Source organism: Watersipora subatra, chromosome 9 (genome assembly GCF_963576615.1).
Source record: "Watersipora subatra chromosome 9, tzWatSuba1.1, whole genome shotgun sequence".
NCBI lineage: Eukaryota > Metazoa > Bryozoa > Gymnolaemata > Cheilostomatida > Watersiporidae > Watersipora > Watersipora subatra.
Genome location: NC_088716.1, coordinates 46,967,569 through 47,039,657, shown reverse-complemented (window position 1 = coordinate 47,039,657; position 72,089 = coordinate 46,967,569). Strand labels below are relative to the sequence as shown.

Genomic DNA, 72,089 nt, shown 5'->3' with positions numbered 1-72,089 from the left:
TTTTATTAATTTTGGACATGCAATATAATTTGTAAGTATTTCTCTTTTATGATAAACGGCAGTATTAATTTAAATCAGAATGAGCACTCAGTTTCCAATAATTTATAACGACCAAATGTAAAAGGGTAGTAATGGTTGCAGGTTAAAATCAATACAGTTTCACACAATTTCACACTGTTTTTTCCTTCTTTTTCTAGCCATCAAATAGCTGTAAAATATTAGTTTATGGCCTAAAACTCAAATTACATCTAAAACCATCGTTTTCATTTCTGACTGCTAAATTGTATTTCTATATCGAATTTGAATAAAGTGAGCGCATTGCTAGCATATTGACCTAATATACCACTCTGTATTTTTACTCAATCTACATGTTGGCCTTCACACAACAATGTGCTCAAAAGGATTAACCTGTAATCAATCCTGCCATGGTTAAGTTACACCTTTGCTGTATTCATGCGCATTATCACAATACAGATTATCATATATATATATATACATGTATATATATATATATATATATATATATATATATATATATATATATATATATATATATATATATATATATATATATATATATACATGTATATATATCCATTACCTTCGCTCGATTTAGAAATGGTTAATCAAAGTGAGTAGCTGTTTTCCATGGTACATTTTTAGCCATAGAGATGCTTTAGATATTTTACAAATCACCATGTTACTGTCATGCAGCCGTCAGAGACCATATTGCTAAGTGCGAATAAAATTCTTCAGTTCTTGAAAATAATCTTGTTTTGATATTGTCTACATATATTGATGATAATGTTTAGATGTGCTGTACAACTTCGCTTTGAATGCCATGTCGCTCAATGTTTCAATACTTTCTCTATTATAATGGTGTTTAATTAGAGGTAGAGTTCAAATAAAGGGTGGCGCTGTATTTTTTACTAGCTCGTCAGATTTTTGGGAAAATAAATTTAACTCTTTTACGATCAAATCAATGCTAGTATAGTGTTGCTTATATTTTATGTTCTCCTTTGGGAAAATTGACATTAATGCCGTTGGCCTCAACATATTTGCTAAAACCCTTTGCATAAAGTTTTCAGGTGAGATGTTAAACCACATTATGGGCAAATCTGTAGAAAAAAATGGATATTATTTAGACCTTGGTGACTTTGAATCGAGGCGTAGTTCTGATGATTGTGACGATGGATCTTCTCAGGTACACAGTCACTAAAATTATGGCAACTACTACAGCAACAATAAAAGACTTAGTTGTATTTTTCAACCTATCTTTTATGGTGACGTTCTATTAGAGTTGCTATTCATATGAAGGTGACATTCAAATGAAGGCGGCATTCAAATAAAGGTGGTGTTCAAATAGAGGTTTTATGGTATCTATAATATTGTTCAGATGTATTTATGATATTGTCTAGATACGAGTTTAGTCTCGTAAATTTATGATACTGTCCTGATATGTCTATGATATTGTCTAGATATATCTATGATACTGTCCTGATATATCTACAATATTGTTCAGATTTATTTATGATACTGTCCTGATATATCCATGATATTGATAGAAGGGTTCTTTGAATGAACACATTTGCACCTTTGTATTTGCTCGACAACATGGTAGCCTCTAAAACATAGGCTAACATCTGTTTTAAGAACTAATTGAGTTTCATTGCAAGGCTCCGGTTGGCCTAAGTTTTTAAGGAGAATAGCTACGGCTCCTTTTCAAAATAAGATTATGAAGTCACATAGGCCTATTAACTATACTTAGAGTTATAGCTAATAGGTATAGTTTATAGGTCCATGGGAAAACATTGCTAGCTATTTATAAATTCTATTGTATTGGTAATGATTTTATTTGCATCAACTATTTTGTCAACCATTTTACAGCTTCTGTGTTCCCCCAGGTAGTTTGTTTAGAGTTTAGCATTGGTTGAATCAACAGCATCATTTGGAACAAGAAACTCCGTTTCACCAAGCAGTGTTCGGTTTAAGAATCTATGTGAAAGATTTGGAAACACCTTGAATGCAATAAGGTTTTTTTTCTGATTTTTTTGGAACAAAAAATAATGCTTTGCAGCGGTGGACTTTTTTGATAAGGTCGCCTCAGTAGATATTATTGTTTTTGAAAGTGTGATAATTCTCATCAAGTTGCAAATAATCCCTTCTTTTCTCCATAGGTGCCTGTTTCTATTTTACTGTTACAGTTGATGGAGGGTATGGAGAATGGGGACAATGGGCTCCCTGTGGTGGATCCTGTTCAGCTGGTAACTCTCTCCTGAAAAGGTCAAGGTCATGTGACTCACCTTCTGTTGCACTCGGAGGTGTTGACTGCAGTTCTCCTACTGAAACACAGGAGTCACCATACGGTGTGTTGAGATGTCCTTAGCTACTATCAATTTTCAAATGTACAGTTAATATAAAGGATGTTGTAGCATACTGTTGAGGTGGTTAAATATTGTTAACTAGTATTTATTGTGAAAATTACATGGAATATTCACTGGTTCTCTTTTTAACTTGCTCAGGTTATTTTACAGATTGTCCAGCAGGACTGCACCTGGCATATAATGGTAATGACAGCGTCTGCATAGACATCTTACCACCTGCTGACTGTGTTGACATGGAAGCTCGCTGTCAGGAGGTCTATGGACCAGACTCATTGCTTCTTCAGATATATAATGATGGTATCCTACGAGATGCTCTAATCGCTGCTGATGTGTGAGTAAGAGTGATGATAACATTGGTGAAAGACCATGTCATTAAACATAGCCACAAGCTTATGACACTTCAATGAAGTGCTGACGTGTGCTGTTAAACTAGCTCAACTGATCGTCTCTACAACACATTTGTATTTTTATTACAGAGAAGGTTACAGAAAAAGGGATGACTTGATCGTTGGTATGAAGAGAGCCGACGACAGTTCTCCGTATCTACTCCATGATGGCAGCGTTGCTTACAGCCTTGCCGGAGTTTGGATTGGGTAAGTTATAGGAGACTTGAAAATATACAAGCTTACATAGGCTGACTGGCAGAAATAAGATACATAATACCATTTATAATACATAAATAAAAAACAGAATAGAAAACCATGAATAGAAAGCCTTGTTTTCAAACTTTCAGCTTCTCAATTCCTTTATTTTCAAAAGTGTATAAGGTTTAATCTCTTCACCGCATCGATTAGATTACGTTGTACTGAGTACTAGTGACGCTTAGTTAGAACGATTTACTTGTAACTAAAGAAAGTGGTTATTTGGGAGGTTATGAATTGGGAAGGTACAAAACATGTGATACTATACTCTGGCCAATGTCTAATTTGATTGATGTAGCGATGACCCTGATGATGGCAACTACGCTGCATCTGTAGCCTGCGCATCGAATTCTGAGGATGAATGTGGACTTCGATCAATAGAGGACACCTGCTCAAATGAGGCGTACATGTGTCAAGTCTCTAAAAGTAAGTCAAGTAATCTTCACATGGTTTGTATATCGGAAGTTAGTAGCAAGTAGTTTTATTGCTAAACTGACTAGATTGGTCTAAATGCACATATGTAAGTTTTACTGTTCAAACTATTTAACATGCTACCTATAGTTAGCTTATTGCCATGATGCTCTGATTAGCTCTAGAGATAGTCTATTACCTTTAAGTTTTGATTGTTTGGTCATAGTAAGATATATTCTTTAGATCTAAGGCTACCTGTGACACACAATATAAAATGGTTGATTGCAGCCATAGATGTTTTCAAATCGTGACCAAACAAGCATGTACATGTTATCCAGTTACAAAAATACTAATCTTTAAAATGGGGTGAAATTTAATATTAGTCTGTAAAAGCTCTTTGTTGCGTAACACGGCGTTAACAGAATGTTTCACTCTGAACATGGTTCAATAGTATCTTTTAGGTGAATTCAAACTTACAGAATTTCCAAAATTAAATTCCATTCAAATTGTGAACAAAAAGTTCCAGGTAACTGCATTAAAGTTTTAATTATCAGAAATAACAAAACCGTGTCCATGTAATGTAATGTAGATGTCTTATGGTCATGTTTTGTATGTTCAATTAGTCAAGAATGTTAACAATAAAACTCTGCATTTCTTTACTATAGTGTATGCATGGTTTAGATGTTTGTTGATTTGGTCTATTAGATATTCCACAATTAGATGGTTGATAGTAAATCTTTAGCTCCTTAATTTTGCCCAAAAAGCAGTCCTTTCCAATTAGCCTGAGTACTTTCAAATGAATTTACACTAGCTACAATATTTAAACAGTTTAGCAAGATAGTTTTACATAGACTCACTTAGTATCTTCAAGTAAATTGTTTTCAACAGTTATTATAAACATGTTACTTTCTAGCTGCTTCCAAGCCTCACACAAATTATATTTTACTCCTAGTCTAACATCATTCTTCTTATTCTTGTTATCTTTGTTACGATCAAATAAAATTTGATGAAAATTGTATGAAATTAACAACACAATGCATGGAACCCGGTTATAAACTAATCTACTACAGCTATTCATGCTTCATGTATAAAAACAGAGCAAAGGGTTGTGTTTGTGCGTGCGTACGTGCGTGCGTGTGTGCGTGGGTGTGTGGGTGTGTGTGTGTGTGTGGGTGTGTGGGTGTGTGTGTGATGATGATTTATGATATAGCGCCATCAGCAACTTTGTATTATCAATTTGTAAAAGACAGCAGTTTGCTTTACTTCAGAAACAAAAAGTTAGCCAAAAGTTGAAATTGTTGCTGATTAAACCCTTTTGCAAAAAGACATGTTAGAAGAAAATCCAAAACTAGTAGATGTTTTCGTTTCAAGTGGCTATTGCATTCTGGTTGATGAATTTCTTGCTCACTGCAGCTCATGGGAACTGGGCAGAGTGGTCACCATTGAAAGAGTGCTCAAGCGATGTCCCAGGATGTATTGACAACAGCACATACATTCGTAACAGAACTTGTTCAAACCCATACCCATTCCTAGGAGGAGACAACTGCCCTGGTAATGAAACACAAGTCATCTTTCAAGGTATGACTAATTCATTTTTCCTCGGTCATCTGTAGTAACTGTAAACTGATATCAATGATATAAAGATAATATAGCTGTAATTCTGTTGTCAAGTTTACCATGACTATTCGGGATCCAGATCCAATTAGATGGAACCTCAATATCTTTGGGTATTAAAGTTTGGTCAAGTAGACATGGTGTCTAAAAATAGAATTTTGACATAATATTTAATATTTGACAGCATGTGTTGCAAACGAGAGCACAGTGTGGCTAGGAGATGATGGTGAAGTGTTAGGTTGTTTATACATAGAGGAAACTGAAGTCAAAACTGTTGCGGAGTCCAGACAGTTTTGTCTAGATAACTTTGGAGCGTCGTCAACTCTGGTGGAGATCAGCAGTGCTGAGCTGCACAATCTATTTTTAGCTCACAGAAGGTATTGATGGCAAAATTACTTATTTGACTAAAGAGTGGAACTTATTAATATCTACTTTTACAACTGATTATATGAGCATCTCAATAATATATTGCCAGACCTGCCAATTATATGAGCATCTCAATAATATATTGCCAGACCTGCCAATTATATGAGCATCTCAATAATGTATTGCTATACCTGCCAATTATATGAGCATCTCAATAATGTATTGCCATACCTGCCAATTATATGAACATCTCAATAATATATTGTCATACCTGCCAATTATATGAGCATCACAATGATGTATTGCCATACCTGCCAATTATATGAACATCTCAATAATGTATTGCGATACCTGCCAATTATATGAGCATCACAATAATGTATTGCCATACCTGCCAATTATATGAACATCTCAATAATGTATTGCCATACCTGCCAACTATATGAGCATATCAATAATGTATTGCCATACCTGCCAATTATATGTGCATCTCAATAATTTATTGCCATACCTGCCAATTATATGAACATCTCAATAATGTATTGCCATACCTGCCAATTATATGTGCATCTCAATAATGTATTGCCATACCTGCCAATTATATGAGCATCACAATAATGTATTGCCATACCTGCCAATTATATGAACATCTCAATAATGTATTGCCATACCTGCCAACTATATGAGCATCTCAATAATGTATTGCCATACCTGCCAATTATATGTGCATCTCAATAATGTATTGCCATACCTGCCAACTATATGAGCATCTCAATAATGTATTGCCATACCTGCCAATAATATGAACATCTCAATAATGTATTTCCAATTATATGAGCATCTCAATAATGCATTGCCGTACCTGCCAATTATATGAACATCTCAATAATGTATTGCCATACCTGGCAATTATATGAACATCCCAATAATGTATTGTCATACTTGCCAATTATATGAGCATCTCAATAATGTATTGCCATACCTGCCAACTATATGAGCATCTTAATAATATATTGCCATACCTGCCAATTATATGAGCATCACAATAATGTATTGCCATACCTGCCAATTATATGAGCATCTCAATAATTTATTGCCATACCTGCCAATTATATGAACATCTCAATAATGTATTGCCATACCTGCCAATTATATGAGCATCTCAATTATGTATTGCTATACCTGCCAATTATATGAGCATCTCAATAATGTATTGCCATACCTGTCAATTATATGAACATCTCAATAATGTATTGCCATACCTGCCAATTATATGAACATCTCAATAATGTATTGCCATACCTGCCAATTATATGAGCATCTCAATAATGTATTGCCATACCTGCCAATTATATGAACATCTCAATAATGTATTGCCATACCTGCCAATTATATGAGCATCTTAATAATGTATTGCCATACCTGCCAATTATATGAGCATCTCAATAATGTATTGCCATACCTGCCAATTATATGAACATCTCAATAATGTATTGTCATACCTGCCAATTATATGAACATCTCAATAGTGTATTGCCATACCTGCCAATTATATGAACATCTCAATAATGTATTGTCATACCTGCCAATTATATGAACATCTCAATAGTGTATTGCCATACCTGCCAATTATATGAACATCTCAATAATGTATTGTCATACCTGCCAATTATATGAACATCTCAATAATGTATTGCCATACCTGCCAATTATATGAGCATCTCAATAATGTATTGCTATACCTGCCAATTATATGAGCATCTCAATAATGTATATCCATACCTGCCAATTATATGAACATCTCAATAATGTATTGCCATACCTGCCAACTATATGAACATCTCAATAATGTATTGCCATACCTGCCAATTATATGAGCATCTCAATAATGTATTGCCATACCTGCCAACTATATGAACATCTCAATAATGTATTGCCATACCTGCCAATTATATGAACATCTCAATAATATATTGCCAGACCTGCCAATTATATGAGCATCTCAATAATATATTGCCAGACCTGCCAATTATATGAGCATCTCAATAATATATTACCGGACCTGCCAATTATATGAGCATCTCAATAATGTATTGCTATACCTGCCAATTATATGAGTATCTTAATAATGTATTGCCAAACCTGCCAATTATATGAACATCTCAATAATATATTGCCAGACCTGCCAATTATATGAGCATCTCAATAATATATTGCCAGACCTGCCAATTATATGAGCATCTCAATAATATATTACCGGACCTGCCAATTATATGAGCATCTCAATAATGTATTGCTATACCTGCCAATTATATGAGCATCTCAATAATGTATTGCCATAGCTGCCAATTATATGAACATCTCAATAATATATTGCCAGACCTGCCAATTATATGAGCATCTCAATAATATATTGCCAGACCTGCCAATTATATGAGCATCTCAATAATATATTACCGGACCTGCCAATTATATGAGCATCTCAATAATGTATTGCTATACCTGCCAATTATATGAGTATCTTAATAATGTATTGCCAAACCTGCCAATTATATGAACATCTCAATAATGTATTGCCATACCTGCCAATTATATGAGCATCTCAATAATGTATTGCTATACCTGCCAACTATATGAACATCTCAATAATGTATTGCCATACCTGCCAATTATATGAACATCTCAATAATGTATATCCATACCTGCCAATTATATGAACATCTCAATAATGTATTGCCATACCTGCCAATTATATGAACATCTCAATAATGTATATCCATGCCTGCCAATTATATGAGCATCTTAATAATGTATTGCCATACCTGCCAATTATATGAGCATCTCAATAATGTATTGCCATACCTGCCAATTATATGAACATCTCAATAATGTATTGCCATACCTGCCAACTATATGAGCATCTCAATAATGTATTGCCATACCTGCCAATTATATGAACATCTCAATAATGTATTGCCATACCTGCCAACTATATGAGCATCTCAATAATGTATTGCCATACCTGCCAATTATATGAACATCTTAATAATGTATTGCCATACCTGCCAATTATATGAACATCTCAATAATGTATATCCATGCCTGCCAATTATATGAGCATCTTAATAATGTATTGCCATACCTGCCAATTATATGAGCATCTCAATAATGTATTGCCATACCTGCCAATTATATGAACATCTCAATAATGTATTGCCATACCTGCCAACTATATGAGCATCTCAATAATGTATTGCCATACCTGCCAATTGTATGAACATCTTAATAATGTATTGCCATACCTGCCAACTATATGAACATCTCAATAATGTATTGCCATACCTGCCAACTATATGAGCATCTCAATAATGTATTGCCATACCTGCCAATTATATGAACATCTCAATAATGTATATCCATACCTGCCAATTATATGAGCATCTTAATAATGTATTGCCATACCTGCCAATTATATGAGCATCTCAATAATGTATTGCTATACCTGCCAATTATATGAACATCTCAATAATGTATTGCCATACCTGCCAATTATATGAACATCTCAATAATGTATATCCATACCTGCCAATTATATGAACATCTTAATAATGTATTGCCATACCTGCCAACTATATGAGCATCTCAATAATGTATTGCCATACCTGCCAATTATATGAACATCTCAATAATGTATATCCATACCTGCCAATTATATGAACATCTCAATAATGTATTGCCATACCTGCCAATTATATGAACATCTCAATAATGTATATCCATGCCTGCCAATTATATGAACATCTCAATAATGTATTGCCATACCTGCCAATTATATGAACATCTCAATAATGTATATCCATACCTGCCAATTATATGAACATCTCAATAATGTATTGCCAGACCTGCCAATTATATGAACATCTCAATAATGTATTGTCATACCTGCCAATTATATGAACATCTCAATAATGTATTGCCATACCTGCCAATTATATGGGCATCACAATGATGTATTGCCATACTGGCCAATTATATGAGCATCTCAATAATGTATTGCCATACCTGCCAATAAACATGTCCGGATTAGAGGAGATTTCACTTCGTCTTTACTCTTATTTCAAATTAATACTCTAGTATTACATAAATATATATGGTATATGTACAGTATATATTATGCACATATTATATTTGTGTATATATATCAATTTTTACTATATACAGATGCACACATATTAGATGAATGCCCTGTGTTGCACGGACAATAAAAACACAGCTTATAAACTTTACCTACTACATTACTTTCACACTACATTACTTGCAAATGTTTGTAAGCTGTTTTTATTGCTAGTGCAATGCCAGACATTTAGGCATGAGGTTAGCTAGTTGCGTGTGACATTACGTCTTTATGTGTATCTTGAAATTAACATCTTAAATAAACATGTTAAAAATAGGTGAGATTTTACTTCGTCGTCACCCTTGTTTCAAAATAGGAGTCTGGTTTCTCTTAGATGTTGGAAAACTAAATACAATTTTAACAGCATCGCTATCCTTAGCTGTTTGTATACCTATAATATTTCTGTTTTCTCTTCACTGCCTCCATGCTGTGAAGCCTACATAGTAATGTATTTTAATTCATTAGCCATGGGACTTCAGATTGATAACGACGTTAATGGAAGGAGCAAAAATCACAACTATAATCATACGCAGATCATAGCCACTAATTACATTAAAGTTACTGTAGGTAACTATAGTTACTAAAGTTAATCTACTATTTTGTTACCAATTTTTAATGTACGTATATAAAATTTTCATGTTTGTTTGCATTAGATAATTACTATGGGTTTATATATATATATATATCTAAAAGTTATACATAAATCTAATAGTTTGTGTGTATGTCCTTCGGTATGTCCGGCTATAGCTATCAAAGTCTTGGGATTAGATTATCGCATCCTGCTGGATTTGAACTCCCAAAGATTGCGACCGCAGGCTGTAATCCAATTGTCTAATCACGAGTTTACGAATGCTTTTACGATTCATAGCTTTTGCTATATACACCCTTTTCCTGAATTCACACGCTAACTGACATATTAATTGAAACTCTATCAACTCTATGAAACACGATGCTTTTGTGTTTTCGTGAACTTCTATTTCCAGCTTTTGTGAGGTTTATTTTTTAAATTGGTAAAGGCTAATACTTTTCACTCGGCCAATTGTGTTATCTCAAATAGGAATAGCCTCTACATTCTCTCTCTGTTCGGTCATACAAAGTATCAGACAAAGGCAGCCCTATATCTCATTTTTACACTTGTACCAGTATCAAGAGGTACCAGTATCAAGAGGTACCAGTATCGAGTGGTACCAGTATCGAGAGGTACCAGTATCAAGAGGTACCAGTATCAAGAGGTACCAGTATCGAGTGGTACCAGTATCGAGAGGTACCAGCATAGACCTATTAACTATACTTAATTAATAGTATAGTTAATAGTATAGTGAATAATACAGTTAATAGGTCTATGGGTACCAGTATCAGTTAATAGGCCTATGGGTACCAGTATCAGTTAATAGGCCTACGGGTACCAGTATCAGTTAATAGGTCTATGGGTACCAGTATCAGTTAATAGGCCTATGGGTACCAGTATCAGTTAATAGGTCTATGGGTACCAGTATCAGTTAATAGGCCTATGGGTACCAGTATCAGTTAATAGGCCTTTGGGTACCAGTATCAGTTAATAGGCCTATGGGTACCAGTATCAGTTAATAGGCCTATGGGTACCAGTATCAGTTAATAGGCCTATGGGTACCAGTATCAGTTAATAGGCCTATGGGTACCAGTATCAGTTAATAGGCCTATGGGTACCAGTATCAGTTAATAGGCCTATGGGTACCAGTATCTTTGTATTTAAAGTTTTGATGGATAACTTCTGTTGAAACAGTAACATTTTTTTTATCCGCACACACACCTCCATGCACAAATTATTATTAATTCAACATATTCAGGATTTTTATTTTGTTTTCTCAGTTCGTATCATTTGTATCATTACCGAATCATCTCTTATTGTAATCGTAGCAAAACAGACTTGATTTAGCTATTACTTGCTAATTATTTCACATTTATATCTAAACAATTTTATAGTTTTATAATAAAAATAAATTTTCTGCGCAGACTTTTATTATTTGGACAACACCGGGCATTTACCTAGTACCTCTCTATATGACTTTCACCTTTCGATGCCCACACCGGAACAAATAAATGTCGTATGGCGGGGGTCCACTGTATAAGTTTCACTAACAAAAGTTTTAGGACACTGTCAAATTTTTTACATGTTCGCTAAGAGATGTGTTTGACTGAATAAAAAAAATCTATCGTGATAAGCGTTCGTTTAGCCTTATTTTAGTTTATAAACTTGGGAGTTTCAATACCGGCACGGTTAGAACTTGAAAAATTACCCATAAGTGAATTCAAAATTTTTAGAGCACACTGAGAGCGTTTGTTATAAAGCAAAAAGTTTAGTTATTATTTATGAACACTTTATGCTCTGGCTTTTGCTGAGGTATCGACTCCCATGCTCATATCTATCTGCAAAGGAAACTGTCGGTTCCTTTTGCTGCTCCACAAGAATAAATACACCGAGTTTATCAACATTATGAATATGTGTATTGAATATATATATTTGTGCTATATATACAAGTACATGTAGTCAATGTTTGTGCATACAAAGAACAACATACAGAGACCGCCGCTGTCTCTACCTTTCCCCTTTTGTCTGGGCTCTTTATATAGGCCAGCTTGTGCGATAGGCTCCACCCTTTCTGTGGTCTCGGCTCATCGGTCCTTTGTTTAGCAAACTCAGAGAACCGAATTAGCTAGACTACAACTGAGTCTCTGTCGTGATGAGACTCAGCTGTGGCGTCAGTCGTAATATCGGCCGGGCAGCCGGCCCTGATATCGGCACTCTGCCACCGCACATAATCAGCAAACCATACTTCACTAGGCAAACATGCACCTTCATGTACCCAAACAAAACATAAGCTGCAACATTTCTTTTAAAATTGTGAAGGGTATGCAATCAAAATCTGAATTTTATAATTTTTAGAATCTACGGGTTGGCTGATCTTACTCATTGGGTAGACTTACAGAAAGATGTTGACAGAGACAAATGGATCTGGCTAGCAAGCAACCTCACGGTTTCTAGTACCAACCATACAATTTGGGGTGCCGGGTAGGTAAAAAGATCCGTTCAGAGATTCACTTACAGCAATGTGCAAAATTATGGCAACCCTCTCAGCAGTACAACAGATGCTATTTCATTTAAGCTGAAAATCTGCTGAAAATCACCAGAACGAGGCAACTCTATATATCATTTTTATCCATTATTAGTAATATTTTGATCAATTGCAATTAATTCAATCAAATCAATTAGCAGCCTTGTTTGTGTCTGCATATTTGATGAAAAAATTTAGATAAAGTTTTTGCTGAAGTATTTAAGATGATATTAGTAATAAAAGAAAATAAATAATTGGTTTATTTTAGTATAAACTATTGTATAAAAATAGTTATGGTATATAATCAATAGTCTGTCTATGACGAACTGATGGAAATATAGATAACGTACCTGATTAATGAACCCTTTTTTTAGTGTTGATGAGACTTCAGAAAACTACGGACTCATAAACTGTAACCCAGCTGATTGTAAGTGGGAGGTTGCATCAACAACCGATACGAATCTGTGGATATGTAGCTACTTTCAAGGTTAGTTTTTTCTGGGGTAAGAAAATGAACTTGATGTCAAATTGTTACATTTACACTAAATTTTTAAGAATCAAGTTATAATAAGGCAGTAATAGAGAGTAAATATAAGTTCAAATGTTTGTTCACTAAAATCTTTTTTATAGGTTAAATGTTCTTCACTGAATTTCTTAAAAACTTGAAATAAACTTGACTCAAGAATTAACAACGGCAGTTTTTCTTACAGCTTCATTAGCGGTGACCTTGACCTTGGGACTTTACAGAAGTCGTAAGAGTTTGTAATTGCATGCTGACACTGATGCTCTACATGGGTTATTTAACACCCACTAAAATTTACTTGATTTGAGACACCTAATAGCCATTTTGAAGAATAGGCCTTTCATATATGATGTGTAATTACATATTGTGGTAAAGATAAGTACAGTACATGTATTATTAATAGTTCTAGTGAGAATTTCATCTAACACTATAATAAACGATCAACGTCATACTTTAACTAAAGGTAGAACCTGAAAGTAACTAGTAAAAACTGTTACTTGAGACTACTCAGCTCTTCAGTCACTAAGTAACAGGTACAGAGTTCAAATTTCCTCTGTCAAGTTTATGTTTAAATTTTACAATGTTCATATGTTAACATGCTATGTTATGTTAGCAGCCTAACAATGCCTGACCTTTGCTCACGTTTCATAGCAGGAAAACTCGTCACTTTACCTTTTATTGAATACCAGTTGAATGCCCGCCATTAAGATTTATTATTGAATATTAGCATTGGGCTCGGCAATGCTCGGGATTTCTTTCATTTTCAATGCAAATTGTTCAACACAACTCATTGGGGAAAATTGTCCTTAATGCATGCGGTGGCAGGTTGTTGAGTTTTTAATTGGATAGATCGGGAAATATTTATACAGAAAATGAATTTGCTATTGACCCTGGTATTGCTTGATGGGCCGTCTTTTGTACATTAAATAAGCCGTAGTGAGTCTCTTATAACTCTTTTCTCAAGCTAGAATTTTTTTATGTCACGGAACATCGTGGAACATCGCAGAACATCGCGGAACATCACGGAACATCGCGGAACTCTTAGGATACTAAAGACTAAATAGTCTTTAGTAGCATTGAAACATTGAAGCATATGCTTCAATTTGACAATGTAGTTGAGGGGCGCAATTAGTAGTATTGGTGTTCCAAACTGAATGTCACAAGTTCGAGACTAGTGCAAAGCAACTTTTTGCAAAGCATTCTAATTACCGTCTATATTATTTGTTCTGCTCGACAGTTGCTAGCAAGATTACAAAATCAGGGTTTATAATGTAGTAGATGTTGCAGCGTTAACTAATTGCTGCATGATATCACAATCTTACTGAATGGGCTTCTGTTTTAGAATACTAAAAATAAGCAATAGTAAGGCCGAGTGCTGGGCTCGAGTACTTCTTGTTCAACGAGTTTGGACTCGCCCCTTCTGTTCAACTTTTAGAGTATCATGTAGCTGGTAGTGCTGGGCACAAGTACTTTTTGGCCAACCGGTTTTTCGGGTATCGGGTTTGTTGATACGGGTTTCACGCCTAAAATTTCCAAACATTGAACGTATCTTAAAATTTACAATGCAATTATAATTCTATTCAATTTATTTATTTTTTTACTATTTCCTGTCGATCGATATTTGTGGCATATATTATAGCAGGCAGGTTGTTAAACAATGCTCATTGCGCAGGGCTCAATAGACAGAGTTTTTATCCACTCTACTCGACGGATATGTGTTTCAAAGCCCGAATTCGCAAGTCAAAACCCGAATCTGCAAGGTCGAAATACTCAAAATTTCTATTACCTGAGATTCGAGAGAAGATAATTCCTAGAGTAGAACGAGTTTTATTACCCGTGCCCAGCACTAGTAAGGCCTACTGTAGAGCAATGGAGTTTCTGCGACAGATGACATCATGCTAAGCTTTCTATTAAACAGTGGATGGCATCTGGGGACCATGGGGCCAGTGGACCAACTGTTCGATTGACATCAGTGGAAAATGTGGACACGACTCCAAAGTTATTAGGCATAGGCTGTGTGACAACCCTCAGCCTGATATAAATGGAAACGATTGTCCTGGTTCAGATCACATGACCAGTTGGTTAAGTAAGTATCTGTAAGCAAATGCTAGCTGTAGGTCTATTACAGAAAGTTAATTTGATAGTTGCTATGTACAAATTATGCTCTCTTAGCAACATTTAACTTTCTCATATCATAGAATACTAGTTGCTCATAAAACAGCAAAATATAATCAAGACAGAAAAAACTAATAAATTTGTCTAGTGAAATTTTTTTACTAGCGGAAAATAAATTCTAAAAAGATAAAGTATAAAAATATGCATCCATCATAGAGATTGAATCAAACACTTCCTCTAAACCTTTTATTTGCTCACGGAATGCCAACACATTACTGTTTTTCAATAACTTTTTTGCTCAAGTTTGCTCCCTTATGCACTCTACAGTGTAAAAAGGGTTAATACGTGTTTGCCTATACAATGGTTATTTGTACACTTTTACTAACCATGAAGCTTAGAGACACCACTTGAACAAGGAAATCATCAGTAGAAGGGTCTCTATCAACTCGGTTTAATTCCAGAATGCTGAATGAATCACCAAACCTATTTTGGTGGTTTCCGGGAATTGTCACATCATACTAAAGTATATCAATATTTATATTGTTACATACTTAGGTAATGAGGAAAGTGATCGAGATCACTAAATATATTTGTAGGCTGTTTTGAAAATGACTACTACGCTGTTGCTTCTGGGGAGCACAGTTGCTGGCATTTCATGGACACACAGCTAGACTACAACACAGCCCTTGAAACTTGTCAGAACGAAACAAGGTGGAATGCTGTCCTTGGCTCTATTACCAGTAGGAAACACCTGGAAGTATTATTGGATATAGCGCAGAGGTGAGGCATTTCTGTTTGCATTATAAATTCTATATCATCGCTATATGACCATGTAGTGCAAAGTTAACTGTATAACCGCTATATGACCATACAGTGTAAAGGTGACTGTATCATCGCTATATATAGTGCAAAGGTGACTGTATCATCGCTATATATGGTGCAAAGGTGTCTGTATAACCGCTATATATGGTGCAAAGGTGTCTGTATAACCGCTATATATGGTGCAAAGGTGACTGTATAACTGCTATATATGGTGCAAAGATGTCTGTATAACCGCTATATATGGTGCAAAGGTGTCTGTATAACCCCTATATATAGTGCAAAGGTGTCTGTATAACCCCTATATATGGTGCAAAGGTGTCTGTATAACCGCTATATATGGTGCAAAGGTGACTGTATAACTGCTATATATGGTGCAAAGGTGTCTGTATAATCGCTATATATGGTGCAAAGGTGTCTGTATAACCCCTATATATAGTGCAAAGGTGTTTGTATGACCCCTATATATGATGCAAAGGTGTCTGTATAATCGCTATATATGGTGCAAAGGTGTCTGTATAACCGCTATATATGGTGCAAAGGTGTCTGTATAACCCCTATATATAGTGCAAAGGTGTCTGTATAACCGCTATATATGATGTAAAGGTGTCTGTATCATCGCTATATATAGTGCAAAGGTGACTGTATCATCGCTATATATGGTGCAAAGGTGTCTGTATAACCGCTATATATGGTGCAAAGGTGTCTGTATAACCGCTATATATGGTGCAAAGGTGTCTGTATAACCGCTATATATGGTGCAAAGGTGTCTGTATAACCGCTATATATAGTGCAAAGGTGTCTGTATAACCGCTATATATGGTGTAAAGGTGTCTGTATAACCGCTATATATAGTGTAAAGGTGTCTGTATAACCGCTATATATAGTGCAAAGGTGTCTGTATAACCGCTATATATAGTGCAAAGGTGTTTATTCAGTTATAAAATATTTTGTCATGTTCGCTTATAGTTGAGCTTTTTTTTAATTTAAAATAATGATATCTTGTTTCGGGGAAGCTTCCAAAATCTAAATGACTCGTGCAAGTTTTTGTAAACTTGAATTTGAGTTTCCTAATATAGTGGTCTTATCAAATATGCCCATGCATATATATATATGCCTCCAATTATATATGCATACAAACAAAGTAACAAGGTTCATGTATACAATAAACTTCAACACGGTCAAGGTCAATCTTTCAATATATTTTATGAAGTCTAGTTTCTACACATACATTTCATTGCTGTTCCCATCGATTGGATTTTACATTTCAGCGTTGAATTCACATCTGCGCATGCAGTAGATGAAGGATATTTCATTGGACTACTGGTAAACGAAACCACTTTAGAGCGGAAATGGAACCATGTAAGACAGCTTGGTTGGTCAAATTGGGACAGCGCACAACCTGGTGCAGAATTTTGTACAGTGGCTGATCCTTCTAATGAGTGGAAGTGGAGTACAGCTGACTGCACAGAATCAAAATATTCTCTCTGTCAATATGGCGTCGGCAAGTGTCTCGCATTCAGTGATCCTACAGATATGTCTCACATAAACTTATGCTATTCGTGCATGTTTTCTGTTGGTGGATGAGTTTTAACTTTGATTCTAAATACATTTGTTTGTCTATCTTTGTTAGTGGTGTTCATGTTTTGGTTGGCGTGGAAACAACTTCAAACTTATTTTAAACTGTAGGTACTCTAATATGAAACAGTTTCGTTAAAGTTTTTGTCTGCCAACAATGCCATAATCAAGTTGTGATAATTAAAATGTCATAGGTTATAGTTGTGCCTATGTTAAAAGCTCATAACTGCTCTGGAAATACTAGCGATGGCGAGTGTTTTATTTAATGAATCACATTTGGGCTGTGGAATAGGTCTAAGTTAAGTAGAAGGCAATAATATGTTTGTAGGATACACTACTAGAAGATAATTTCTTTATTGATTGTGTAACAAGTTTATAGATGGCTATACTGAACTGCTTTAAATTTAAATATTTATTACTATTATTCTCTTACAATAATAATAAATATATAAACATTTTACAGATATGGTGAATGGAGTCTGGGGTGAGTGGGGAGAATGGGCAGACTGTGAAGCGGACTTCTGCTCTTTTGGGAACATCACTCGTCAACGAATCTGCGATAATCCGCCTCCGAAGAATGGTGGACAGTATTGTCGTGGCGACATGATTGACACGATGTCCTGTTTCAATAGCAGCTGTCCAAGTATGTTAATATTTTTTTATTTATTGTCGCTACAGGAATGTTAAGTGTTAGATGTTTACGATATCATTCCGTGTTCATAATTAGCAACTATTCATGTTCGCGTAACAATTAGAACACCGGAACCCCAGCAGCCGTGTATTAATGCCGATATCTTATTGTATAAAATATGGCATGAAAGCAATATATGGGTAGCATAATTGTGGAACAAACATGTAATGTACTAAGGGCAGATAAATCTGCGTTAAACAAGCGATGAGTATAAGCAAACAAGCGATGAGTATCAAATATAAGTGAACTAATACAAGTATTTATATGATTGTTATTTGCTATAGATACTAAACAAGGAATGCTTAAAGACAATAGATCTAGCTCAAGAAATGGAGTTTGGCCAGTCAGGTCATACAGTGTAGGTTTAAAGCAGCATCTAGATACCATTAACAATTTATTCAATCAATTAAATAATGTGTACAATATACAGTAATAACTTTTTGTTATCACTGGTAAGTACGCAACCAAATTTAGATTTGCCCTTTTTTGATCTACTTCTTGCATGATGGTATGTATTTCAAATGTTCCTGCTGTAGTCAACTATTAGTTTTTTTATTAGTAATACAATCAACAATAGGACATCATGCAAGTATTGCTATTGTAAAACTTGAACAGCTATGATAAAAAGAAAATTTAATGTAAACTAACAATAAAAGCTGCCTACTTTTTATTTATTGAAATAGCAAAGTATTTTTACTCGCGTCGCTAGACAACTGTGTTGAAAGACTCCATAAATGTGGTTTGATAACAATGCATCATCAAGTATGCTGAAACCAAGATGGTTTTCATGGAACAAAATTATGTTGTACTAAATAAAGTTTTACAAAAATTTAGTGTATAAAAAGCAAAGCAAGTACAATTTATTGCTAACCTATTTTAACCTATTTTGTTTCATGCTCTAGTTACCTAAATGGCTGGTTGGCTTCATAGTTATACGGACTGTATTTCACATTTGTCATTGACCTGCTCTAATGCCCAAACATACTAATAAATTATAAATTATTTAGCTAGGAAACTATTATTCTATAAAATATAGATGTCTACTTAGTAATGATTTTCACAAGCTGACTTTGCAAATATCTTATCTCTCTGATTTGTTCACAAGTCATTGATGGCGTCTAGATTAGTACCTATTTTATAACACTTGACTTGTTGTGTAGTTTTATTGCTAAGTCTTGAAGCCAAGTGCTAGAACCAGGCTTGCCACAACTAGCCTGGTTCACACTAGACACCATTTGAACTTCATTAAAATTACATTGACTAGACCTTCAGGAAGCTCTTCACATATGCAAGGTTTTTATGATTTATGCTTTGATGTGTTGCAGTTAATGGTAACTGGACCGAATGGGAAGAATGGGGTAACTGCACACTTTACTGTGTTAAAGAAAGGACACGGGAGTGTACCAACCCACCACCTCAATACTTTGGTCTGTACTGTGAAGGGAGCCACAATGACAGCATGTTTTGTAGAGAAAAACCTTGCGATGGTGAGAAAGTAGTCATGCATAAATAAAATTTACAGAGTTATAAATTTCTAACAAGTTGTCGTTATGCTCATGCTATTCTATTAGCTCTGTGCATATCATCTTAAACTTAAAAAAGAAATGAGAAAATAATTTATTATTCACTTTTTGCTGACATCCTTTTTTAGTAGTTTACTTGCTCAGTCGTAGTAAGTGTGCAGCATACTTCATTTGATTCTGTTAACTTTAGGTCCCTATCATTAGGGAGTCTGATTGAGACATTATCAACTTTAATCTTGTAAATAGTTGTTTATACGAAGGTGATGATGTGAAAAGGTCTAAGCACAAGTTGTCTTGCATCAATCATTCATCCATCTCTCTCTGTCTCCGTCTGTTCATGATATAAATGGTGGCAAAGGTTGTATGTCTGAGTGAAGGTGTGAGTATGGCGAGTGACCTTGACCTTGTGTGATTGAAAGTATGTGTGAGTGATTCTTCAAGATAATCTGAGAGGAAAACACAAATGGGATGCAAGGATGTTGATGTTACTCTTCTGGTTCAGCCGACTCATGTTAGAGGTAAGTTATTTTATGTTTGAGTTTTTTGTAATTTCCAAAAAGGTTTTTCTCAGTTTGTGCTTTGTGTCATCTTAATCATTTGGTTTAGGTTTTTTCTATCATGATCAATAGCAGGCCGTATTCCATTGGGCGGCTGGCTGGCTGAGCCGTCCCAACTTTTCAGTGATTTTCGACGGCTAAGTACTAAGAATTGCAGCCTAAGCTCATTCACTTGGAATTTCCAACAACTATATTACTAGCATTCTATATCGCCTCCTTAATGAATTTAGCTTACTAAACACATGCTTGAAGTTAAGTTTTAGTATGTACTTTACTAAACTAAACTTCAACTTTTTTATCAACTTAACTTTTATCACCCATCTGTTTCCAGTTTCGTTTTCATTATAACTTATCAGGAATAACGGGATTCACATAGCGAATAGCATATCAACATTTTTGTTATTTAGACGTATTCAGCACACTAACTGCCAAATTTTAATTTTAAGAGAAATTTTGTTCACAAGTATGACAAAAAAAGGTTGTATGGCGAGGACAAAAAACAGCGTGTGTGTGTGTGTGTGTGTGTGCGTGCGTGCGTGCGTGCGTGCGTGCGTGCGTGCGTGCGTGTGCGTGCGTGCGTGCGTGCGTGCGTGCGTGCGTGCGTGTGTGTGTGTGTGTGTGTGTGTGTTATCCTAAAGCGAAAAAATCCAATAATAGGTTCATCGTACCTCAAGGGCGCACTATGTTTGAATTCCACTTTTTTTGAACCTCACGCTATTTGACTGCCATTATAAAAAAGGGTTGAAAAATGGAGCGCCACCCTTTAGTTGGAGGTTGCCTTTATTTGACTGCAGCATTGACATCCCTTGATCTTTACAAACCCAAAATAGCAAGTGATCAGTAGAAAATTTTCTACAAAATTGCACTAATAATGATTCAGTTACATCATTAACAATTAATTCTTTCACTGTATCTGTTCGAACTCAAGTCCGATTTTTTACTCTAAAGCTTTATGGTCTTTCATTAAAACCTTGAAAGCAACATCATAGAAATAATTATTAACTGTATCAGACTAATTGTAGTTCCTTTTTTAACACGGCCTTGATGCTCAGGATGTCAGGATGATGGTATTTGACATCTATGAAAAATAATTTAGCAATTGCGATGAAACCTGTACTACTATTTTAAGGCTAAAACTTGTGCAAATGTTTGTTTCAAAAATGTTAGTTTTTGCATGTATTACAAACATGGTTTGTTTGTGTCACTTGTTCTTGAATATATATTTGTAGCATTTGAGAGATTATTATTATATAACTTATAAATTTGAAATTTAGAGCATATTATTTAATAGCATCATTGCAGTAATCTAAACTCAGCTTACAATGAATCGATGCTTATTCTTCTATTCTCCTCTTCTATTGCACATAAAAAGCCAGTTTGACTGTAAACTGTAGCAAACATATTAATGAGTGCAATGAGTTTTTATGCAACATTGTTAATTTTACCACTATTGATGTTACCACTATTGATGTTACTACTAATGATGTTACCAATATTGATGTTGCCACTATAGATGTTACCTCTGCTGATGGTATCACTATTGATGATACCACTATTGCTGATACCACTATTGTTGTTACCACTGTTGGCTTCACCACTATTTATGTTACCACTATTTATGTTACCACTATTGATGTTACCACCATTGATGTTACCACTATTAATGGTACCACCATTGGCTTTACCACTAATGAAGGTACCACTATTGATGTTATCACTTTTGATGATACCAATTTATGATGTTACCATTGTTGATGTTACTACTATTGAAGTTACCACTATTGATGTTACAACTACTGGTGTTACGACTATCGGTGGTGCCACTATTGATTTTACCACTAATGATATTACCGCTATTCATGTTACCATTTATGATGTTACCAGCATTTATGGCACCACTATAATTGATGTTACTACTAATGATGTTACAACTATTATTGTGACCACTATTGATGTTGCCACTATTGATGTTACTACTTTTGATGTTACCACTATTGATGCTACCACTATTTATATTACAACTATTGATGTTACCACTAATAATGGTACTGTGGTAGACGCCGGGCCATGGCGTTGCATTTCTTATTTTATTGTATGTGTTGTCCTTTTTATTATGTCGTTGTTTTACTCGTTATGCTATCATTTATCGTCACTCATTGTTGTCTTACTTTATTGTATGTGTTGTCCTTTTGATTATACCGTTGTTTTACTCATTATGCTATCACATACCGTCACTTAAATTGTTGTCATATGAACTAGTGCTGGGCACGGGTAGTAATACTCGTTGAACTCGTGGGTTTATCTTCTCTCGAGCATCGGGTAATAGAGATTTCGGGTATTCCGGTCCTTCAGGTTTGGGTTTTGACTTTAGAGTTCGGGTTTTGGTACACGGATCCGTCGGGTAGTGTGAACAAAAACTCGGTCTATTGCACCCTGCGCTCTCAATCTGGGCCCACAGGGCATTTCTGTGTCATTTTTGCTAAAGAGGCACGACAATAAGGTATAACGAGTCTTTAATTTAATAGATAGAATGAAGCATCTCATACCTTATTTACCATACCTACCGGAGATATTGTAGTCAAGCAGTGATTACTTGTCATTAAAAGGTGAGTAGAAATACATAAATCAAATTTTATTTGCGCAATTTGCCAAATCAGCTTCGTAAACAAATCTATGCCTTTTTTAATACGGCGCGTGTTTGCTTTCACCGATAACACATAGGTCCTTAGTCTGTTTCCGCTATCGCTTTGTTAGAAACTGCCATCAGCTTCGCGGTAGTAGCAGTGAAAATTTAATAACTCTGTTTAAATTGATTACTACAGCTAGCTATTATGGATTACATAATTCATTATAACCAAGTTTTACTAAGCCAACAAGCATTTCTAACGGAAAAAGCCGATTAGGTAAAGTTTTTTATGAGATTTGGAGCACCATCTACAAAAAGATCAGAGAGGTCCATAGAACATGCTTAAGTATTAAGCTACCATAGACCCTATATTCTGCCACCTGTTGACACGAAAATTCCCTGTGGCCCCAGACTATCTTGACTGTTTAACAATCCGCCTGTTAACGCTGCTAGTACGAATGTCAGTCGATAAAAACTATAAAAAATGATAAATAAATTGAAAAGAAATATAATTGCTTTGTAAATTTAAAAATATATCTGTTTAGAAAATTTAAACATAAAATCCATATCAACAAACCCGATACCCGAAAAACCCGTAGGCAAAGAAATACCCGAGCCTAGCACTACTAGCTACCCGATACTCGAAAAACCCGAACAGAAGGGGGCGGGTCTAAACCCGTTGACCAAGAAGTACTCGTGCCCAGCACTAATATGAACGCACTAGCGATCCTATTTATTCACCTCGTTAGCCGGTATTCTTACCGTTAGCCGAGCGTTAACCGTTAGAACGGGTGATATTATTATATATAAAGGAGCGCGCTCACTTAGTTGAACAGAGCAGATAGCCGTACCCTCCTCGGCTACTGGGACTTCTTTCTATAATAAAAACTGGAACGAAATCACACACATTTTCTTTCTTTATGAAATAGTCTAAATCGTGCCAAGTAAAGGTCGTCAAATTCCTTTACAGTACTACCATTGACTTTACCACTAATGATGTTACTACTGATGATGTTACTACTATTGATGTTACCGCTATCGGTGATACCACTATTTATGAAACTACTATAAACATGCGTTTGGAAAAGAGAGCATTTACTGCCAATCTCGTCGAAATGCCGGTGTTTGAACATAGGCCTTTGAAACAGAAAGCGGTAGGCTACACCTCTGAAACAACAAGCTGCAATTAATCACCAACTGAAAAAGTCTTGACTTATGAAAACCTAATTATCCGACACCTAAAGGATCATTCCCATGGCTAGGAAATTATACACGCTGCAACTTCGTGAGAGCCAACACTACCATAACCTGCAATTCCACCATCTCATACACGGTTACAAGACCCATTCCTTCAAACACCTGAGCTACCAGACCAAGGGTTAGGAGAGACCAAATCCAGTAAATAAAGGATAGCCAGCGGAATACACACCTAAGATGGAGCCCAGGGACTACCTCCCCTAAGCGTCCAAAACAAGACCTAAACGAAGCAAGAAATGACCAGCCAGAAACGACAATTTAATACCAGACACAGCCGCAAAAGTAACTACTTTTTAAATTTTAATATTTAAAATCTTTTCGCAAGATCTTTCACAACATGTTGTAATTACAATGTATTTGCATGTCACAATTCTTTTAACCAGTGATGCCCTGACTTATTTTTACCTCCTATAAATAGTAAAAAAACAGAGTAAATACTGCAGCATTTTTCTAAGTTCAGCATTCAGTCACTGGATCTACACAGAGCAAGGCAAGTTGAGCTATTTTACAATATAATGTAAGGCAGTTGCTGAGTCCTACAATTTGGGAGTTATAGACTTATTTAAAAGCTTATGTATTCAAGTCTTGCATCATATTTAATCTATTAACTTTTTCTCCTGTTTTACTTATTCTTATTTGATTCATATTTGATTCGTTTTGTTCCAACTACTTAAATAGTATCTTACACTTGATATTTTGTGACTGGTTGTTCTTTGACAAATTCAGTTTTTATTAAAAATAGATCATTGTAAGCTTTGCTGAAACAGTTTAATTATTGAGCTGGTAGGTTACCCCACAAGTTTTGTCTTGGGGGTAATTCGCAAGGTCAATGAACTTTCATGCAAATATGTCGATGCATCAAAGTCATAACTGCATGTCTTGAGTTCGGGTTGTTAGTATTTAAAATCCAGACATTACGCAATAGAACTAGGGTTCGTTTGTTAATATTGGTTGAGTAAATGACAATCAGCGAACACCCTCAAACAACTTCACCGATGTATCAGAGGCAAATTCTTTACACTACTATTGATGTTACAACCGTTGAATTTACCACTATTGATGCTATCACTAATGATGTTGCCAATATTGATGTTACCACATTGATGATATCACTATTGAAGTTACCACGGTTGATTTTATTACTATTGATGTTACCATTATTGCTGTTACCACTAATGATGTTACCACTGTTTATCTTACTACTATTAATGTTACCACTATTGATTTTACTGCTATTGAAGTTACCACTATAATTGATCTCACCACTATTTATGTTACCACAGAGGACGTTGCCACCATTGATTTTACCACTATTGATTTTACCGATTTTGATGTTACCAATCTCGATGTTACTACTACTGATGTTACCACTATGAATGCTACTACTATTGATGTAAATACTATTGATGTCACCAAGGTTGATGTTACAACTACTGTTGTTACCAATATTGATGTTACCACTATTGATGTTACCATTGTTGAAGTTACTACTATTGATGTTACCACTATTGGTGGTACCACTAATGATGTTACCGCTATTGATGGTACTACTCATGATGTTACCTACTGATGGTACTACTCATGATAAGCCCTACTGATGTTACCACAGTTGTTTTACCACTGTTGAAGTTAATACTATTGATGTTACCACTAATGATGTTACTACTACTGACGTCAAAACTATTGATGTTACCACTATAATTGGTGGTGCCACTATTGCTGTTACCACTATTGTTGTTACCACTAATAATGTTACCACTATTGATGTTATCACTATTATTTTACCACTAATGGTGGTACCACTAATAATGTTACACGTACCACTATAATTGATGGTACCACTATAATTTGAAGTTACCACTATTCATGCTATCACTTATGATGTTACCACTATTAATGGTAGGGGAGAAGTGGGTAATGTGAACAGCTGGGTAATGTGGACAGGTAAATTATTAGCTAAAGTTTATAACCAATTCCACTTGTTTCATATTATAAAACATTTCTTTTTCATGTTAGAAGCCACATGCTCATTTGTAAGTCTCTATCCATCGTACATCAATCTGTAACCATTTTAATATTTATCATACAAATTGTAATTTTCAATTGATATTTACTGCCTAGGTTGCGTAGTGTAAATGTCGTTGGAACTTTTGGGGCAATATGTACACAAACAAAGCATATTGTGCTGGTTATCTCTATTGATTGTCAGAAGGCAACTCCTGACTTTGACCGAGGTTTATCAAAATTTGTAGTAATATATAAGATGGGGTAATGTGGACATGTCCACATTACCCCATCTTATATATTATTACCATAAAGTTAATGTAGACATGTCCACATTAACTTTATGTCATGTCCAAATTACCATGTGCTGCAAGGTATATGATATAAACTGCTTAATTTGCTGGTTTCAATGTTAAGTCTAAATTGTTACTACTGCTACTAGGCTTACTAGTAAATTTACTAATATACCTACATGTAAATTTTTCAGTCCAACATGTATTTGTCAATAACTACGAATGCAAAAGTGAATGCTGTTTTGCACCATCTATTGATTGGGATTAGTAGACATGAGTTTTTTTAAATGTTGTATTTAGAAAATGAATGTTAAATTAACTGCCTTAAATTTTAATTAAAACTATTGCTTCTGAAGAGCTGAAAGTAGGCTTTTACCGGCACAGAAGTGGAAAGTTTTTTAAGCCAGACCTACCAGATTTTAACTGTGTGAGCCGCAGTGAACTCGAATTAGTTTTCCCTAAACCTCTGTCACAGGGAACTACAGAAAGAACCAGAAGTGGATTCATATATGGTTTTAAGCCATCAGCATTCAATTTAAGATAGACATAATTTGTTATACCAACATCACTAAAAGACAATCTGAGTTATTACCATGACTCAGTAGAATTATTATCTTATATTGTCAGATTTGAATTATTTCTGTACAGCTTACATTAAATTGAATATAACCAAATGCATATATTACTTGTAGTTATTTAAATATCTGAGAAACTTTTACTTTTAACGACAAAAAATGACATGTTCACATTACCCAGTGCACCTGTCCACATTACCCACCGATGGTGGGTAATGTGGACAGGTGGGACAATTTTTTGGTTTACAATATGGTGGATTCTGAAAAAAATATTGCTTGTATTACAAAACATGCAATTAAGAAAAGAGAGCCAACAAACTCTGCAAGCTAAATATATAATTTAGAGTATTCTGAAGTGAATAGAATAGTGGTAACTGTAACGAGAAAAAAAAACTGTCCACATTACCCACTTTTCCCCTACCACTATTGATGTTACCAATAATTATGGTACCACTATTGAGGTTGCCACGGTTGATGTTACCACTATTGATGTTACTACTATTGATGTTACTTCCATTGAAGTTACCACTGTTGGTATTGCCACTATTGGCGTTACCACTATTGATGGTACCACTATTGATGGTACCACTATAATTGATGGTACCACTAATGATGTTACTACTGTTGATGTTACTATTACTGATGTTTCCAGTATTGATGTTACCACTAATGATGTTACCACTAATGATGTTACCACCATTTATGTTACCACTATTAATGCTACAACTATTGATGTTACTTCCATCGAAGTTACCACTATTGATATTACCACTATAATCGATGTTACCACTATTGATGGTCCCACTATTAAATAATTATAAAATGGAAATATACCTTCAAATTTAGAATGAAATAAAATTTGAAAGCTCCAACAAATTTTAATGTGGGCTATAAGATTAACCTACAGTTAGCCTACTGTAGGTTAACGTAAATCTTGTATTTCAATGCGACCTTTAGTTGAATGCCACTATTTGACATTCTTAATCTTTACAAACCCATAATAGCAAGTGATCAATAGAAAAGTGTCCACAAAACTGTACCAATAAGGACTCAATTACATCAATAACTATTAATTTGTTCATTGTTTCCATTTGTATCAAAGTTCGTTTTCCTGCTCTGCAAAGTTAAATCGATTTTAATCCTTTTCGATAAAACAGTTTAAAAGTTTGAATGCATCACCATAAAAATAATTAGTAACCTTATCAGGCTGATAGTAGTTCTTTTTCAACGTCGTTTGATACTCCGATGTATATGAAAAAAAGTTTTTGCATTTCCGATAGAATCTGTGCTACTACATGTTTTTGGCTATTTTGATTCCATACAGTTTATTTTTATTCGCACCAGAAGTGTCTATTCATAATGGCATTGCGTGAAAGTTTTGCTCTGCTAAAAATTGTTTGAACGCTAATATTGACTAGCTCAGCTGTGCAGAAGTCAGGTTAAGGTCAGAAGACACTGTAAATGGTATTGAACCGCCAAAACAATATGAAATAGTTCCAAATAGAAGCGACAATCAAAACGCAATTATCTGAGCAAATGATGCTGATATTTTTGTTTTAAAAAAGCTAATATTTGTTTTTAAATGCTTTAAAATTTTTGTTTCTGTGTGCATTATAATTATGGCTTTTTTATCTCACATGTTCTTAAATATATATTTGTAGCATTTTATTATTATTATATAACTTTGAAATTTCATAGCATATTATTTGATAGCATGATTGCGATATTCTGAAGTCAGCTTGCAATAGATCGACCCTCGCAACCCTTGTTTTATTTTACATAAAAAGCCAGTTTTGGCTGCAAACTGTAGCAAACATTGATGAGTGAAATGCGCTTTTATGCAACATAGTTAATTAAATATAGCTATAAAATAAAAATATGCTTTCGATTTTAACATGAAATAAAAAACTTGAAAACTCTAACGTATTGCAACGCAGGCTATAATATTATAGTAGGTTAATTGCGAGCAATAAATATCAACTGGTAGAGACACGTATCAGCTTTTTCGTGTGAATTTATTTACATCTCAACGACAAATTGGAAGTTAGCAAATGTCGTCAGTTAGCAAATAATGTCACACCGCCCAAAGGAGTTTGCAAAATATAGGCGATATTCGCTTCACCTGGAAAAGGGTTAAATACATTTTCCTAAAATTTTGAGGAGCTATCGTATCTGAAAAACACAACGCCAACCTTTATTTGAACGTCACTTTTAATGAGGAAGGTTTGAAAAATAATGTGTCATGGTGTTCAGATAAAGATTATACAGTACCTTAACCACTTTGTCTCTATGACTTGGCCACGCATATGGCTGTTGCTCCAGTAGTATAACATTTTAAACCTCAAAAATCTATGCTGCAAGAGAGACAATCAGCACCATGCAATAGTTCATGCTGTTTATAAACTAGACTTATTCTTTAACTAACTGCATACCCTAAATTTACATACTTGAAGATGATTGATGTTGCTTCCGTTGGTGAGTTTTAGTTGACTGCAGCATGAGGAAAGTATTTTAAAGTTAGAAGTTGAAGCCACTCATAAAATCGCATGATTTTTTAAACAAATGTCAGTTTTCTTAACCTATTGACTAGTATTTACTTCAAAAATAGTCTTTCAGAATACTTCAAAATATTTTACACATGCAGTTATTGTGATTTGAGTAAGGCAAACTGTAATTGATCTACATGTACTCGTCGATTAAATTTTCCCTGAATAAAACTTTTGAAGTCTCCCAAAAAGCTATGCTGTGCCATAGCTATGGCCAAGCTATGCATGACCAACAATCAGCACCATACAATGGCTAATGTTGTGTTTATACTAGCCTTTTCCATGTAGCTAACTGCCTTCCTTAACTTAAGTACTTGCAGGTAACTGCCTTCCTTAACTTAGCTATTTGCAGGTAACTGCCTTCCTTAACTTAACTACTTGCAGGTAACTGCCTTCCTTAACTTAACTACGTGCAGGTATCTGCCTTCCTTAACTTAAGTACTTGCAGGTAACTGCCTTCCTTAACTTAACTACTTGCAGGTAACTGCCTTCCTTAACTTAACTACTTGCAGGTAACTGCCTTCCTTAACTTAACTACTTGCAGGTAACTATTGTTCAACAGCTCGTATGCCAAAGTTTCTCTCCGAGTCTGTCCTGTGAGCAAGTTCAGGTAGTCTACTGTTAATTTAAATCTTATCTTTTGCTGCTGTTTAGAGAAATCCCTGGAATGAGTTGTATTCAGTTGGTAACTATACTACCCAGTGGTAATATTGGAACCACTTGGCTGAAAATTTTTATTCAAGCAAATAATTTGGCAATCTATTGTTAATTATTCACGAATCTGTGAACAATGAAGAATTATATTGTCAAGTTCTCAGTTATTATTTTTGGTGACCAAATGCTTTCATGACATATTAAATGGCTATTGCTGCTATTTTATGGCTTTTATCAGTTGAATGAAAAAAAAAAACAAAGTATCTCAGTGTACACATCTTACCGCAGACATTTAGGATTCTGCTGTGATAGCATAGTTTATTGAGGTGTCTTTTTGTTGATGTTTTTAAACCAGATTACACAAAGCAGTCACGAGTTGTATGTGGGTCAGCGCTATGCTCATGCTTTTACAAAATGGATTCAAGAACTCTATTTTTCAAATCTATAGCCCTGTTTCAGTTTTGTATAGTTGACCGCATTTTTGTTCCGTGTTCAATTTTGCAATTCATGCTTGATAAATATCCGTAAGCAACAGAATTGGGTGAACAGTGTTCACTAAAGGTAGTGTTAGTACTTTATATAAGTAGTTTACTATCATTAAAAATCAATTTTGTTAGTTTTTCATCAAATATATACTGTTTTGGCTTGTGTTAATCCAGCGGTAGATCATTGTCATTCTCCACACTTACCGTTCTCGATGCCACAGTGTATCCTCAGCATAAATATTTGTCCTTTCAACTGCATGTCATGAAAAACTGATCAAATGGTCAAAATAAAAAATTTGTCACTCGTCACACATCACCTAAATACAAAAAGGTTTTATTGAAGTAATGATTTTAAGTAATATAAACTTACAAAAAAATAATAGCATCATCAGAAAAACACTAATATAACAGATTACTGAGGCTAGTTGTGGTTCAATTGCCATCAGTTCTTGCTCACCTCGATCTGTGAAAAAGAGAAATCTAAAAGAAATAAAGAACAATTACCATAGAGAGCTTGTTCATTGAATGAGACAATGCATTTTATGCTACAGTAAACACTGCATTGTTTAGATAACATTTTCAATTACTATGGTAACGGTTGCTGTATTTTACCAGTTCATGAAACAAGCAGGATAGCTTGACTCATTGGCTAATTGTCCGAGACATTCACCACCATATTTTCTCCATATACATGTACATCATATTGTCATCATGCAACACTTGTAGAAAGACCTTTAACGTCATGTCTTTTTCAAAAACATAATGATATTCAATAATAACTTGCTATGGCTAGTTCATGAATTGCATCGTACTTTTCGTAGACTACTTTTTTGAATTTGACGAGCATCGTCTCGCCATGAGTGGTACACTACAAAAATCTACTGAAAATGTTTTCATTTTCTTTACAGTTAGAGTACATGTGAAATGTAATCAGTTGAATACAACAGTTGTACCTTGTTCATACTTACGTATGTGTACCGTATCGGCTGCCTGTTCCATGCCCACTTCTCATTGTTCCTTCTTCATTGTTCCTTCTTCATTGTTCCTGACAAGCTTCATGTTCCGTAATGGTTTTTGTTGCACATAGTTGTCCGGCATCCACACTACCCACAGTTGCATTCTAAGCACACTAAACACCACATACACCATCACACGCATCACAGAGGAGATAGAGAATGAGGAGGAGTTAGCAGGCATTGCGGAGCGATTGTCAAACACAGTGAGTGGTAAATGCAAAACTAATAAGCTTAGGCAACCTCAATTAAGTACAGAAGTCCCTGTTTGTTAAACTGTGTTAAAAGTAAAGAGGTAAAACATTTGAGAGAGAGAGAGTTAGCATGTCATCATACCTGATTAAAACTGTAGCCTTTTCTACTCTGGACTAGATATGCACCACATTTATAAACAAATAGATGGTTATTTATAATATAATGTACATACTGTCACATGGAAGCTCTGTACAGAACAAAGTGTCATTGTGGCTTCCTTCACAGTCGAGACCAAAGTACTGGGGTGGTGGGTTTGTACACTCCCTTGTTCTCACCCTCACACAATACAATGTACAGTTACCCCATTCTGTCCAATCTGACCAGTTGCCATTGACTGTAAAATAAAAGCAAAAAGCATGTTAACGGAACACGCATGTTTCAAACTTTATCATTCGGTTCAACTCGATTTTTAATTTAGCCAAAAATTTTGCTTCCCAAAAAGCTTTGACAGTAAAAACTATGAAGTTATCATTATTGTGAAACATTAAACAGCGTTAAAAAAATTTGGGTGGCTAAAATGGCTTTTACAAAATAACGGTTTGAAGAATGAAAAACCTTTAGTCTATGTATCTCGGGCTGGGGTTAACAAATTAACTGCAAAAATATTTTTTAAACTGACAGAAGCATTAAGAGCTTGTTGACAGCTAAAGACTTCTACCTTTCTGCCTTTTTCTCTGTTGATTTTTGTTTATATATATATATATATATACTGATGTACGTATATGCTCTCAGGATACTCATGAAATTATTTTGTACATTTATCATGTGTTATAACAACATTAATAAAAAAGCAACAAATTGCAATATTTTAATGAGCGACGCACTTGTGCAGTGGGGATTTCTAGCATCAAGCTATCATAGCATAAGACCTTGTTCTTTGAGAGTCAAACTTCTTTACTTTTCTACTATCCATAAAGCAAGTTGTTGAGTATATCAGGAAATAAATTCACACTGAACTGCAATAACTATAGCAATTCACTGAAAACTAGGCTTTAATTGTTAGTCATTCATCAGGTACAAAGATAATCAGTCAGTTTTAAATATGATTAACTAATGCCCGGCGTAACCAGGTTTAAAAATACTAATTAAAAATATATACAGATTAAAAATAAATCAAAAATTTATTTTTAATTAACATATACTTTAACACTTGAACCTTCCTAGATAAGAATGTGTGGTGATAAGATAGTTTTTGTTAAATAGCATTTAATATGCTTATCACACCATTTAACCAACCACAGGCTACTTGATATGCTGTGCTATAATATTGAGGACAACTCTTCATGTCTAGTTATCAAACAATCTTCTGTACTAGTAAATTTTAAAGTAGCTGTAAGGTACTGCTAATGACCACCTAGATTTTTATGTCATGATTTTTGATGTTTCAATAAAGCTATAGATTATAGACTTCAATACTTATTTGGGACCACAAGTAGATCAAGGTCATATTTCATTCATAAATAGAATGGTAAATGTTGTATATGTTGACTAAAGATTTATTTTTAATCAACATATACGACATTTACCATTATAACTTTTAAATGAAGATGTTTCGTTTCTTTCTGTGTATTGTGTTTATTTCTATATAATTCATACTCTACCAGATGCAGGGCCTGCTATAGATATACTACGCATGATTGCACTAAGTTTATTGGTCATGTGAGTTTAAGCATTTTTCCTCATGTATAGGCCCGCATTTTTCTTCTGCTATGGTTTTACGCATAACGCTAGCTGCAGAGTTAAGCGTACAGCCATGAAAAACTGGTATGTTTAATATGAGCCCAATTTATTCCATAGTATAGCCAAGTGGTGTAGTGCGTAGTGTATTGGATAGTATAGATAGTAGACAGTGTAGTGTATTGGATAAATGCCTGTCTGCAGAACAGGAGGTTACAAGTTCAAATCCAGTGCACAGCGGATTTTTCATTTGGAAACTGTTATCGCTATAACTGGACACACAGACAAACATTGAAACATAAATACGCAAAAAATTATACGAAAAACTTTCTGATGTAATAAGCAATGTTTACCCATTTCGCACAAGCTTTCACCAAAAATCGTCTGAATGGATATATATTGCACCCCGAGCTAAATGTGTCTGTAATCGTTACTTAGAAGTTGATTCTAGAGATATATGTGTAATGCAGTATGATATTATTGTTAGTAAGAGTATCTACATGGTTGGCGAAATGTACGCGTCGTTGCACTTAATGATAAAATACTACTGTAATCATTCTTACTTATTCACCGAGTGGTTGGTTTAGTCTGAATACACTGAGTTGTTCTAATCCAAGAAATACCAACTAAGTCTTGCCTACATGCGCCCAGAATCGAACAAATTTTGCAAAAACGCCGGCATAATTGCTCAAAATTTAGATATGTCACGTTCAATTTTCAGATGAGCATTCCTTTATAGCAGCCAGCCAGGAAAGACTAACATCGGTGTCATTTAACCTTAGCACACGGCTCAGCAGGACTAGTGTTAGTTTGTTAGTAATAGTGCCGATATACTTACTAGGGCAGCTACTGTTGAAGCACCATGATACATCTGTCATGTCACCATCGCAATACCTGCCTCCATTTGTTGGAGGAGGATTGTCACAAGTTCTGTTTCTGGTGATGTTTGCGTATGAACAGAAATCTGCAGGACATGCAGACCATTCTCCCCAATCTGACCATAATCCATGAACGACTTCTAGAAACATCAATACCTCTTCTCTAAACTACTATAAACTAAAAAGTATTGCATTTCAAAGACAGTATTCATTGCTGAATTTTTTATTCATTTTTTCAACTATCATAAACTTACCGATGCCATATTGACAGAGAGAATATTTTGATTCTGTGCAGTCAGCTGTACTCCATTTCCACTCATTAGAAGGGTCAGCCACTGTACAAAACTCTGCACCAGGTTGTGCGCTGTCCCAATTTGACCAACCAAGCTGTCTCACGTGGTTCCATTTTCGCTCTAAAGTGGTTTCGTTTACCAGAAGTCCAATGAAATATTCTTCATCCACTACGTGAGCGGATGTGAATTCATCACTGAAAGATAAGGTCCCATTATTTAATTGACTATAAGGTATAGAAAATAGACTTATTAGAATGGTTGTTGTCATGCGTCATGTTGTCAAATGATTGTTTTTCAAATCAATCAGACTTGACAAATTTGTGTTCAAGCGTATATATCGTGTTGCAATACTATAAATAATTCAAGCACTTCCTTTTTCACGAGGGATGTTCTGTGGGAAAGACTCGCTTCAGCTTTCTTGAAAATTTTCTTTTGACATGGCAAGCTCAGGGACCATGTAAATCTGATTTGTCCATGATGATGCCAGTCTGGCTTCGATTTCAAGTGGGTCATTTAACAATTACCAAGTTACCATACAGTGGTAGCGTACAGCCGGTCATGTAACAATTACCAAGTTACCATACAGTGGTAGCGTACATCCGGGTCGCTCTCATTCTGTTGTGATTCAGTGTCGCTGTTTGTAAGCAAAACACTCGTGCGACGCCCCATCCTTGTGCCATTGAAACAGCCTTAGCAACCAACCATGTCACACTTGTGCGCGCGCATAGGTCTTGCTTTCAACTTTGATACAGTCATACTTCAACTTACGAGCTTAATGCGTTCTGAGACTGAGCTCGTATGTCAATCTACTCGCATGTTGGTGCAATTTATTTATATATAGAACAATTAAATATATATTGATTGGTTTCCATACTCTAAAAAAAGCAAATAAAACACTCAAAACAAGATATTGTAACAGAAAAAACATGTTGGTTATTGTCCTTACGTACTACATGCGTTCAAAAAGCAACAAATAAAAAATAATGCAAGGAAATGTGATTAATTAAAATGTAAAATTAAATACATGCAATAGCAGTTAACACTCGCATTTGCCAGGGAGGGAAATATAAGTTATCCTTCGTTACAACAGTTGACTTTGATAAATTTGGGTTTTATCAAAGTGTTAAAAGACAAACTTAGAAGCAAACCTAAAAGCAAACTTTCATTGTCAACTAAACGTAATTAAAATTTCTTTGGCGTTCGTAGTTTGAAGTTTCTCGCTGATTAGCGAGAAATTTTCCTTTTTTTTCGCTTTCACGACTAGCCGGTCGTTTTAAGATAAACCTATCTAACGATGTTTGCCTTTGTCGCCCATGCAACATGTTGCGATTAGGACGAACACAGGTGTCGTCACAAATGGTTAATGCACGACCACTAGCCAACTTGTCCGAATGTCTATTAAACAGTTTGGATAGATTGCGCCGGCCTTTTCACATAGCATCGTTTCAGTTACGCTGTCACCGGTCAATTGTTTGTCCAATGCCATCAGCGGTCGTGAAGATCGCTGCACCGTTTAGAAACTATGGTTAGTCCTTTTGCGAACTAAATGCCCTGAATATAATCCTTCTGTTTGATAATTATGAATGTATTTCTGTCATATTGCCGAGCTAGCTCAATCACGCATACACATTTCGCATATTTTTCAAAATATTTTTCCATTTAATATCAATTGTTATCATTTGCTTTTTCTTTGTATCATCTTTCATTTTACTGGCAAACTTTCGGTCTACGCACAGTACGTTTAATTCACATACCGGTATTTCTGCACAGAAAATCGTGCACAAAAACACGGTACAACAGTATAACCTGAGCAGTTGAAAAATACAGAGTGATGCTGTTCTCATAAAACACCTCCGGCATACTTGGCAACTGACTCAAGTGCTCGTATCTCAAACATGGCTCGTATGTTAGTGCTAAAACTTGCTTGAAAGCTGGCTCGTATCTCAAGTCTCTCGTACGTTGGAGCACTCGTAAGTTGAAGTATTACTGTATAAGATATGTAGGTACGACCTTGACAAAAACGTCTCACAGCCATCTCTGTACTATAGCGCCTTATGAAAGCGTGATCTTCTTGTCGGCTCAGCATAACGCTTCAGCACTGGCACACCCATTGCTTACACTATCTCTGTATGGAAACTTGATCTTCTATATTTATAAAATGAAGTATATGTTTTTTTTCTGTGTGTATGTGTCCAGTGAATAGCGATTGGTTAAAATACTATTGATTAATAGTTATTGATTATTGATTAATTGTTGATTAATAGCACACATGCGTTGTGAGAGATCATGATGTGTATTGATTATATGCACAACTAGTTGTGCTACCCGGCGTTGCCCAAGTATTAAAAATCAGCTTATAAACAATGAGAAGTAATGAGAGTTGCCTGTCACTAGTTATTAGTTTGGAAGATTGCCAATGAAAAATTTTAGTAAGCTAACTAATGGCGATTATTTACTTACGCAATCACCATGCGTGGTATGCAAAGCCATTGGGTATGTGCTCCCATATAGCGACTTATATTAGCAAGCTAATAAATCATTCTCTGTAGCCTATAGGGTAGAGTGTCGCACTGATAAAAGATAGGGTTTTAAGATCAAATCCTCTTTAGTACGTATGCTTTATTCCAAGATTTTAATAGCTATAGTCGGAATTCAGACATACGACATACAGACATGAAACATACTTTGAGAATGATATATATAGATTACAGTGCACTCTCGGGTTACGATGTTCCTGTTATACAATGATGGAAACAATGATTGATGAGTGGAACAATGATTTTTTGTCTTCATCATACAAATCCTATTTCGCCATACAATGTAAACAAAAAAAATCGCTTAATATTCAAGTTTGGCGGTCGGTTTGCTTATTACGTTGAAATAACAAATATGCCAATGTTTTGTTTGCCGAAAACTTTTTCACAACGGCTGAAAGAAATAGGATGATCGATTTCTCTCAGTTCGGCAATCCTCGTGTGTAAAAAAGTGGTACGTAATATTTCATTTCAGAACTCGTAGCAAAGTTGAAGTTGCAATTCCTTCAAAAAGAGGGTCAGGTAGCAGACGACTTCCTTTAATCTGTTAACAAAAATCCACTGCATTACGAGGACAGCACCGTTCAGGCTTTCTTGTTGAATCAGGTTAAAAAAGGTTGTAATGAGGTCGGTTAAGAAAAAGGAGCCAGAAACCGATATAGGTGATAAAATTTTAGCGATGAAAAAGTCGGTTCAGTAAAGTGTTGAAAATATGTACATACATGTACTAAACTTACCTCTAACTGTGTGTTTAGTAAGCTAAATTCATTTCAGTTATTTATTTTTAATTATGTATGGCACGGCACCTATGTAAAATTTAGATGATTTTTCCAAGGGATGTTTGCATTACATAATTACTATAGATTTCTATACCCATCCACACGACATTCTTGCTATATGATGCCAACCCCGGAACAGATTAAAATCGTAGGGCCGAGGGCGCACTCTATTCTAAAATGTGGCAACGTGGCATTCGTTTTCTGTGAGGCGAAATCTTTTTTCCCTAACGCTCTTAGCTGGCTTCAGACAAAAAGAAGAACACACACAGCTCTCATTATAGTAGACAAGATGAATGCTCGGCATCACATGGGTAATAAAAAGGTTTTTGCGCAAAAAATTTATTTTCAACATTTGCCATACAAATTTTTAAATGAAGGTGTCTGTTGATTTCTGTGTGTGTCCAGCCAAGGCATAAATTGAAAGCTCGAGGCATAGGTAAAACATGGTTGAAAAACATTTCTTACTTCTTGTGCTATACATTAGTTCAAAATTTAAAACAACTTATAAACAGTGCAGGTAATGTAGTTACCATTGGTTAAGTTTCTTTCTCCGATGAACTTGAGTAACTCGAGCTAACTTTACAAGCTTTAACCCACTTAACTTAAGCCAAAGTCTTGAAGTATTTTAAGCTAGTCTAAATCTTTACTATAATAAGAGTCGTGTCCATCCTTTTGTTTGGCTGTTAAGAAAAAAGATTACACCTCACAGGAATTAAACTCATACATTCAGAGGATGCACAGATGTGAAGCCAAGCGCGCTACCACAAGCCAACCAGCCAGTTTGCAATGGCTTAGAATAATTGTTTTTATACTGGTTGCACGTAATGATTTCTCACGCAATCGTGATCTACGAGCGTGCTAGTAGTAACTAGTAGCTAGTAGTAACAAAACAATCATATCATAGTATGGCAAGGTGGCCGAGTGGTGTAGTGGTTAGCCTGCCTGTCTGCAAAACTGGAGACTGCAAGTTCAATTCTAGTGCAACTTTGTTTTTCATCAGCGTATTTTATCACCATAATTGGACATACATGCGACAGACCAACAAACAACGCTTATATTTTATATATATAGATTGGCTAGTTGTATATACGGTCATTTAGTGATGATATAGAATTTATAATGCAAACAGAGATGCCTCACCTCTGCGCTATATCCAGTAATACTTCCAGGTGTTTCCTACTGGTAATAGAGCCAAGGACAGCATTCCACCTTGTTTCATTCTGACAAGTTTCAAGGGCTGTATCGTAGTCTAACCGTGTGTCCATGAAATGCCAGCAACTGTGCTTGCCAGAAACAACAGCGTAGTAGTCGTTTTCAAAACAGCCTACAAATATATTTAGTGATCTTGATTACTTTCCTCATTACCTAAATATGTAACGATATAAATAAATATTGGTATACTTTAGTATGATGTAGAAACTTCCAAAAACATTAAATAGGTTTGGTGATTTATCCAGTATTCTGGAATTAAACTGAGTTGATAACATCTCTTTCAAGTGGTGTCTCTAAACTGCAACATTAATAAAGTGTGCAAATACCAATAATTTAGGTGCACCCCTTTTATAGTGTCAAGTGCGCAAATGGAATAATGTGAGAGGGCATTAAAAGACTGGCATCAACTATATTTGAGATGCAAGAAAAGTGAAGCCATAAAGACAATTTGTTGTACAAGCATACATCTTAGCGGCCATACAGTGAGAGGATGGCTAGTGTAAGTTGCTGTGATGATTAATGTATTCAAAGTTCATTTATATCCATTGTTTTGTTTTAGAGCTGGTCGATTATTATATCTAATGAGGATCTCCTACTTTTTTGTCTTCATTATTTTTGTACATTGTAATTCCATGTAGACTTATGCCTCTTTTCCTTTGCCATGTTGGCCTAGACCCCCACCCCACCAACATGGCAAAAGAAATGTTCAGCAGCACGCTGAACAACCCTTGCCGGCACAAGCATTTACTGTCCGTACCTACCCTCAAGTTGCTTGACGCAGTGCTAACTTGTACCAAGTTTCTCTAGATTAAAACTGGCAAACTCTAGCTGCAAGACCATGAAGATGGAGCCAGCAGGACAGGTAGCGGTAGCACAGGATCAATGTCGCTCCAGAACAAAACCAAAGAACGTTCGCCAAAGTACATTCTTAGTGCAACAGCTAATGTAGCCGGTTCAGCAGCTGCCCAATAAGCAACCCCGCTTTAAGGTGGCCCAAGTCAAAACCCTCCTGTAGTAGAGTGGCGGGGTCTAGGAGCATGTCCATTGGTACTGCCTGAGTAAGAAGCGCGCTGGTCAGCTGACCAGACCAATGGAGCCAAGAAAGACTCATGAACAGGGAACCTCAAGAGCAATAAGTGGAGTAGGAAAAAAGGAACCCTCTTGGTTACCCAAAACTATTACAAGGCTCAGAGAAAGTTTGAGCACAGGCCCCTATATGTAACCTCAGCTAGAAAGGAAGATTACCAGCTGGACCTACCTCAGAATACTTCAGGCACGGAGCCCAGGAGTAGGCCCCATTACCCTTCGAGGTGGAGGTGGTGCAGAGCTGATTACAGTGCAAGCAATGGATTGGCCTTACTTGATTAGCTATTTTCTCCTAGGAAAGCTACAGGGTCAATCCATTTAGTTCATGATTGACACGAGGTGCACCACAAACCTGCTGGGCAAGCAAGTGTCCAACCGGCTTCTCAACGCAGTGCAGGTTCGAATAGAAGAAAACAATAACCATGATCTCTTGGCTGTCGGAACCTGGTCTCTTTCTTATGGGGTGATTCAGCTGGCAGTAGGGTTTGGGATGTAAAGGCTTGGGAGGCCTTTTTGGTGAGCCACATATGCGAAGATGCCATTTTTTGTGGCTCACCGGTGTTTAATAGAACTTCAGCAGCCTGTATTTTTGTGGATGGAAGGCAGCTGATGAGCATGGATAAACCAAAGTGCCCGCTGCTGAGAAAGGTGCAGGTGGTGAGAGACCAGGTGGCGTCAGCCCGGACTGAGATAACTGTCCCATGCCTGGTTACCAACAGAAATTACTGCTCATTAGAGTTGATAAAAGGCTGTCAGAGTGGCTCTTATTGGCTGCTACCCAGCCTGCATGCGTACTAAGCCAGCCTGCGTACCTGCTTGAACTGAAAGCATAGTGACGTGACGCCTAAACCTCGCCAAGCAGCTCTGACACTCCAAGCCAGTAGCACAGTCAGAACCTACACTGAAGTGGAAGTCCACTCGCTGGAAGAGAAATCATATTTCCTTTGTCCGGATCAAGTGGTCTAGAGCGCAGAAGTGTTAGAGACAGGGGTGAGAGCCCACCTGGAAGATTTATTCTAGATGGCCGTACGACTGGCCAACCTTTTAACGCAGTACTAAGCCACTTTCAATACAGGGGAAAGAAACGTAGGTAGTACTTTTAAAGTGGAACACTCCATTCCACTAAAGGAAGGAGCTTGGCCCATGTGCCAACTCCCAATTGCGAAGCCATCTGGAAATGGAAGGTTCTGTCTTTTGAGCTGACTTCAGCCACAGCTACCTTTGACAGACTGATAAAGTAGGTGTTGCTCAGCCTTCACTGGCAGACGCTGTTACTCTACCTGAATGGCATCATGGTGATCACACCAGTCTTTGACTCACCTACACAGGCTGAAGGAAGTGTTCCAACAGCTGAAAGGAGTGGAGCTCAAACTCAAACCAGCCAAGTGTTAACTCCTCCAGTCTCAATATTTCTATCTGGGCCATGTGGTTAACAAAAAAGGGGTGGACTGGCTACTGATTCCAAGGAAGGGTGGGCAGTCTGAGACTGGCTCATTACTCGGAGGCTCAAAAACTGCAAGGCTTTATGATTACAGTAGGATACCACCATCAGTACATTCTGAGCTTTTCTACCACAACACAGCCCTGCACAAGCTGATGGGAAAAGGAAAGGTGGGAAGAGAGGTAGGGAGAGATGTGGGGAGACAAGGAGCAAGCAGCCTTGAAGGACGACATTTTCTCTGCGCCTCTTCTAGATGTCTCAATTCGAGCCAGCTATATTAACTAGATTTGGATGCTAGCAGAAGTGATATGAGAGCAGTGTTCTCCCAGATGCAGGGTAGAACTAAAAGGGTAATCTCCTACTTCAGTAAAACCCTGGCACCTGCAGAGAAGAACTACTGTGTCACCTAAGAGCTGTTGGCGATAGACAAGGTTGCTAAACATTTCTTGCTCTACCTATACGGGTGGTAGTTCCTGCTCAGGACAGACAATGCATCATTCCGTTGGCTGTGGAGGGGGAATAAGCCATCTAATTAGGTAGCTCGGTGACTGGAGATCCTGTCAAAATTTAACTACATCTCAAAGCACCAGACGAAGTGATGCCGATTGGCTGAGCCGGCAGACCTGTGAAAACTGCTGGCAGTGCAAGGTCATTGAGCTGAAGATTAGTTGACTCACTTAGGAAAGATCAGTCTTCATTATGCAGAGTTGAGAAAAGCCCTGAAACCGTGCTAGGAGTAACCAGGTTCAACCAGCTACAAGGACCAGTGACCATGTTACCAGTTGCCTGGTAACATGCCAGGGACCAATAGCTGCCATTCACTGGGCACTCCCAAATAACAATAAGCTGACCAAGGAGATGGTAAAACTGGAGATCAGGAGCTCCGGAAGCTGTACAAAATCCGGTAGTCCCTTAGGATTTGGCCGGATGAAGTGCTGAAATTCTGACATCTCCCTTTGATCGACCCAGATGGTGTGCCATCTGCCTGAAAAACTGTCACGTGGTGAACTCACGCATTGGCCTATTTTATGATGAGCAGGAGGACTAGATGCTTTTGTGTGACTTGATATTAGCCAGGTCTGACAGCAACAGTGAGGAGGCTAGTCGGGAGTTGCGAAGTCTGCCAAGCTGTTAAGCACGGTTGGACAGACAGCCGAAAGGAAGCTGATCGCAAAAAGTGGCAGTTGGCTTTGTAGGTTCCTACTAATGACACAGAGGTATTCTGCTACATGAGTTTGCTAAAACAGATCCACACATTCCAGGGGCACAGCTCAGGAACTAATTAACGGCGGAGCTGAGTCAATTGTGGTCTGTGAAAAGGTCTTACCACCCAAATCATTTCCAACAGAATAAGAAAGCGCAATAATTGAAACCTGGGTGACTTGTATAGGGCGCTGGTACTAAACTGAGGACAGGAGGAATAGGACGTGTTTTTTTCCCAGTTGTTGAGGGCAGACTAGGGTACATCACACTTGGCCGCAAGAGAAACGGCAAACATGCTCATGCTAAAAGATGATAAACAAGAGGCAATGAGGAAAAAATCCTAAGCTGCAAGCCAGATTTTTGAAGCCATAGCAGATGATGAAAGCCTGATTCAACCATACATCTGGTAGAGTGTCAAAGCCAGTCATCTTTACAGAGTGAAAGCTGGCTGAAACACAATCATGCCTGCCATAAGTTAAGGCCAAACCCGGCTGCAGTAGAGCCAAGGAAGGGCCCAAACATGAAAAAAGCCAGACTGACACGAAGGGACATGAAACTCCAGCCAGAAGAAGTAATAGAGCTACCACTTCCAAAGCTGGATGTTCGACACCCTTAGGAGTAAATTTCTAGAATAGAAGCAACAAGTAAAAAACTGGCAATGATAGCTCAAGCGACCTCAAGAGAAAAAGCAACAGGCAAGCTCGGGTGAGCCGGAACCAGCCATGATATGAACAAGCTCCATTAGTTGCAAGGATGACTCGGAAACTGAATCATTATGGGAATTGGGCATGCCTAAAAGTTGCAAGAGCCAATGCTGTGTGATTTGGACAGAGTGAAACCATGACGAGATGAAGACAGGGGATATAGAATCTTTGGGCCAGGCTGGCTCCGAGAACGTTGTTTGTGCTGTTTTTGAAGCGGATGTTCTTATTGAGCCATGCATGGTCAGCATTCAAACCCCTGTGCCAACTCAAGCTGGCGTCCATCATGCAATAAAAAGGGTAACACTTGGGGCTGGAGGGAATTAACTGAGCCGGTACATCCCATTCGGCTGAATCAGCACATTTGGAGATACACGAAAACTTCGACTGGCTGGAGGTGGAGCTGGCTGGTCTCCTCATAGCAAACCCTGAACAAACTGGCAAGGTGTGCCTGTTTCCCAGCCTGGAGGGAAGTGCAACAAAGTAAGAACATTTGCCAGATCAGCCTGGCTAATGCAGAAACCAGCAAAAGGACAAGGAAGTTCCCTGCCGATAACCATGCCCCAAAGACACTTAATGTCAAGCTAGACTGGGTAGATGTCAAAGCATCCAAGGAGATAGTACGAACAAAGTGACACATCTCCCAAGAGACCTGAGATGAGGTAACGGCCGCACTGAAGGGTAGGAGAAATCAGTGTGGCATCTGTGGCTATAAAACTAGCAACTGAAAAGGCTGGCACCACATTCTCTAGAACTACATGTTTATGGCCGATATGGAAATATGGGGCACCGCTTGGACCTGCCCCGATGAACCTAGGTTCTGCAGAACATAGAATGCATCTAACCTGAAGATGGAGCCATGTACCCTTCTCTAACCACAGCCTGTCGGCTCCACAAAGTCAGCCAAAACAGCAAGCCAAGGAGGACATGCACGAGATCGCAAAAGAGACTATCCGGTTCAGAGCAGAAACCCAGCGCCACTCGAGCAGGTCAAACCCAAGCTGCCCGCCAACACCCTCGTCTGAATCCCGGAGTGCCAACTCCCCAGCCAAAACTGTCTTGTTGTCAAGAACTGACAACAGAGAAGCCTGGAGCCCAGCAGCATCACACCTGGCCCAGCTGGTTGCACCCCCCCAAGCTACACATTAGAGCTCCCAGACCGTTATTTGGCTGACCTCAGTCACGCTTTGCATGTACATTGCATCAATATATTTATCAAAGCATACTTATTTATCAAGCATCTTATTACTCGAACAAGCAGCTGGTTCCAAGTGGAGAAGTGAAAGGTCTTTGCGAATCCTTTAGAGTATGCCTTTTACTTATATAGTCTTTATGTTAGCAATTCAATTTAAACATTTGTATAGCGCAAGTACTATTAAACGCTAATTCTGGCAATACCACTCTAACAGAATGCTATAAGATATTGTAAATATCACTATACGGATAAATCATGTCCTTTCTCATGAAATCCAACAAACTGCCAACATAGCAACTATCAAATTAACTTTTTGTAATAGACCTACAGCTAGCATCGGCTTACAGATACTTACTTAACCAACTGGTCATGTGATCTGAACCAGGACAATCGTTTCCATTTATATCAGGCTGAGGGTTGTCACACAGCCTATGCCTAATTACTTTGGAGTCAGGTCCACATTTTCCACTGATGTCAATAGAACAGTTGGTCCACTGGCCCCATGATCCCCAGATGCCATCCACTGTTTAACGGAAAACTTAGCATAACATCATATCATCTATTGCGAAAACTGTTATTCTACTGCAGGCCTTACTATTGTCAAAAACAGAGGCCCACGCAGTAAAAGTGTAATATCATATGGCAGTTGTTTGAATACTGATTTCACACATCAGAGCTAAGCATAGCCCATAACGTCACTGTAAAGTAGACACATTGTAGCACTCATGTAGTGAAAGGATTATAGAAAGCAGTGAGTGACATCTGAGTGAACAAGGTAGAAAACTTGCATTGAGCACAACTAGATATTTTTATTCATCACTTTCATGCTATACTTTTAGTCAAAAGTGATGCTAATTATGTACTGTAACGTTACCATGAAATATTGATAAAACTAGAAATTCCCCTGTTATACAGCCCATGACCAAAGTGATATTGGAAAAAAGTAAAGGTACTGATGGTTGAGAAATGCAATATTAGCAGTCAAATGGCACTGCAGTGCAATAGGATAACTGCAATGGTAGCTGCAATGGTAGCTGTAATGTACTGGGTGTTATTATGTACAACAAACAGCAATAATGAAAGGAAAAGATTATATGTTTATATCTCTCCCCGCAATAGGAGAAATGCAATATTAGAAGTAAAATGCACTGATATTATTAGAATAACCAATATTATTAATATAGTAATACAGTAATAATAGAAAACCAATGCACAATTTTGTTTACATCTCAAAATGTCATAGCAACCCATATCAAGAAGTTGTGATATTTATCTAGATTTTTAGAAAATCTATTTAACAAAATTATTTAGAAAAAAAATAATAACAGTAACATATTGCCCATCATCGGTCACTATATACTTCGATCTTGTAAATTCGAATGATTATTCTTATAATTAAATCTTATAAAATCGAATAATTATTCTTATAATTACACATTGTAATAATCATATAAGAATAGTTAGGAACATATCATGGTCATTTCCTTTAATTTCACTGCTTTGGACATCAGTTGGAATACCAAAGTACTCTTTATAAGTGTCCAAAATGTCAGTTACTTTGAAATCGGCAAAAAAGAAATTATTACTTTTCAGTATTTGTAGGTTAGTTACAGAAACCTTTGGCAAATATACAATGTCATAGACTGGTGAAATGTGCAAATTTTTCTCGTGAAATGCGCATGACTTAATTGTTCTACTCTCTGTCACACTGCCTTATCGGCGTTTCATTGGCCGGTCTTAATTTTGATTAAAAAAGGCTTGTCAAAGTTTTAATAGCGATTTAGGCCAAATTAATCTGTCTATTTATGTATAATCCGATCAGATGGGTTAGTTTTAGGATATTTTCTACAAATTTCAAAGACTTGGTAACATATCTAAATAGGTTTATACAATGTATGTGTTTTGTATCGTTATTATATTTAAATGACTCCATTGAAAAATGGTTAAATTTGTTGATGAGATTTCGGTACAAGGGTTTGCGATGGGGGTTTGCGTTCATGAATATTTTTCGTGAGTTGTGTGCACATATGCATTTATCATAAAACTCTCAAACAATCGCTTCCCTCGTGTTTGGTCGTGGGACTATATACCAATCTTTACCGCAATATCTATATACAGTAGAGGCTCTTACAACGTAAGTAATCCATTCCAGGAACATTTACCTTACAGGGATTTTGGATTATAAGAACAGTAAGATACATGTAAATTGTTTAATCTGTTCCACGATTTTTCCAAACTCACCGCTTTGGTCATACAAAAAAACTAGACTTGAATTTTTAATTTGTTGGCTGTATCGTAACTGTCTCTTTTTCTGATCAATTTCATTGGTTTTATAGACGATGACTGCAGTAATTTTACAACAAATTGATGGAGAACACACATATTCGACATCCATTTACAATGATTTGTTCATTCTTTCTAGACAACAAAGTCTATTTTTGAAAGTAAAACTAATAACAAATATTTTATGCGTCTACAGTAAAGCAAAATAAAAACATAATTCACAATAAAAAGAATGGCGTCTTCCTGTTCATCGTCTATCTGTATCTAGGGGTTAAGGTTAGGATAAAAGATAACTTTCAGCGATGCTCCAACTCGTGACATTCAATTGGTAGACAGACACAGCAACGCTTGCACTAATCGATCACCTTTAAGTATTTATTAACAATTGCACAGCTATTCATTCTCTGTTTTGTCGACACATCTGACTATCTATCACGACAAACTTGAATGTGATAGAAGTTAAATATATAATAAATATAATGTCATGGAAGTTAAATAAATAATAGATATAACTTCGTATCACCATTCAAATCGGATATGAGAAGTAGCCCTTACTTTTTACGTAGTACGAAGCAAAAACTTTGCATAATTTTTTTAGATTACCTAGAATTTACGTTATAAGAGGTATACACTATAGGAGCATCTACTGTACCTAAAATATGTAACAAGGTGTATCCCATAGTGGCTCTTGGTACAGTCTCTACTATGACAATAGTTGCTAGGCATGGATTCACATGAATAAATTATTGGTTAGATGTACAAGAACTAAAACATGGGAGTGTTTAGTTCTTATAATCATTACAGGACATGTTGTTAGTCATTTCATTACATTCTGATGCTTGTTCATATAGTTATAATGGATTGTATTCTCATTATTTTGAGCATAACATCATAAGTTAATCCGCTAACAAGACATCTAACAAAATTGTATGTGCAGGCAGTGTGTGACTCTCACTTAACTCTGCAATGTTGGTAATCTCACATCAATGAAATTGCAGATGATTTTATTCAGCCTAGAGTTGCAATGTTATAATTTAGTTGAAAACTTAAATGACTTTAGTAATGTGTGAAAATCACTGCTAATAAAACTGTTACAAAAGCCCTTGAATTGGCAACTCTTAAGAATTGATCGCTGCAATAAGCCATAAGCAATTTCGGCAAAGAGACAATTGATCTCTTATAATAAGAAAACAATGACAGAATTTAATATAATGTAGTAATTGTTAAATGAAGATCATTAAATCTTAAAACTAACCTTGAAAGTAGCTACATATCCACAGATTCGTATCGGTTGTTGATGCAACCTCCCACTTACAATCAGCTGGGTTACAGTTTATGAGTCCGTAGTTTTCAGAAGTCTCATCAACACTAAAAAAAGGGTTCATTAATCAGGTACGTTATCTATATTTCCATCAGTTCGTCATAGACAGACTATTGATCATATACCATAACTATTTTTATACAATAGTTTATACTAAAATAAACCAATTATTTATTTTTTTTATTACTAATATCATCTTGAATCTTTAGCAAAAACTTTATTTAAATTTTTTCATCAAATATGCAGACACAAACAAGGCTGCTAATTGATTTGATTGAATTAATTGCAATTGATCAAAATATTACTAATAATGGATAAAAATGATATATAGAGTTGCCTCGTTCTGGTGATTTTCAGCAGATTTTCAGCTTAAATGAAATAGCATCTGTTGTACTGCTGAGAGGGTTGCCATAATTTTGCACATTGCTGTAAGTGAATCTCTGAACGGATCTTTTTACCTACCCGGCACCCCAGTTTGTATGGTTGGTACTAGAAACCGTGAGGTTGCTTGCTAGCCAGATCCATTTGTCTCTGTCAACATCTTTCTGTAAGTCTACCCAATGAGTAAGATCAGCCAACCCGTAGATTCTAAAAATTATAAAATTCAGATTCTGATTGCATACCCTTCACAATTTTAAAAGAAATGCTGCAGCTTATGTTTTGTTTGGGTACATGAAGGTGCATGTTTGCCTAGTGAAGTATGGTTTGCTGATTATGTGCGGTGGCAGAGTGCCGATATCAGGGCCGGCTGCCAGGCCGATATTACGACTGACGCCACAGCTGAGTCTCATCACGACAGAGACTCAGTTGTAGTCTAGCTAATTCGGTCCTCTGAGTTTGCTAAACAAAGGACCGATGAGCCGAGACCACAGAAAGGGTGGAGCCTATCGCACAAGCTGGCCTATATAAAGAGCCCAGACAAAAGGGGAAAGGTAGAGACAGCGGCGGTCTCTGTATGTTGTTCTTTGTATGCACAAACATTGACTACATGTACTTGTATATATAGCACAAATATATATATTCAATACACATATTCATAATGTTGATAAACTCGGTGTATTTATTCTTGTGGAGCAGCAAAAGGAACCGACAGTTTCCTTTGCAGATAGATATGAGCATGGGAGTCGATACCTCAGCAAAAGCCAGAGCATAAAGTGTTCATAAATAATAACTAAACTTTTTGCTTTATAACAAACGCTCTCAGTGTGCTCTAAAAATTTTGAATTCACTTATGGGTAATTTTTCAAGTTCTAACCGTGTCGGTATTGAAACTCCCAAGTTTATAAACTAAAATAAGGCTAAACGAACGCTTATCACGATAGATTTTTTTTATTCAGTCAAACACATCTCTTAGCGAACATGTAAAAAATTTGACAGTGTCCAAAAACTTTTGTTAGTGAAACTTATACAGTGGACCCCCGCCATACGACATTTATTTGTTCCGGTGTGGGCATCGAAAGGTGAAAGTCATATAGAGAGGTACTAGGTAAATGCCCGGTGTTGTCCAAATAATAAAAGTCTGCGCAGAAAATTTATTTTTATTATAAAACTATAAAATTGTTTAGATATAAATGTGAAATAATTAGCAAGTAATAGCTAAATCAAGTCTGTTTTGCTACGATTACAATAAGAGATGATTCGGTAATGATACAAATGATACGAACTGAGAAAACAAAATAAAAATCCTGAATATGTTGAATTAATAATAATTTGTGCATGGAGGTGTGTGTGCGGATAAAAAAATGTTACTGTTTCAACAGAAGTTATCCATCAAAACTTTAAATACAAAGATACTGGTACCCATAGACCTATTAACTGATACTGGTACCCATAGGCCTATTAACTGATACTGGTACCCATAGGCCTATTAACTGATACTGGTACCCATAGGCCTATTAACTGATACTGGTACCCATAGGCCTATTAACTGATACTGGTACCCATAGGCCTATTAACTGTATTATTCACTATACTATTAACTATACTATTAATTAAGTATAGTTAATAGGTCTATGCTGGTACCTCTCGATACTGGTACCACTCGATACTGGTACCTCTTGATACTGGTACAAGTGTAAAAATGAGATATAGGGCTGCCTTTGTCTGATACTTTGTATGACCGAACAGAGAGAGAATGTAGAGGCTATTCCTATTTGAGATAACACAATTGGCCGAGTGAAAAGTATTAGCCTTTACCAATTTAAAAAATAAACCTCACAAAAGCTGGAAATAGAAGTTCACGAAAACACAAAAAAGCATCGTGTTTCATAGAGTTGATAGAGTTTCAATTAATATGTCAGTTAGCGTGTGAATTCAGGAAAAGGGTGTATATAGCAAAAGCTATGAATCGTAAAAGCATTCGTAAACTCGTGATTAGACAATTGGATTACAGCCTGCGGTCGCAATCTTTGGGAGTTCAAATCCAGCAGGATGCGATAATCTAATCCCAAGACTTTGATAGCTATAGCCGGACATACCGAAGGACATACACACAAACTATTAGATTTATGTATAACTTTTAGATATATATATATATATATATATATAAACCCATAGTAATTATCTAATGCAAACAAACATGAAAATTTTATATATGTACATTAAAAATTGGTAACAAAATAGTAGATTAACTTTAGTAACTATAGTTACCTACAGTAACTTTAATGTATTTAGTGGCTATGATCTGCGTATGATTATAGTTGTGATTTTTGCTCCTTCCATTAACGTCGTTATCAATCTGAAGTCCCATGGCTAATGAATTAAAATACATTACTATGTAGGCTTCACAGCATGGAGGCAGTGAAGAGAAAACAGAAATATTATAGGTATACAAACAGCTAAGGATAGCGATGCTGTTAAAATTGTATTTAGTTTTCCAACATCTAAGAGAAACCAGACTCCTATTTTGAAACAAGGGTGACGATGAAGTAAAATCTCACCTATTTTTAACATGTTTATTTAAGATGTTAATTTCAAGATACACATAAAGACGTAATGTCACACGCAACTAGCTAACCTCATGCCTGAATGTCTGGCGTTGCACTAGCAATAAAAACAGCTTACAAACATTTGCAAGTAATGTAGTGTGAAAGTAATGTAGTAGGTAAAGTTTATAAGCTGTGTTTTTATTGTCCGTGCAACACAGGGCATTCATCTAATATGTGTGCATCTGTATATAGTAAAAATTGATATATATATACAAATATAATATGTGCATAATATATACTGTACATATACCATATATATTTATGTAATACTAGAGTATTAATTTGAAATAAGAGTAAAGACGAAGTGAAATCTCCTCTAATCCGGACATGTTTATTGGCAGGTATGGCAATACATTATTGAGATGCTCATATAATTGGGCAGTATGGCAATACATCATTGTGATGCCCATATAATTGGCAGGTATGGCAATACATTATTGAGATGCCCATATAATTGGCAGGTATGGCAATACATTATTGAGATGTTCATATAATTGGCAGGTATGGCAATACATTATTGAGATGTTCATATAATTGGCAGGTATGGCAATACATTATTGTGATGTTCATATAATTGGCAGGTCTGGCAATACATTATTGAGATGTTCATATAATTGGCAGGTATGGCAATACATTATTGTGATGTTCATATAATTGGCAGGTATAGCAATACATTATTAAGATGCTCATATAATTGGCCAGTATGGCAATACATCATTGTGATGCCCATATAATTGGCAGGTATGGCAATACATTATTGAGATGTTCATATAATTGGCAGGTATGGCAATACATTATTGAGATGTTCATATAATTGGCAGGTATGGCAATACATTATTGAGATGTTCATATAATTGGCAGGTATGGCAATACATTATTGTGATGTTCATATAATTGGCAGGTACGGCAATACATTATTGAGATGTTCATATAATTGGCAGGTATGGCAATACATTATTGAGATGTTCATATAATTGGCAGGTATGGCAATACATTATTGAGATGTTCATATAATTGGCAGGTATGGCAATACATTATTGAGATGTTCATATAATTGGCAGGTATGGCAATACATTATTGTGATGTTCATATAATTGGCAGGTATGGCAATACATTATTAAGATGCTCATATAGTTGGCAGGTATGGCAATACATTATTGAGATGTTCATATAATTGGCAGGTATGGCAATACATTATTGAGATGCTCATATAATTGGCAGGTATGGCAATACATTATTAAGATGCTCATATAATTGGCAGGTATGGATATACATTATTAAGATGCTCATATAATTGGCAGGTATAGCAATACATTATTGAGATGCTCATATAATTGGCAGGTATGGCAATACATTATTAAGATGCTCATATAATTGGCAGGTATGGATATACATTATTGAGATGTTCATATAATTGGCAGGTATGGCAATACATTATTGAGATGTTCATATAATTGGCAGGTATGGCAATACATTATTGAGATGTTCATATAATTGGCAGGTCTGGCAATACATTATTAAGATACTCATAAAATTGGCAGGTATAGCAATACATTATTGAGATGCTCATATAATTGGCAGGTCCGGTAATATATTATTGAGATGCTCATATAATTGGCAGGTCTGGCAATATATTATTGAGATGCCCATATAATTGGCAGGTCTGGCAATATATTATTGAGATGTTCATATAATTGGCAGGTATGGCAATACATTATTGAGATGCTCATATAATTGGCAGGTATAGCAATACATTATTGAGATGCTCATATAATTGGCAGGTCTGGCAATACATTATTGAGATGTTCATATTTTTGGCAGGTATGGCAATACATTATTGAGATGCTCATATAATTGGCAGGTATAGCAATACATTATTGAGATGCTCATATAATTGGCAGGTCTGGCAATATATTATTGAGATGTTCATATAATTGGCAGGTCTGGCAATATATTATTGAGATGCTCATATAATCAGTTGTAAAAGTAGATATTAATAAGTTCCACTCTTTAGTCAAATAAGTAATTTTGCCATTAATACCTTCTGTGAGCTAAAAATAGATTGTGCAGCTCAGCACTGCTGATCTCCACCAGAGTTGACGACGCTCCAAAGTTATCTAGACAAAACTGTCTTGACTCCGCAACAGTTTTGACTTCAGTTTCCTCTATGTATAAACAACCTAACACTTCACCATCATCTGTCAGCCACACTGTGCTCTCATTTCCACCGCACGCTGTCAAATATTAAATATTATGTTGAAAACTTACTTTTAGACACCATGTCTACATGACCAAACCGGAGTACTCAATACTTTAATACTTTAATACCCAAAGATATTAAGTTTCCATCTAATTGGATCTGGATACCGAATAGTCATGGTAAAATAGACAACAGAATTATAGCTATATTATCTTTATATCATTGATATCAGTTTACAGTTACTACAGATGACTGAGGAAAAATGAACTAGTCATACCTTGAAAGATGACTTGTGTTTCATTGCCAGGGCAGTTGTCTCCTCCTAGGAATGGGTATGGGTTTGAACAAGTTCTGTTACGAATGTATGTGCTGTTGTCAATACATCCTGGGACATCGCTGGAGCACTCTTTCAATGCTGACCACTCTGCCCAGTTCCCATGAGCTGCAGTAAACAAGAAATCAGTTAACCAGAATGCAATAGCCACTTGAAACAAAAACATCTACTAGTTTTGGATTTTCTTCTAACATTTCTTTTTGCAAAAAAGTTTAATCAGCAACAATTTTAATTTTGGGCTATATTTTAGTTTCTGAAGTAAAGCCAACTGCTGTCTTCTACATATTGATAACAAAAGCTGCTGATGACACTATATCATAAATCATCATTCTACAGTTATAATCACGCACGCACACACACACGCACACACACACACACACTTTTGTGACAACCCTTTGCTCTGTTTTTATACGTGAAGCATGATTAGCTGTAGTAGATTAGTTTATAACAGGGTTCCATGCATTGTGTTGTTAATTTCATACAATTTTCATCAAATTTTATTTGATCGTAACAAAGATAACAAGAATAAGAAGAATGATGTTAGACTAGGAGTAAAATATAATTTGTGTGAGGCTTGGAAGCAGCTATAAAGTAACATGTTTATAATAACTGTTGAAAACAACTTTTAAATTTGTGAAACTAATAAATTCAGGCAAGCTACACATGGTGACCCAAACACATGTTCATTAGGCATCTATACTAAGTGAGTCTATGTAAAACTATCTTGCTAAACTGTTTAAATATCATAGCTAGGGTGAATTCACTTGAAGATACTCAGGCTAATCGGAAAGGGCTGCTTTTTGGGCCAAATTAAGGAGCTAAAGATTTACTATCAACCATCTAATTGTGGAATATCTAATAAACCAAATCAACAAACATCTAAACTATGCATACACTATAGTAAAGATATGCAGTTTTATTGTTAACATTCTTGACTAATTGAACATACCAAACATGACTATAAGACATCTACGGTAACAGTACATTACATGGACACGGTTATGTTATTTCTGATAATTAAAACTTTAATGCAGTTCTCTGGAACTTTTTGTTCACAATTTGAATGGAATTTAATTTTGGAATTTTTGTAAGTTTCAATTTCCCTAAAAGTTACTATTGAACCATGTTCAGGGCGAAACATTCTGTTAACGCCGTGTTACGCAACAAAGTGCTTTTACAAACTAATATTAAATTTCACCCCATTTTAAAGACTAAAAGTTCCCCTGTCATACAGCCCATGACCAAAGTAATAATGGAAAAAAGAAAGGGTACTGCTGCTTGTTGAAAAAGTAGTTACAAAAGGTCAGAATTCTACAAAAGTAGAATTCTTTAGTTAGATGTTGTAGGCTTCGCCTACAACATCTAACTAAAGAATTCTCTGAATCAGATGAGTTGTTGTTATTCTTTTGAGTAGCGTGTTGTTGAACATTAGCATTTGATGTTGATGGTTGCTGTGAGGACCTTGTATTTCTCCTCCTCCTCCGTAATAATTGGGAGACACGTGGACGGCCAATGCGACAACGTGGTGTCAGTTCTGGGAGGTTGTATTTTCATGGCAGTTGTCAAGTTGTTTTGAAATGAAATTCAAAAGGTCCATTATTCAAAACAAAAGGTTGTATAAAAATCAGACCTAATCTACTACTATCTCAAACCTATGTTTTACAACAATAAAATAAATATTAATTCAAGCTGTAGACCAAACCCATTGTACGTAATTTAACTAACAACAGCAATAAAGAAATGTTTACTATATCTCTGAAATGCAATATCAAAAGTAAAACAGCCAGTTGCCGTGTTATTAACGGCAACTGGCTGTTTGAAAGTTTGAAAGTTGGTTGTGTTGTGAATGAAGAATGGTTTTGACAGCGATATGTAACAGAAAGCAAGCATTAGCATTCACGCGTCTGGAAGTTTTATGCAAACTGGAGTAAAATAAAAAAATATTATTGTCACAAAGGGGCATTGTAGTTCAGACCTAGCTTTTAGATAAGATGTAAAGAAATCTGGCTAATGTTCTAGATAATTTTAAAAACCTTCGGTAATTGGACAAAAACCGTAGGCTGATAAACTGTTCGAACATACAGCTATATGTAACAAAAAGCAATCATTAGCATTCACGCGTCTGGAAGTTTTCTGCAAGCTGGAGTGAAATAAAAAAATTTTATTGTCACAAAGCGGCATTGTAGTAACGCCCTACCTTGTAGATAAAATGTAAAGAAATCTAATTAATGTTCCAGATAATTTAAAAAACCTTCGACAAAATACGTAGGCTGATAAACTGTGTACCACATTTTCGTACCTGTAAATCGGTCTACGCTTCAAACAGTCTACGTTAATTACACAAACCTTCAGCAATTAAACAATGCTATAGACTGGTGAAATGTCCACTTTTTCCTCGTAAAATGCTGGTGACTTAATATTTCTACTCTTTGTAGCACGGCTTTATCGGCGTTTTATATGCCGGTCTTAACTTTAATTACAATAGGCTTGTAAATTTTTTATTTCGAGTTAAGGCCGAATTAATCTGTCTATTTATGCATAATCCGATGGGTTAGTTTTAGGGTTTTGTGGTATCCTTTCAAAGACTTGGTAACATATTTAAAAAGGTTTATATGTGTTTTGTATCATTATTATATTTAAACGACTCTACACAAAAATGGTTAAATTTGTTGATGAGATTTCGGTACAAGGGTTTGCGACGGCCGTTAATGAATAATTTTCGGGAGTTGTGTGCACATGTGCATTTATTATAAATCTCCCAAACAATCACTTCGCTCGTGTTTGGTCGTGGGATTAGTATTTTTGTAACTGGACAACATGTACATGTTTGTTTGGTCACGATTTAAAAACATCTATGGCTGCAATCAACCATTTTATATTGTGTGTCACAGGTAGCCTTAGATCTAAAGAATATATCTTACTATGACCAAACAATCAAAACTTAAAGGTAATAGACTATCTCTAGAGCTAATTAGAGCATCATGGCAATAAGCTAACTATAGGTAGCATGTTAAATAGTTTGAACAGTAAAACTTACATATGTGCATTTAGACCAATCTAGTCAGTTTAGCAATAAAACTACTTACTACTAACTTCCGATATACAAACCATGTGAAGATTACTTGACTTACTTTTAGAGACTTGACACATGTACGCCTCATTTGAGCAGGTGTCCTCTATTGATCGAAGTCCACATTCATCCTCAGAATTCGATGCGCAGGCTACAGATGCAGCGTAGTTGCCATCATCAGGGTCATCGCTACATCAATCAAATTAGACATTGGCCAGAGCATAGTATCACATGTTTTGTACCTTCCCAATTCATAACCTCCCAAATAACCACTTTCTTTAGTTGCAAGCAAATCGTTCTAACTGAGCGTCACTAGTACTTAGTACAACGTAATCTAATCGATGCGGTGAAGAGATTAAACCTTATACACTTTTGAAAATAAAGGAATTGAGAAGCTGAAAGTTTGAAAACAAGGCTTTCTATTCATGGTTTTCTATTCTGTTTTTTATTCATGTATTATAAATGGTATTATGTATCTTATTTCTGCCAGTCAGCCTATGCAAGCTTGTATATTGGTATTACGTATCTTATTTCTGCCAGTCAGCCTATGTAAGCTTGTATAATGGTATTACGTATCTTATTTCTGCCAGTCAGCCTATGTAAGCTTGTATATTGGTATTACGTATCTTATTTCTGCCAGTCAGCCTATGTAAGCTTGTATATTGGTATTACGTATCTTATTTCTGCCAGTCAGCCTATGTAAGCTTGTATATTGGTATTACGTATCTTATTTCTGCCAGTCAGCCTATGTAAGCTTGTATAATGGTATTATGTATCTTATTTCTGCCAGTCAGCCTATGTCAGCTTGTATATTGGTATTACGTATCTTATTTCTGCCAGTCAGCCTATGTAAGCTTGTATATTGGTATTATGTATCTTATTTCTGCCAGTCAGCCTATGTAAGCTTGTATAATGGTATTATGTATCTTATTTCTGCCAGTCAGCCTATGTAAGCTTGTATAATGGTATTATGTATCTTATTTCTGCCAGTCAGCCTATGTAAGCTTGTATATTTTTTAGTCTCCTATAACTTACCCGACCCAGACTCCGGCGAGACTGTAAGCAGCGCTGCCATCATGGAGTAGATACAGAGCGTTGTCGTCGGCTCTCTTCATACCAACGATCAAGTCATCCCAATTTCCGTAACCTTCCCTGTAATAACTCAAGTAAGTGACTTATTTTGGCATGAGCAAGTAGATTAACATGTCAGCATAACAGTAATAAAATACAAGAAGGTTTCTCGTAAAGCTATTCTCTTACAATACCATGGCTGTCGATAGTTGTGAATCTTACTACAGTACTCCGTTGATAGGATTATATTTTAACTGTAATTTCTCATCTGAAAGTTAAATAAAACTAGCAACTGAAAGATGGGTAGCACCCAGTTTATATACAAGCACTATCGTTGCTTTTACTCTCATAAATTGTGATATTTCTCAACTTAGCAAGCAAGCTAAAGGGGTCTATTTATTTACCAAAACATTAAAACATTTCCGTTACATGTTAATCACCTGTATAAATCATCTAACTCAGATCTTACTTGGTTAACTAGAAAGAGCTAAAACTACTAATTTTATATTAGAGCAGAAGATTTACTAGTTATAGACACGAGCTTTAGCTGTCATTCGTAGTCCCAGTGTATCACTTGACCAATTGTTTGGTTTTGTTTCCAACAAACCAAGATGTAAAGTTTTTCTCGTCCGCAATTAACCAGCTACAAACGGGCAATAACAATACTGATCCATGATTGAAACTTCTCTCTGCTTCATTTCCAACGTAATTCAACTCCTTAAGAAAACATTTTATCAACTGTTAAAATAAAAAACAAATGCAAAGGTTTTTGCATCTAAACTGCCATAAGAATAAGACATTAGTTTCTGCACATTCTATATGCCTACATGTAGTTATGACTTACTACACCAATGTTACCATCACTCATACTTACGCATCTGCAGCGATCAGAGCATCTCGTAGAATTCCATCATTGTATATCTGAAGAAGCAATGAGTCTGGTCCATAGACCTCCTGACAGCGAGCTTCCATGTCAACACAATCAGCAGGTGGTAAGATGTCTATGCAGACGCTGTCATTACCATTATATGCCAGGTGCAGTCCTGCTGGACAATCTGTAAAAGAACTCGAGCATTCAAAAGAGAACCAGAGAATATTTTATGTTATTCACTAAATAAAGACTAGCAAACATTATTTAACCACTTCTACAGTATCCTACATGTAGCTACAGCATCCTTTATATTAAAGGTACATATGAGAATTAATAGTAGCTAAGGACATATCAACACACCGTATAGTGACTCCTGTGTTTCAGTAGGAGAACTGCAGTCAACACCTCCAAGTGCAACAGCAGGTGAGTCACATGACCTTGACCTCTTCAGGAGAGAGTTACCAGCTGAACAAGATCCACCACAGGGAGCCCACTGTTCCCATTCTCCGTACCCTCCATCAACTGTAGTAATGTACGATTATTATGTATTGACTGGGTTTCCGTAGAAATGATAATGCAGTGTGTTGATATTCTGTGAGCATATAAGAGGTTTAGAAGAGAGTTTGATTCAATCTCTATTATGGATGCATATTTTTTACCATTTTGTTGCTATTACAAGACTAAAATATAATAAAAAACAATCGATGCTGCAATCCATGTACTCCTAGCTATAGGTTTTTGTTACAGAACACTATGTTATCTCATGATGATTTTCCGGCAAAAAGATTGAAAGAGTTAATATGTATGGAAGTTTGTTGAAGCACAAAATAATAACAATAACAATGTACTTTATCTTTATGGAACAATTAAAGTTATTTTCATCGGTTTCATTAACTTTGCCGTAACTTCTAAGGCGGCTTAACTATAATCCTAACTATGATTAAAAAGTGAAAATGAAAAAAGATTTTTTTTTAAAGAACATTGAGCTTCTTTATGTTTAGATTTAATAATCATTTAATAAACTTATTTTTATATCTATATTTTCTTAGTTTTGCTACACGAACATAATATTTTTCTTCTTCACAACTGCTTTCAGTTTTCTATTACACGTTAAAGTTTTAGTAATGGGCACTGTCCTGATGACTGTATCCCTACTCTGGCTGCCAAACTACATCAGCTCTAGGACTTCTAATAGTATTATCACTGTTCTACGACAGCGTACCAGTCTATAGCCCCAGAACTACCTACAGCGACATACCGGTTTATAGATCCAGAACTACCTGCAGCATACCAGTCTATAATCCAAGAACTACCCACAGCAACCTACCGGATTATAGACCCAGAACTACCTACAGTAGTGTACCAGTCTATAGACCCAGAACTACCAACAGCAGCAAACCAGTCTATAGACCCAGAACTACCTACAGCAACATACCGGTTTATAGACCAGGAACTACCTACAGCAGCATACGGGTCTATAGACCCACAACTACCTACAGCGACATACCAGTCTATAGACGCAGAACTACCTACAGCGACATACCAGTCTATAGACCCAGAACAACCTACAGCGATATACCGGTCTATAGACCCAGAACTATCTACAGCAACATACCGGTTTATAGACCCAGAACTACCTACAGTAGCATACCGGTCTATAGACCTAGAACTACCTACAGCCACATACCGGTTTATAGTCTCAGAACTACCTACAGCGACATACCGGTTTATAGACCCAGAACTACCTACCGCAGCATACCGGTCTATAGACCCAGAACTACCTACAGCAGCATATCGGTTTATAGTCTCAAAACTACCTACAGCGACATACCGGTTTATAGACCAGGAACTACCTACAGCAGCATACCGGCCTATAGACCCAGAACTACCTACAGTAGCATACCAGTCTATAAACCCAGAACTACCTACAGCAGCATACCGGTCAATAAACTCAGAACTACCTACAGCAGCATATTTTGGCCCCCTTTTAGAGTCTGAAAATTAAAGTGGGTTGAATCTGAGAACCAAAGACAAACTAAGTTTAGCTACGGTCAACTAAGTAAGCCGACACGAAATATTAACTAAATACATTCCCTGACCCTAACCACCAAATAGTTACATTTTTATTTCTTACTGGCCATGAGTCAAATTTTAATGGACAAAGTGAGAAGTAAACCGTGCATGATGTTTAAATAAATATAATTTGTGAAGTCCAGCCTAAGAGTTTTAGAGTTCATCTGTTTTATGACGACTGTATGTTTCTCAATTTCTATGTATATTGACATATAAAATACCAGATATCTTAGCGAGTTAGGGGCTGCAAACAAGGATGTTGAAATGCAATACAAAACACATTTTCGTGAGACAAGAAACACAGTGTGGCTGATACTTGATACCGATGGCAGCCTAGTGAAACACTAGATACCAACAGAAATCATAGGAAGATTCACAAAATACAAGCTAAACTTACTCTGCTTGAAGGTGCATATAGCTTGAGCTTTTGAACGAACTGTTGTTATGCCGAATGCGTATTTGAACTCGTAGGCATCAAGGACACAGGTAGGTGTGTTGTCACACGTTATAGCGCCGTATGGATGGGTGCTTGCGCTTTTCGCACTGCATGCAAATGAAACAGTAAGCTTTCTTACACAGAATCTTTTTGGCTCAGTTCCCACAATGAATATTAAAGAATACAACTAAACGTAGTTCCTTGAGTGCAATAATGCTTTTAGAACATGCATGAAATGTGGATGAACATCTTTCTAAAAGCTGCAGACCACATAGTGTAAAACATTCACTAACAATCGTGTTCAAGCTCTATACGAGAATTCACCTTACCTGCCCCATCTGGGATCAGAATCCGACACATTCTCTCCTGTATTCCAAGTTAACACTTGCTGGCCATGCTGAAAACCATCCATTCCGATCCAATAGTTCATATCCCTGCAATTAACATTTTACCATTAACTTTGCCATACAAACCATATCTGCAAGTATTTACAAAAAATTATTTTTATAAACAAATTTGTTTCTAATAATAATTCTATAAACTCTGTGAGTCTGTCTCCTAAAAGATGCATAAAACCTGTCACCTATTTTGCGGTCTACAAATCCAAACAAGTTACAGCCTATAGTTGTTTTACAAAACAAAGTGTTCTGCACATCGGTTTTCTTGCAAAATCTTGGGATGATATAAAAAATGGAAAGTACAACAAACCATGTGGAAAAAGTGAGAGAAAAAGACTGATAAACAAATATTATTCCTAATTCTCACTTCTAACTAATTTAACTTTATAACTTTTATAAAAGTTATAAAATTATTTATTTAAAAACTTTTAACTTTATAAAAACTTCATAAAAACCCTTTTAACTTTATAAAAATGATAAATCACTGACTAGTTATTAGACATAAACTAACCTAATGTTCTCTCAAAGCATAGATTAGTCTCAACTCTACTAAGAATATAAGTGATACATACGCTGAAAGAAACGTTAGCAAGAAGTCCCAGTGTTCCGTCTCATTGTCAGGAAGTGAAATAAGACTTGCATTGGCGCCATAGATATCGATACAGGAAGTTACTCTTTGCGAAACTTGGTCAATGTGAGAGGCAGTAGTCTCTATACCAATACACCGTTCTTCTCCTCGGTAGATGTCAAGCTCAGCTCCGACGCTCGCACAATCTAAAGAGAGTGGTTCATAAATAATAGAAATGTACTGTAATCTACTATATTTAATAGCGAAAAAATCTTGCTAGTAAGGTTTTTGCTTACCAAGAGCTGCTTCTTGGGAGGAGTCTCCTGGACAAGGGGTACCGACTCCTAGTGGTGTTGGGTTGGTGCAGGTACGGGTTCTCTTAAACAGAGATCCAGCAGAACATGCGACTGAGCCTCCACATGAGGACCAGGTAGTCCAAAGAGTCCATCCTCCATCAACTATATTAAAATATATAAATAAGTGAGTCTGATATCAGAGTTGTAGTCTGGTTGTGACTTTGATATTTGATGGTAACTACTAGAGAGGTTGTCTTATAATCTCTCAATATGATAGTTTAGTTAATCAGTTGGTCAACCTTGTATTTGGAGCATGTCTAGTACTATGGTGCTGACTACAGTAAAAAGACAGCACTCGAGGTTAAGATAACAGAAATACGGTTTTGTTGATGATGTTTAAAGGTTGACTTGCAACAAAATTCACATTACAGTTATTTGGCATCAGGAGATTCATCATGTCTTACTCTGTTTTATTATAGGTGCCAAATATGTGGAAATGTGATTACAAGCTCTTAAAAGCTCAAAAACGAACAGTTAATCGCAGCCACACGAGACCGCCGTAGTTTGGATTCTCTTTCAAAAACGGCTCAAATGGGACATAGTTGTACAAGATGGTTTCTGTTTACACTTTCACGCAACCTCGTTCGTCGAAACATTTTCACAAATATACTTCACGCATTCAATAAAACCATGTGTATTGTTCTTACGCGCCTATTTTATCGTTATTGTAATGCTGTCACTATAGTCAAACAGAGGTTGAAGTGTGAGGGGGTGCTGTCCTCACACTTATGGGTTCGGCGTGAAACAAGACGTTCACTCTAAGCATTAAGCGAGATATTATATTTGAGTCAGATACAGTGTGTACATAGCAATCACTTGTAAAATAACTGCTGATATAAAGCTAAAAACCGTTCTTATATACAAAAACTGTGACAGCATGATTGACATCTAAGTATAAACATTGCCAAACACAACTTGGTATATGTGGCGCACAACATTAGACAAAATATACATTGTATGTTTTAGACACTGATGGCACGACAAAAGTTCACCGCAGAATATATCATTAGGTATGATGAAATGTATCAAGAATAAATCTTGAAGGCAGAGACAGGATGAGATATTTGGCTTTAGACATTGTTCATAGTAATTAGTGTCAGCAAATTATGACTGTCAGTATAAATAAAACAGTAAACATTGCATAGTTTGTGTAAATGAGTGTAGTTCTTGGAATGTTCCCGCGATGTTATTATAATAAGATAACGCATGTCGTATAAGGCTGACATATTCAGGTCAACTCTGGCGGTCTTCTTTGCTGAGATATAATATCTTACAGAAGCTGTATTTTTGACTAGCTCTTCAGAACTTTGGGATGAGAAATTTATTCCTTTTATTTGCGAAGCGATGCCAATGTTGCCTATATTTGCACTCTTCTCCACGCAAAGCAACATTAATGCCGTTAGTCTCAGCTTTTTTCGTTGAACCATTTTCTATAAACAACTAATTATCAGACCGAGTTAAGCAAGGAACTACTTGAAAAAAAATATTAGCCGAATATAGTTAGTAATTATTTTAATGGAGTCGAATTGAAAGTTTAAAAAAAGTATAAGGCTTTAGAGAGTCAGAAGAGTAGGATAACTGATTTTGGTACGCGGTGACGAAGGCTGTTATCCCATCATACAGTGTTCCTGAATCGTATTCTCATTATTCATCAAAACGTTTAAAAGTCTTCAGGTCAGATTGTTAGTCATATTATAAATTAATCTAAAATCAATGGATTGGATTTAGACCTTGAAGACTTTGAATAATAGTGTTGTTCTAAAGCTTATGACAGTCAATGTTCTTAGGTAAACTGTCAACAAAGCACAGTGATGATCATATTAGCGCAGAGATGATCATATAAACAAAATAGTGATCACGTAAACAGAGTCGTGATTATATAAACAAAGTGATGATCATATGAATAGAGTATTGATCATGTAAACAAAGGAGTAATCATATAAACAGAATGGTGATCATATTACCAGAGCGGTGATCATATAAACAGAGTGGTGATCATATAAACACAGTGGTGAATATGTGAACATAATGGCAATCATGTGAACAGAGTGGTGATCATAGAAACATAGGAGGAGGAGAGGAGTATTTATATATAAAACAGAAGGATAGTTATACAATGATTATTAAAATTACTGCTTACTCCGTGCTACTTGGCAGATGTACGCCGTACTTGTACATGCATCATCCTCTGACCTGAATCCACACAGACCATTAAAACTCGTTAAGCATCCAATTTTTCCGATCTCTTCACCTGAATCTGGATCATCTCTGAAAAAAACAGACTAGGTGTTGATTATTTCAGACCATGTTTAATAGTAGTGATAGCAGCTAACTAAACAATGGTTAGCTCAAAACTAATACATTCAAAGCCATAGCCAGCAGAGACCAAAACGCTTCTGCAAAAAAAGAGCCCTGGGGAAAGTGGTGAATTATTAAGAGACCTTTTTAAGACTGCTACGTAAACAACCCCACAATGATCATAGCTGGAAACCAAGTACAGTTACATCAAAATTCCTATTAGTGAAATAGCATTTAAAACCTAAAACGATTATTCACATAAATAACATTCAAAGTATTTGAATAACACCAGCTCATGGAAACACAAAGCTAAAAATTAATCCGCCGCCAAAGTTAGTCATATTACAGCATGGAATACTAAACACCTTTAAGATAGTAAGAAAAGTCCTTACCCCAACCATCGTCCTTCAGTGTAGAGAACTGTTGAATCACTCCAGTAGTACTTGTTATCACCTGAATTAAGTGTCAAGTCCATAAGTACATATTCTGTGTTGTCACTATAAATAATAGATAAGAAGAAATCATATCATATGGGTCATGAGAACGGGTACATATATGAAGTAAGCATATAGAAAAGAAATATAGCTAGGATCGAGAACAAATGGTAAACAAGCATCCAGTCATAGAAATCTCAATGTCAGTAAATATGCATATATTTGTAGGCATCCATGGAAAATATGGCCTGAAATCTTCATTAATGTTTAGCCTTTGTAGGCTATGACAACCAAAAAAGAGACTACTACAATTTGACAAAGCATGAAAGTCAATGCGGTGACAGAGTCATACCATGATGATACCTTTGAGAGATTTAAACAGAAGGGAGTCATGTGCAAGCGATTCCAAAGAATTTTTGAATTAAATACTGAAGTGTCAACTGGAGTTCACTTACCTATGAATCACACTCTCTACATCCTTAAAGATATCAGAGTTTGAAATAGTCAGCAATGAAGCGTATTGTCCTCGTGTAGTTTGACAATTAGTCAACATATCTACACAGTCAGCATCTGACATGAGTTCAAAACAGAAGCTAGTTCCACTGTTGTAAGACAAGTGTGTTCCTGATGGACAATCTGTAAAAACAAATTTACATGAAACTGTAAGACAGTGCCATATCTTGTTTTTACTCTGAGTATGATATTCAGGTTTTGATATTGATTATTAACCAATAGCTAACTTCAAGGACATACCAAGGTCAGATTCTTGTGACTCTGTAGCGGTGTTACAATCAGTTCCACCAAGACTAGCGGATGGTGAATCACAGGTTCTTGTTCTTTTCACAACTGAGTCCGTAGAACCACATCCACCATTACAGTCCTGCCAACTTCCCCATTCACCATACCCTCCGTCAACTACACAAAGTTATAATACCAAACATTGGAACATAGTGACAAGACCAGAAAATCACTGCGCAAGAAAGTCTAAAAATAGACATATATTTGGGTAAACCTGGTCAGCTCACCCTGTGAGAATGTACAGATAAACTTGGCATAGGTTGGCAGTTCATCTGAGTCACCATCACGAACATAATCAACATATGAAGAGAGGACACAACTTCCAGATCCATCACATTCAAGACTTCCATATGGTGCAGTTGGGTCATTTCTATAAAATAATAGAAAAATTATAACTAGGATCACTAACACTATTTGTGATTAGCAAGTAAATATGGAGACCTTAGATGGAATAATAGAAGTAAATAGCCAAGTTAATATAACAGCAATGAGTCAGTAGAACAGAGTTGTACATGAGACTCTGTAGTTGAAGACTTTCTACAATTGTCATATACTACAAATGTGCTGCAATCAACTGAAGTCAACCTTCAAAGTGCATTCTACTCTCAAAATGGATATATTATCTATGTTTTATTTCATCAAATTTTTCTTTTACTATTTCAAGACAACTTTAGAATGATATGAAAAATGAGGTCTAGCTATAAATAGGATGTTTTTATTTAAAAATTTAGGAATACGTAAGTGACTCACGTTCCCCATCTAGAGTCTCCATCAGTCAAGTCCTCTCCAGAATTCCAAGTAAATTTCACTCCAAGATTTGAAAGAGAGTCAAAGCCAACCCAGTAGTTAGTAGACCTATGAATATCTCTCTTACATGATCATGAGCTAGCAAATTAAATGTATATTTAAATATGAAATGTCATGCAAAATACTTCAATTTCTAATTAACTTTTTTAAAAAGAAACATTTACGTAAATCAAGCAAAATGCTCTTGCTTTCCAGCAATACGTACGGCGAGACAAAGGTGAGAAGATAATTCCAAAGTCTAGTTTCACTCTCTGGCAGGGAGATAAGTTCAGCACTAGCACCATATAGATCTTGACAGACTGTATGTACTAAAGTATCTGGGTTTACTCTGTAGTCTGTAGTACCAACTGCTATGCATCTTTCTACTCCACCAAATATGTCCAGTTCTACCCCAAGACTCGCACAATCTACAGGATGTTATGTACTAATTGTCTTGACAGTTGGTGGTCTAAATTATCTAATGCATAAGGGATGAGATAAATAAATGCTCTTGGCATTCACTGTCCAACTCTGAGCACACTAATGACACAGCTGTACAAGCTTGTATACATGTAAACTACATAACAAACAAGGAAACATTTCTGATTAGTGGAAAGTCAAGTAATTAACCTGTCGTATCTGTGCTTAAGTAAAAAAAATCTGATTTTTGAAACTATATTTCATGTCCAAAAATTAGTTAAACTGCTTTAAAATTGTCATAATTACAGTACAGCTATGTCAAGATCTAATGCATCAACTTGTAATCTCTACATGCATGCATTTTTACTTATAAGTTCTTGTGTTACTCCATAAGCCATTAATGAGATCAGCATTTCATTCAATAGGTGAATGAGCATACAACAATATGTTTGTGCCATCAGCCTTGTAACTAGTGTATGTTCAAGCAACAGAGAACTTATTAGGGATTATTATACTACAAGTAAACTCATATAATTCACAATTTACATTCAATTGTTTTAATTCTACATATTCTATATCACAGAAACATTTCTAAAAGGTTTTTCATGCATTGAGCAGATAGAAAACATGTTTACAACCCATCCTAAGCGTAGTTTTACTTTACAAAACTTGATTTTTATCACTATTTTTTCTTAGCATTGACCAGTCCAGACGAATTATAGCTATGAAAGCTTCACTAATTGTAGATCAATCAGTAGATCAATAGACTTTGAGTGATTCTTTATTGAGCAATAGTACTAATGAGATGATTATTTCATTTCTAACAATAATAATAACAATAATAACAATGTCATGAGCTGCAATAATATTGATAACTCGTCCGACTCGGACATGTATTAACAAGAGTAGTATAGATGGCCAAAAAAGTGACTGAGCTAATTCTGCAACACAATTGCGGTACATTTTATGGCATCAGATGCTGTAAAATTTTATGCTGATTAGTTTGGTATCAAAATATTTTATAGTCTGTGTGGTTTAAAAGTTATGACAATTTATATGTGCCCTTATCAAATATTAGGTTTTACCGAATGTGTAGTTATATTCCAGTAAAATAATTAATGTGGCAGCAAAAGAATATATTTAAAATATTAAATACTAAAAACCCAAAAAATTATTAAATTTGTTTTGATTAAAATTTAAACAACACCAAGATTTGTACTTTCTATAGAAGAAAAATCCAGAACTCTAAATGAAATATTACCCAAAGCAGACTCTTGGGAGGATTCTCCTGAACAGGGGCTGCCGACTCCTAGTGGTGCTGGGTTGGTGCAAGTACGAGTTCTCTTAAACAGAGCTCCAGCAGAGCATGACACTGAACCTCCACATGAGGACCAGGTAGTCCAGAAAGTCCAGCCTCCATCAACTATATTAAAACATATAAATAAGTGAGCCTGATATCAGAGTTGTAGTCTAGTTATGACTCTGATATCCTATGGTCACTACTAGAGAGGTTGTCTTATAGTCTGTCAATATGGTAGTTTATTGAATCACTTAGCCTTGTATTTGGAGCATGTTTAGTGCTCTGGTGCTGACTACAGTAAAAAGACAGCACACGGGGTTGAGATAACATAAATATGGTTTTGGTTAAACACAATATCTGCAAGCTATGCAGTTGCTGTAAGATAGCATTTGTTTACGTGAATTTTTATATGGTACAATGACAAATCACATTATATAAACAGAGTGATAGTTATACAATGATTTTTGAGACTACTGCTTACTCCGTGCTACTTGGCAGATGTACGCTGTAGTTGTACATGTATCATCATCTGACTTGAATCCACACAGACCATTATAATCTGTTAAACATCCGATTGTTCCAATCTCTTCACCTGAATCGGGGTCATCTCTAAAAAGTCAACATGTAAATTTTCACCAAGTATGGCGGCATTCCTACGTAGGGATGTTTTAAACAACCATACCTGAACGGTTTTAACTTACTGCATTTGGTGGAGCCTATCAAACTAACTTTTCTTAAAGTGTTATTAAAAGAAATATTGGCTACAAACATTGAATTTCATATTAAAATACTAACAATCTTTACTATAATAAGAGCTGTATTTGTTCATCTTTCTAAAGCCACGGTCACAATGTTGAAATCAAACAGCTCTTACAAGAATTCGACTTTGATACTGTATTTTACAGACCAGCGCGCTTACAACTACACCACTCAGCCGCCTTGCCACTTTATGGAATAATTATACACATATTTATACTCATGCCGATCTCTCACGATGAACGGGACTGCTAAGCATACTAGTGAAGTTAACAAATTGAATGACTATCTGACATTGAAAAGCTGAAAAAACCCAATTGGAAGAGTTTCTATCAAAAGGTCTCTATTGCAGGAAATATTAGAACTCTTGAGGCAGAGACCACGCCCACTTGTTGTTCCACAGTTGTTCTTTTGTCAACATATTTAACTCAGTAAAAACATCACTTTACAGAAAAGTAAATTATCATACAAAAGATAAAATATATACTGTAGATAAAATGAAGATATAAGATATATACTATAGCATATATTCTATATACTACAGAAAAGATAAAATTACTATACAGAAAATACTATACTGCACGGTATACTACTACTGAAAAAAGGGTTGACTCTTCCAAGCTTTTTTCTCTTGCACATAACACTTTCATTCTCAGGATAAATTTAGTCTATGGAAACACTGACATTTGTCCACTGCAAAAGAAAATTAGTAATATTATTGTTTAAAAACAACTGTTCTTAGTATTTACCCCAGCCATCGTCCTTCAGTGTAGAGAACTGTTGAATCACTCCAGTAGTACTTGTTATCACCCGAGTTAAGTGTCAAGTCCATAAGTACATATTCTGTGTTGTCACTATAAATAATAGAAATAGAATAGTCATAGAAACCTCAAAGCCAGTAAATATGCATATATTTGTGGGCATCCATGGAAAATATGGCCTGAAATCTTCATTAATGTTTAGTCTTTGTAGGCTATGACAACCAAAAAAGAGACTACTACAATTTGACAGAGCATGAAAGTCAATGCGGTGACAGAGTCATACCATGATGATACCTTTGAGAGATTTAAACAGAAGGGAGTCATGTGCAAGCGATTCCAAAGAATTTTTGAATTAAATACTGAAGTGTCAACTGGAGTTCACTTACCTATGAATCACACTCTCTACATCCTTAAAGATATCAGAGTTTGAAATAGTCAGCAATGAAGCGTATTGTCCTCGTGTAGTTTGACAATTAGTCAACATATCTACACAGTCAGCATCTGACATGAGTTCAAAACAGAAGCTAGTTCCACTGTTGTAAGACAAGTGTGTTCCTGATGGACAATCTGTAAGAACAAATTTACATGAAACTGTAAGGCAGTGCCATATCTTGTTTTTACTCTGAGTATGATATTCAGGTTTTGATATTGATTATTAACCAATAGCTAAGTTCAAGGACATACCAAGGTCAGACTCTTGTGACTCTGTAGCGGTGCTACAATCAGTTCCACCAAGACTAGCGGATGGTGAATCACAGGCTCTTGTTCTTTTCACAACTGAGTCAGTAGAATCACATCCACCATTACAGTCCTGCCAACTTCCCCATTCACCATACCCTCCGTCAACTACACAAAGTTATAATACCAAACATCGGAACATAGTGAGAAAAGATGAAAATCCCCAAGTATAAGAAGATTTAAAGATAAAAATATATTAGGGTAAACTAGTTAAGCTCACCTTGTGAAAATGTACAAATGGGCTTTGCATAGGTTGGCGATTCATCCCAGTCACCATCACGAACATGATCAACATATGAAGAGAGGACACAATCCCCAGATCCATCACATTCAAGACTTCCATATGGTACAGTTGGGTCATTTCTATGAAATAGCAAAAAAATTATAACTGAGGTTACCAACACTATTCCTGACTAGCAAGTAAATATGGAGACTTTGGATAGAATAGTAGAAGTAAATAGCCAAGGTAATATAACAGCAATGAGTAAGTAGAACAGAGTTGTACATGAGACTCTGTAGTTGAAGACTTCCTACAATCATCATATACTACAAATGTGCCACTATCAATTGAAGTCAAACATTCAAAGTGCATTCTACTTTCTAAATGGATATATTTTCTATGTTTAATTCTATCA

The 72,089-nt window shown here is 36.0% G+C and overlaps 1 protein-coding gene and 1 long non-coding RNA gene across 2 annotated transcripts in view; both read right to left on the bottom strand.

The window, feature by feature from the left end:
- Positions 1-31,392: 31,392 nt before the first annotated feature.
- Positions 31,393-58,512, bottom strand: LOC137405140 (uncharacterized). Its single transcript, XM_068091365.1, has 14 exons — positions 58,426-58,512; positions 57,452-57,579; positions 54,264-54,428; positions 53,828-54,020; positions 49,262-49,387; positions 48,734-48,846; positions 45,551-45,718; positions 44,629-44,820; positions 41,936-42,005; positions 41,077-41,360; positions 39,498-39,681; positions 35,006-35,238; positions 34,712-34,891; positions 31,393-32,530 (listed from the first exon to the last, which is right to left on the bottom strand). Exons 1-14 carry the CDS (start codon positions 58,503-58,505, stop codon positions 32,349-32,351), a joined length of 2,298 nt encoding a protein of 765 aa, XP_067947466.1. The 5' UTR covers positions 58,506-58,512; the 3' UTR covers positions 31,393-32,348.
- A 13,256-nt stretch (positions 58,513-71,768) lies between these two features.
- The window catches only part of LOC137403514 (uncharacterized), an 821-nt gene continuing 500 nt past the window's right edge, over positions 71,769-72,089 (bottom strand). Inside the window, exon 3 of the long non-coding RNA XR_010979582.1 lies at positions 71,769-71,817. This is a non-coding gene — a long non-coding RNA (uncharacterized lncRNA). The remainder of the gene's footprint in view (positions 71,818-72,089) is intronic.

What these genes read in the sequence shown, in the direction of transcription:
- LOC137405140 (XM_068091365.1), bottom strand. Translation starts at nt 58,505, where the DNA reads ATGAAGAGAGCCGACGACAACGCTCTGTATCTACTCCATGATGGCAGC. An exon ending in ATCACCATGATGCCATTCAG is followed by an intron (nt 41,361 to 41,935) that starts GTAGAGTAACAG and finishes GTTGGTAACCAG; the next exon opens with GCATGGGACAGTTATCTCAG. An exon ending in CTTCAACAGTAGCTGCCCTA is followed by an intron (nt 32,531 to 34,711) that starts GTAAGTATATCG and finishes TTTATTTTACAG; the next exon opens with TCAATGGCAACTGGTCAGAT.